The sequence below is a fragment of the Sciurus vulgaris genome (genome assembly GCF_902686455.1).
Source record: "Sciurus vulgaris genome assembly, chromosome: 13".
NCBI classification, from domain to species: Eukaryota; Metazoa; Chordata; class Mammalia; order Rodentia; family Sciuridae; genus Sciurus; species Sciurus vulgaris.
In genome coordinates, this window is record NC_136474.1 from 26,997,394 (window position 1) to 27,069,482 (window position 72,089).

Here is a 72,089-nt window from a genome sequence, read left to right on the forward strand (position 1 = left end):
GAATGGCTGCAGTATGGACGATGACCTCCAAAGCCTAGATTTTCTCTTACTCTCCCAGCACCATCTGCTCCCATGGGGACTGTCACAGAGCCAGGGCCCTCATGTGGAAACCCTCTGCTCAGGAGAGCAAGCAGTCCAGGCCCCACTTCCCCAGAGAGGAGGCCTTAGTCGCCACCCACCTCCTGCTGCCATGGCCAGGAAGCGAGCTCTCACAGAATGCTCATACACAGTGGAAAACAGGTCCTGCTTGGGGCCTCCCCTGCATGTCACTGGAAGCCAACATCTGGATCTTGAGCTGCTAGAAACATCCCAGCCTCTCAAAAGAAGGTGCAAGGCAACAGACGAGCAAGAGAAGAGGAAGACCTGAGCACAGTACTGTTGCTGGGTAGCTTGTGGGGTGGCTGTCCCTAAGGCGAGATCTCTCCCTTCTTTGATTCTGCACCCCAAGAAACAAAGGTTCCTCCTCTCACAGGACAGTTCCTGCGGATTCTCAGGAAAGTGAAGGGAATGGGAGGGTATAGGGAAGGTATAAACGGGGCAGGGAGAGGGCAGAGGGAGGGTACTGAGAAGTGTGTTACTGGAATGTTCTACACTGGGTGGGAAAGGTACCTCATTGGCCTGTATCAATACGAATAAAGGCAGTTTCATAAGAAAAATCTCCTCGGGCTGACACCATGGTGTCTGTGCGACTTCATGCAGTGAGAACTAAAAGGAAGAAGTAATTGGAGATGCCAGGTCCCAGGTTGCACAGGTGTCCATTCACTGGGTCTTGCCTCCAGATTCAGGGTAGCCCTTCCACTGATCCTGGAATACAACATGCAAACTCCCAGGACACCACTCACCATCCCATTGAAAAGACCTCTCCATTCAAGGGATCTTCTCTGCATCCTTTAATCATCTATGTCCCTTCAAAATCTCTCCTACCAATCATCTGAGGGCAAATCATGTCAGATGAGCAGGAATCACAAAGGGGCAAAGTGCATCTCCCTTGGTACTTGCAGCTCTGAGGTCTGCGGACTGACTGGTGGTGGCTCACATCTTACTGTTACTAGCCCTGAGAATGTTAGCGACCCTCAGCTCCTCCTGGTAGCAGCTCTCCTGTTGCCTTCCTGGGACCAGGAGCCAGCAACTTCCAACAGTTCCCTGGAACTCATCTGATGGTCAGACCTAGCAGCTCCTGTAGCTGTCCAAAGCTCTGGATCCCTCTCTGTGCTCACCATATGCAGAGTGACCTGCTCACTTTCCTAGATTTCAGTGCACTCAACTTGATCTTTTCTACCTGAGATGAAAGTCATGAGTATACAAACTATATTCATTGATAAGACCCACGCTGCACTAGAATGGGAACTGGAAAAGGGACTGGTTGCAGGATATAGGGAAGGAACATTATTTGAATGAAAAAGATGGGCTCTCACACCCACAGTGTCCTTACAGATACCTGCAGTATTTCTGCTTAGGCATGGCTATGGGACTTTGCATTCGAAACATGGGACCACTGAAGGCCCCCAAAAGTGTGGAGCCATCTGGAACCACTGCAGAGTACAGCCATCTGTGCACAACCTGCCATGAAACTAAAGATTCCAGGTCACCATGAGACGATTATAGCCACCATGGCCATCACAGTCAGGGGAACAAATTTTTATTAAGTACCTGTTGAGAACTTTGGGGCCCCCAGTCTTATTTGCACAGAGAGCTGCTTTTCAGACTTTATCATGCTGTGCCATTATTTGGGTTTCTGGAAATAGGCCTGGAACAGTTATTTTTTTTTTCTTTGAAAGCTTCTTGGTCCTCCTGTGTATGATGCTGGACAGTGAGGCTGGACCGAACTTCAGCATGGCGATGGTCTTCCTGCATAGGTGGCCTGATGACAGGAGAAGGCCTACCTTCACACCTCTCCCACTCCCATTAGAGTCCTCAACATGCACTCACTGGGGTCCAACACTCTGGAGGCCCTGACACCATCGAAAGGCAGACCACTCACTGGAAAGTGCTCTGACCCTCTCATATGAAGTGTTGGCGCCACCCTGCCTGCAGCCTGACCTATATTGAGCATGGCTGCTCCAAGTTCAATCATTTTCTCCTAAAATCAATGGGAAAATTTAAAAGAGGCTACATATCACATGGTTTGCCGATCATCAAAACAGGGAAGTTTGAAAAGGAGAATGGTTTAATTGTAACACAACCAACTACTAGTGCTATTTATAGTATAAAGAACTGGCATGACTTTGCCCATGCACGAAAGTGATTGGAGGTGTAGTAGTTTTGGTCTGTCATGTGTAATCAAACTTCATTTTTCTTCATAGGAAACATTTTCCATGGCCATCACAGACAGGGGCATGAGTTTTTATAAAGTACTTCTTGAAAACTTCTGGCCCTCCTCTCTGATTTGGATGGAGAGATGCTTTTGAGCCTTCAGCCCCCTGTGCCATTAATCAGGTTTCTAGAAGTAAGCTTCCAGACAGTGTTTTTTCAGATAGCTTCTTTCTCCTCCCCTGAATGATCCTGGACACTGAGGATGGACCAAACCCCAGCATCCCCAAGGTCTTCTTGAGTCGGTGGCCTGATGAGTAGTCAAGGCCTAGCTTCCAGGGGAAGGAGTCACAGCACACTAGGGAATCGTCAAGTGATACCACCAGCAAGACCCACTCCCCGCATTAATGAAATGCTATGCTTTCTGACAGTGACACCAGGAACAGGCTCGTTGTAGATGCCCTTTCTTAGCTACACCCTTCAAGTCAGTTGAAGAAGGTCCTCCTGGTCTCTGTGCACTGGGAAGGATTGATCAGCGTCCTATTTCTTGGGATCTTGGCCAGGTTGTGCCATGCTAACCAAGCACAGGAGGCATGCTCTGCTAACTTCTTACTATTTTTGATTCAGGTCACTACAAAAGCACTTCAGAAAGACATTCACATAACACACATCACCCATCAAATATTAGAATGCTAAGGTCTTTGTAGACTTTGCCACCACATTGGCAACAAATTCATTGATGTTTCATTCACTACTACAATAAAATGTAGAACCTTTTCATCAGCTCAATAAGAAATCCCTTACCTTTTAGCTATTAACCCCATTGCCCCATCTCTGTTCCCATCACTTTTGAAATACTGTACCTAATCAACTCTTTCCACCATTTCTTTGATACATGCAAGTGTGGTCCTGTGTCTCCAATGCTAGCATTGTGTCCTCCATGATCAAGGTTTAAGAAGAACTAACATTCTTTCTGCCTTATTTAGAATATTCTTCACTCCTGGGTGGTTAGGACAAATACAATCACTATTAGTACAATTTAGGTCCACTGCCTTGATGCATTTCAAGTTGCCAACGGTTCTATTACCATGGGTTTTGCCGAAATGCTCAAGTGCTGGTTTACTTGTTGGAATGTCAAGAATTCGCTTCAAAAAATCCAGCTCATGGATACCCTGAGGTGCCACAATCTGTGTCCCCACTGGTGTTTGTGGTTAGAAGTGCTGGGAGAAGTACCCACACTCTGGGCAGGATGTGCTCCTGGGTGACCTCAGGGTTCCTCAGGCTCTAGCTAGGGAGAAGTTTTATTCAGGTGCTTTGGTTTAGTTGTGCAGGGCTCAGAACGAAACAGAGGATTTTGCAAGGAACATCAGAAAAAGGAAGGCTCCCGGGCCATGAATTATGAAATTGTCACTTTCACGTAGGACTATGGAGTGTCTGGAACTTCCCTGGAAAAGGGCTTTTTTCTCTTAGTGTCAATGCTGAGCTGAAGAGTGTCACCAGCAGAGTCACTTCCCCACGAGACAACTAGGATGCTCACCGACTGTCAGGAAGGGATGCCATGTGGCTTCTTGTTCAAGAAAAGCTGAGGTGTCCCTGTTCACACACAGCATCCAGTCAGTGATTTGAGCACTGGGTACAAGACTCCTGTGGGCATAACTTTTGAAAGGAGGGATGAAGCCTAAAATTCACACAGGGAATGTTTCCCTTTCCTCCTCAGATACCTGGTGACTAAGGAACTGGGAGCCTCACTCCTATCGCTATTTCCCCTCTCCCAGTCTCCCCTTTACGTTGCCTGCACACCATCTCAGATGCTAAGACCAGGCATGAACTTCAGTCCTGGGGTTCCCAGGTCTCCCTTCAGAAGCCTGCCCTTTCTTCTCTCTGCTCCTGTCCCAACACGCCAGTCACTCTGGCTGCTGCCTTGTCATCACCTGTGACTGCACCAATTTCCCAGGGTAAGCAACTGGTGCAGTCTGCTTTCCCTGGAACATCAATGACAGCAGGAGCTGGCTTCCCTGCTCTGTGTGTGGCTGGGCTTTTCAACGTGGCTCATCATTGATCCCAACAGAGACTAGCAGAGCCCCATCACATTCACAACATTGCCCACATTCAGAGACCCCTCCAACTGGAGTGCCCTGTGGCCTTCAGAGGGGGCGTGGAGCACCCTGCATCATTACTCGCAGCAGTTTCTATCCTAAGGACCACTGTGCCTGCCTAAGACAGTGCGGCATCTGCAACTATGTCCCCTGAAACCTGGCACTTCACCTTCTATCACCACCACCCAAATGGCCCCCATCACCTTCCTGATGAATCTGCATCAGTGGCCAGGTGCAGTGCATGGGGAGGGCGCACTGACCACCTGCCAGGCTGCATTGCCACCAGATGACTCCAGTGGACCTCAGAGCATCTACAAAAACTTCTGGAGCTGGCAGCACTTCAAGACCCTGGTCCTCAGGCTCCTTTCTCACACTCCAATTGTAGAAGCACTTTCCTGCTTCCCCATGTGAGTGTTCTCCCCCGAGACCCAAAACTCCTTGAGCTCTGAAAGGAGAAAAAGTGTGGGATGGGAAAAAAGGCTGGGATGTCAGGGAACTGGAAGGAAGGTTTTGAGGTTTGGGGACAAGCAAAGAGACCTACATCCCCAGAAACATTCATTTCACACTTGGGGATGAAATATGCCATATCTCAGTTGCTTTCACTGCCCTGTAAGTCCACCAATCTCGGTTTTCAATGATCATTACGGTCACATAGGCGACCAAAGCTAAGACCAGGGTCCTGGGGTACCACAAGCTAGAATTTAGATTTGCTTCTCTGACTCCGTACCATTGTCCCTAACTTAGTATTTTCACATTCTAGCATAGACCTGATTGTTCATGGCAGACAACAGCACAATTAGTATTCAGTATAGGGGTGGAGAAAACAGTACAGATCTCTGTTGATACCAACTATATTGTTTGGAGAATGTGTTTAGGATATTTGGGTGATGCAGAACTCATAAGAGGGTACTCATTCCATTCGGATCCTCAGTGAAGAGGCCTGTCCTTGCCCCAGGCTATAGCCCTGCTCTCAGAGCACTCGGTCCTCTGTCTCAGTCAACTCAGGCTGTCATAGACCATGCTGCAGAAGGATGGCAGAAAATATCCATTTCTCATAGTTCTGAAGTTGAGAAGTCCCAGAAAAAGGGCGCCAGATTTGATGTTCACTGAGTGCTCTCCTGGCTGGAGAAAATGGCTCCCTTGCCTGTGACCTCCTATGACTGAGGGAGTTTTAGCATCCCTTCCTTTTCCTGGAAGGGCACTACTACTATCCTGGGAACTGTACCCTCATGACCTCATTAAAATCCTAAGAACCACTGAAGCCATGATCTCCAAATACCATCACCTTGGAGGTTAGGCATTCACACATCAATTTTGGAGGACAAAAACATTCACACCATAATACACAACATCAACAACTCAAGGAAAAATCAGATTGAAGCAGAATATATGGTGTGGTCTTTAGTGTATAGGAGCATGTTCTGGATGCAGGGAGCCCACAATGGGTGGCGGATATGACTAGGTAGAGGAGGTAAAAGCAAGGTGTTTATTGAGCCATGTCAGCTGGCAATGAAGTATGGGTTTTGCGTTGTGACTGATCCTGATGAATCCCAGCCCAGTGCTTTAGCCCCTATCTCAACCAGAGCCTACCATGAATGTGGAGGAGGTACCGTGGAGGCGTCTGCAGGAATATCAACAAACAACTTTGACCAGATGATCTTCTATGAGAGGGCAGAAAAGTACATTGGAGACTTGGGTCTGCACCTAAGGTCTAAAGAACATGGGTTGCACGGCTGGATCTAGTGGGACTTGTCACTAATATCCAGAAAGGAGGGGCATCTGTTATCACTGGGAATACCATGGAACACCCTGCTCTCCAACAATTTGTTCCATCTACCTGGATGGCTGGACATTCTCTAATAGTTCCAGAAGTGCCAGCCTCATGTTCTTATTTCCACCACTGCCTTGAGGTTCACAGTCAGCGTGCAGCGGAGTAATTAGCCAAGCTCAGCTGGTCTCCTTCTACAGTGAGGGCTGGGCACAGAGTACAAGTTTCAGTAAAGTGGGGCTGGCCACCCACCTGGGAAATGGATCCTTTTACAATCATATGGATCACACCTGCTTATGAAAAATGCCACAACTAGAAGAGATCTGGAATTTGAAGAACATGGTCAGAGAAACTCAGTGTCTCAAATGCCCTCAGCACACATCTCTGGCCTTTTTGTCTTTGCTCCCTGTAATCCTTCTCATTCACACACACAAAACGAAACAGAACTCCTTGGAAGCAACCAAATAACCTCAGCACAGCTTCTACTTTCTCATCGCCTCTCCTGGGCCTATCCTCTCAGTCCTTATTGCATGGTATACATTCCCAAACACACTATACCGAGAGAAGCACAGAATCTGTGATGTTCTCTTATATAAGTTCTATCTTTGACCAGATGCCGATGCTTGGCTTTCCTTTGTGGTCCAGGATAGGGACATGAGAAACGTAGGATAAGGAGGGGATACATATAGGAATGTGCCTGGTTCACTTACATAAAGGAATGAACCAATAATCAGCATACCCTTCTTGCATAGGTGGCTTAATAGGAATACAAGACCTAACTTCTAGAGAAGGAAGTCAAGCACCCATTGAAACTTCAACTAATGACAAAATCACAACACTCATCCTATTATCATGACTCACCAGCTGCACTGAAAGACAGACAGCCTACTGGTCCCTGCCAACAAGCACCAGCAATGCAGTCCAGTGGCGCACCAGATGAGCTGGAGCATGGGGTGCTACCAAGATGAGCAGGTCAAGCTCATCCATCACTGCCTGCACACAGTGGTGATGCCCACTGCAGAAGAACACTATATACAGCCCAAAGTTTCAGATACACCACTGAACATGCACAATTCAATGACTTGACATCTGGATTCCCAAAGTGGAGAAAACAGAAGTGAGGAAAATCTAAACTAAATTAGGGGTCACCAATACCTTCAAAGTTTTTCCAAACCATAATTAGCATAAATTGGGACCAGTAGTGTTAGTATGTTTTCAGAGCCTAATTACCATAAACTTGGACACATCACAGTGACCCAAGGGCACTATAGTCCCCTAGACTAACACACTCTGGCACACAAAGCGTCCTATCACGTCCCCTCTTGTAGTGCAAGAGTTCTCTACCTGCTCTTCAATAAATCCTACCATTACACTCATGCTCATTCTGCTCTGTGGAGTTCTTTCTTTGAATTCATGAGAAAGATCCCAGGAAGAAGAAATTGATAGTGAGCTTCTGGGGTCTGCTACAGCATAGGTGGATTCGGTTCACTTTTGAGAGGGGAAACACATGTGAGATGTACAGATCTGCAACTTACACAGACCTCACCTACTCACAGAAACAGAAAAACTCCAGTTTCCCCTGCTAGCAGAAGAAGAGAATCAAGGTTCACCTTTTAGTGCCCAACCTGGGGCTTCTTTAGAAAGGTGAGTAAAATGGACCAACAAAACTATCCCCCACTTTTTTCTCTGGAGTTCCATACCTCTTTTAGGAATCTATATCACTATCAAAAATAGGGGACACATGACACACAGTTAAAATCAGATAGTGCAGCATCCAGTCTAAAGTCACAGGTGACAGACTTCTAGAGGAGGCCTGCTCAATCCCGTTCATCACCAATGCAGGCATATTGGTCAAGATGAACTTCAGCTTCTCTCTGCAGAAAAGAACCAACTCAGAAGATCAGTTAAGGGTCTGCTTCTTTCTTGCACTTTTGGACAGACTTCACCCAATAATGGAAGAATCCCTCACCTGATGTATCTTGGGTCCTAAAACAAAGTCTTAGTCTGATTCAAGTTTGATCCAAGGTCTTTGGGAAAGAAGCAATCCACTAATCGCCAGAGCATGAGCCACAAGGTCTATTTCTCCTGTTCTCTTCTCTTCCTTTCCACCCCGCCACCATGCACTACAAACACCACGTAGATTCAGTTTTCTGATACCACTTGGAGCCCCAATGGTTTCAATAGAACCCACAGATGTGGTTTTTGGGAATTTTCAATTCAAGGAAAAATAAACAAGCAATATTCTGGTCATCCTTGTGCTAGCATGCACCTCCAGAAAGACCAGCCTTAAGGCACAACCTGCTCCCTCATTAGCAGCCAAATTCAAGGTGCCACAGACCACGGTGTCGGAGACCAAGGTGTCTCAAACCAAGACACACATCATCATGGTGCCCAAGACCAAGGCACCCGAGGAGATCCCACCTGGAGTCCAGGACTACATGGACATCATGGATCACCTAGTGGGGCCTCCCAAATTTGCCATGTGTGAGCCCTCCAGCTCGTTCCCAGGACAGCTTGCTGCAAACTTGAAAGAGGAACTGGAGCAACAGCCAATAGACAATTTATACCAAGACCTGACTCTTCTTAGCTACATTGATGAAGACTTTGTCAAGAAGGAGAGCTGAGCCTACACTCATGGTGTCTACAAGGTTTCAGGACCCATAAGATCGAGCTGCATACCTTAGGTTTCCAGCACTGCATGTGTCTGTGGTGTGTGCCTGCGCACGCACTGAGAATATGTGCAGCTGGTGATTGGGATTTAACAACCCCATGGTGTGGACCAGGATAGGGCCATCATTGCTTTCTGTTTCTCCTATAACTTTCCCTGACTTAGGGCCATTTCCTCCCAAGGTCACTCACGCTCTTTTCCTTTTCCCAGGGAGAGACCATGATTCAGCCCTGCTTACTGGAAGAATTACTTCCCTCCAAACCAGATATAAATATCTTGGTCCTAAGGAAAGAGTTGGAGCAGGAGGAAGAACTCCCCTCTGGCCAGGTAGACAGTGGAAGGATGGTCTCCCAGTAGACCAAGGTCTGGAGGTACACTGATTAGATGACAGGCAGGGACACCTGATGAATAAGTGCACGGACACCAGGAACACAAGGGCTTGGTCAGAAACAAAAGACACAGAGAACAGAGGAGTAGGTGGAACAATGCAGGTCAAGATACCATATTTTCTGGGTTTTGGGGACAGACACCAAGTGGATAAGGCAGAGGGGGATACCCGATACACTGGGAGAAAAGGGACACAAGGAGGTAGGAAAGGAAGTGGCTACAAGTGGACAGAGCTGCAAGGGACATCAGGTATATTAGGTATATACAAGACTCTATTCACATGGCTCACAGAATTCTGGTCTATCCCCATCCTGACTGTGATACACAATTTTGGAGTGTGACTGCCCTAGTACATACGATATAGAAGGCAGAAAGGGAAAGAGATAGGAGAGTCAGGGACAGAATCGGGATAGCAAGCTGAGAAGCCCAAGAGGGTGGACAGCAGAGCCTCAGTCTGTCTTTCTGAGACCGAGATGGGTGACATCTCCAGCTCCCACCATCCACTGTAATATAAATATCCCTGTCCTCTGTGGCCCTTGTCATATATAAAGAGGTAGCCAGTGCCCATATCCTCCTTAGCTTGAGAGGAAGCACCTCTGCAGGTGCCTCAAGGACATGCTATGTTCCAACAGGACTCAAGAGCTTTTGAGGCAGCTGCCAGCCAAAATGCATAGAAATGTGACCATCACACTAATTGAGTGGTCAGCATGGAAAACGGAAAAACAGAAGAGGCTTCCCAGGACTCGAAGAAGTGCAGGGCAACAGAGCCCGAGTTGTTAGGTCTAAAGGGCACTGCTATTCTCCCAAGTGTTCAAGGGCCTTCTTCACTGAGGGCCGTCTGGTCCAAACTTCCTCCACAAAACCTAAGATCCTCCTCTGTAAACCTGGGAAACTAAGGTGGAGTGGGACCTCGAAGAGCCTCTACTTCTGGGGGGCCACATGGCACAGCCAAAGGCTGCAGTGTGGATGATGACCTCCAAAGCCTGGATTTCCTCCTAGTTTCCCAGCACAATATGCTGCCCTGGAGACTGTCACAGAGCCAGGGCCCTCATGTGGAAACCCTCTGCTCAGGAGAGCAAGCAGTCCAGGCCCCACTTCCGAGAGAGGAGGCCTTAGTCGCCACCACCTCCAGCTGACATGGCCAAGAAGTGAGGTCTCACGTGATGCGAATACACAGTGGAAACAGGTCCTGCTTGGGGCCTAACTCCAGGATACTGGAGGACACCATCTGGATCCAGAGCTGGTTGAAGCTTCCCAGCCTCAAGAGAGAAAGTGCAAGGCAACAGGCAAGGAAGAGAAGAAGAGGAGGACCTGAGGACAGTACTGTTGCTGGGTAGCCTGTGGGGTGGCTGTCCCTAAGGCGAGATCTCTCCTTTCTTTGATTCTGCACCCCAAGAATCAAATGTTCCTCCTCTCACAGGACATTTCCTGTGGGTTCTCAGGAAAGAGAAGGGAATGGGAGGGTATAGGAAAGGTATAAACGGGGCAGGGAGAGGGCAGAGGGAGGGTACTGAGAGGTGAGTTAGTGGAATGTTCAAGTCTGGGTGGGAAATGTACCTCATTGGCCTGTATCAATACGAATAAAGGCAGTTTCATAGGAAAAATCTTCCCAGGCCGCCGCCTTCTGCCATGGTGTCTGTGTGACTTCATGCAGTGAGAACTAAAAGGAAGAAGTAATTGGAAATGCCAGGTTCCAGGTTGCACTCGTGTCCATTCACTGGGTCTTGCCTCCAGATTCAGGGTAGCCCTTCCACTGATCCTGGAATACAACAGGGAAACTCCCAGGACATCACTCACCACCCCATTGAAAAGACCTCTCCATTCAAGGGATGTCTCTGCATCCTTTAATCATCTGTGTCCCTTCAAAATCTCTCCTACCAATCATCTGAGGGCAAATCATGTCAGATGAGCAGGAATCACAAAGGGGCAAAGTGCATCTCCTTTGGTACTTGCAGCTCTGAGGTCTGCAGACTGACTGGTGGTGGCTCACATCTTACTGTTACTAGCCCTGAGATTGAATGCTAGCGACCCTCAACTCCTCCTGGTAGCAGCTCTCCTGTTGCCTTCCTGGGACCAGGAGCCAGCAACTTCCAACAGTTCCCTGGAACTCATCTGATGGTCACACCTAGCAGCTCCTGTAGCTATCCAAAGCTCTGGATCCCTCTCTGTGCTCACCATTCTCAGTGACCTGCTCAGTTTGCTAGATTTCAGTGCACTCAACTTCATCTGCTCTACCTGAGATGAAAGTCATGAACATACAAACTATATTCACTGATAAGACTCACGCTGCGCTAGAATGGGAACAGGGACACGGACTGGTTGCAAGATATAGGGAAGGAACATTATTTGAATGAAAAAGATGGGCTCTAGCATGCACAGTGTCCTTACAGATACCTGCAGTATTTCTGCTTAGGCATGGTTATGGGACTTTGCATTCGAAACATGGGACCACTGAAGGGCCACAAAGGTGTCACGCCATCTGGAACCACTGCAGAGTGCAGCCATCTGTGAATGACCTGCCATGGAAGTAATGATTCCAGGTGACCATGAGACGATTGTAGCCACCATGGCTATCACAGTCAGGGGCACCAATTTTTATTAAGTACCTGTTGAGAACTTTGGGATCCCCAATCTTATTTGCACAGAGTGCTGCTTTTGAGCCTTTAACCTCATCTGCCATTATTTGGGTTTCTGGAAATAGGCATGGAACAGTTTTTTCTTTTTTCTTTCTTTCTTTGAATTCTACTTGGTCGTTCTGTGAATGATGCTGGACAGTGAGGCTGGACCGATCTCTAGCACAGCCATGGTCTTCCTGTGTAGGTGGCCTGATGACGGAAGGCCTGTCTTCACACCTTTCCCACCCACACTAGAGTCCTCAACGTGCACTCACTGGGGTCCCAATACCCTGGAGGTCCTGACCACATCCCAAGGCAGATCCCTTACTGACAAGTGTTCTGATCCTCTCATACATAGTGTTGGTCCCACGCTGACTGAAGCCTCACCTATATTGACCATGGCAAACTCCTCCTATTGTAATGACTCACCAGCTGCATTGACAGCCAGCCTACTAATCCCTGCCAACAAGCACCAACAATGCAGTTGAGTGGTGGAACAGGTGAGTTGGAGCATGGGGTGGTACCAAGATGACCTGGGTCAAGCTGATCTATCACTGCCTTCACGCAGTTTTGATGCCCACTGCACAAGAACACTATATACAGCCCCGAAGTTCCACATACACCACTGAACATACACAATTCATTGACTTGACATCTGGATTAAGAAAGCGAAGAGAAAATGGAAGTGAGGAAAACCTAAACGGGATTCAGCATCACCAATAACTTCATTGATTTTTCCAAACCATAATTAGTATAAATTGGGACCAGTAGTGTTAGTATGTTTTCAGAGCCTACTTACCATAATCTTGGACACATCACAGTGACCCAAGGGTACTACATTCCCTTAGACTAACACACTCTGGCGCACAAACTATTCTATCATGTCCCCTCTTGTAGTGCAAGAGTTGTCTACCTTTTCTTCAATAAATCCTACCATTACACTCATGCTCATTCTGGTCTGTGGAGTTCTTTCTTTGAATTCATGAGAAAGATCCCAGGAAGAAGAAGTTGATAGTGAGCTTCTGGGGTCTGCTTCAATGTAGGAGGATTCGGTTCATCTTTGAGAGGAGAAACACATCTTAGATGCAGAGATCTGCACCTTACACAGACCTTACCTGCTCACAGAAGCAGAAAAACTCCAGTCTCCCCTGCTGGCAGAAGTAGAGAATCAAGATTCATCTTTTGGTGCCTAACCTGGGGCTTCTTTAGAAGGGTAAGTGAAATGGACAAACAAAATTACCCCCCCCCCCCCTTATTTCTTTTGGGGTTCTATACCCCTTTTAGGAAACTATCTCACTATCAATAATCAGGGGCAACAGACACCCACTTAAAACCAGATAGAACATTCTCCACTCTAAAGTCAATCCCTTTCATCACGAATTCAGGCATTTTGGTCAAGATAAGCTTCAGCTTCTCTCTGCAGAAAAGAACCAAGTCAAAGATTATTTGGGGGTCTGCTTCTTTCCTCCACTTTCTGACTGACATCACCAAATAATGAAAGAATCCCTCACCTGATATATCTTGGGTCCTAATACAAAGACTTAGTCTTATTCATGTCTGATCCAAGGTCTTGGGAAAGAAGCAATCCACTAATCCACAGAGAGTGAGCCCCGAGGTCTATTTCTCCTGTATCTCTTCCTTCACCCCCACACCATGCACTGCAAATACCATGTACATTCAGTTTTCTGATACCACTTGGAGCCCCAATGGTTTCAATAGAACACATGGATGAGGTTTTGGGGAATTTTCAGGCCTTCAGTGATCCTTTGGTCCCAAAACCCATGCAGTCCCTGTTTAGTGCCCACCCGAAAATGTCCCATTCTCTAGGTTTCCAAACCCTGTCATTTCAAAGAAAATTAAACAAATGCAACCTGAACAAAGACTCTCAAACAATATAAGATCCAATATTTCCAGAAAATACTATAGGACATCAGTGGTCCTAAGTATGAGTATGATGGTAAATATATCAGGAATGCCTAAAACCTTGGTCATGGCACTTGACCCTCAGGGACATGGCTCTATCTTAGCGTACCTGAGTTCCTACAGTACATGCAATTATATATATATAATGCCTACATAATCGAGGGCAAAACAGTACAGAAAAGCCATGGCATTTCACTTTCAGTGGGAAATGACACAGGAAACGGATTTTTGGATCATGCTTGATAAGGAAAACTAATCCAACCTGCCTAAACCCTATGAAGGCCTCAAAATGTGGTCACTGCTGTGGTGAGGATCATAGGTAGTTCTGAATACTTTGTGTTGGTAAGAACAACAATTATTCCAACTGGCAGGATTCAAGGGGAGGTTCGCCCATGACTTTGAGCTCCAGGGGATTGACGGATGCCTCAATCTGACTAAGACAATGGAGGGATGCCAAGGGATGCCTTCTTCCCCGTTTGCCTTTCAGATGGGTAACACTCCATCTGGCACAAGTACTCTATTAAGTAGCAATTTGAAACACTAGGATTCCTTTAATGCTCAGACCCAAGAGAAGGAGTGTCTGATATTTGACTGTACCCAAGCTTGGCCTGAGAATCAGTTGGAGGATGGGAAAAAATGGATCTGAAAGGGAAGTATAAGCGATAATACCATTCGACACTTAAAATTGTAAAAGGAAGGAAATAAATGGTTATAGGTACACTCTATACAAGCTTTTATTTTATTTTATTTTATATTATTTTTTGCCTGGAGACACAACCCAAAATGATGCAATCGATGTACATGAGATTCTCCACTCTAGGCTATACTAATAGGCCATAGGAAAGCAGTTTCTCTCAGAGCATGATCAAATACAGCACAGATTTTTCTAAGCCCATGTGCCCTCCATATTCAGGGTATGCAGCAAAGCTGACATCCCAAGGGAACACAACACCAGGTGGAAAGCATTCTGGCTCCCTTCCTATCCCTATAAGCCACAGGAGAGTGTCCAAAAAGACTCATCATGGCACAGGTCGCTTTTTCTCTACAAGACGGGAGACGGTGAGATTCTCAGATGACACCGATATTAAAAATATACAGAGATATTTCAGGGCCCTCACCAAATTTTGACCTAACCTAGAAAGACACAATGTTGTTCCTAACCAAATGCTCTCTACCACTGAACACTGGGATTGTTTTACAGGCAGTTGAGACCTCTGGGCATGAGTGGTATACAGTGCATGGCTCAGGAGAACTACTCCTTCCAAATGAAATCGACTCAGAAGAAACATACCCAACAGGGCAACAGGCAGTTCCCTAAGAGGACTCAAAAGGGGATGCACATAATCACAGTGGGAAAAGGAAGGGAAGGACTTTCAGAACTGTGTGCTGAAGGGCTTAAGGAGAACCCATACTAAATCTCCAAATTATTTCAAACTCTCTCTGGTAATACGGCGGAATGAAGAAACTTCCACAGACTTTTTAGAAAGACTCAGGGAAGCATTCATTGAACATGCCTCAAGGACCCCAGATTCCCCAGCATAAAAACTTTAAAAAATTCATGAATCAGTAAGTTTCTGATATTATGAAAAAAAATCAGTTACACAAAAAGACAACACTTGAGTTGGTGTCATAAAAATTGTCACCTTGGTCTTTTATAATGGAGACCAGGAGGAGGAGGAGGAGGAGGCGAGGAGGAGGAGGAGGAGGAGGAGGAAACAGAGGAGGGAAGTGAGGGAGGGAGGTTGGAAGGGAGTGGGAGAAAGGACAAAAGAAAGGCAGATGCCCTGTGGCACTGCTGTAGACAGCTAATTCCAGAGGGAAAGTTCCCTGAAGTGCTATGGCTCCCTCCATAGCCTGCTACAACTGTGGCCAGAAGTGACATTTCAAGGAACTGCTTGTGAAAGCAGCGGAAGCCACCAACACCCTATCCTGTCAGTGAAGGGGATCACAGGTTGCACTGCACTTAGAGGCAAAGGCCTCAGGGAACAAATCCCTCACTTCAGACAGTCTGACATTAGGAGGCCTGGGGACTAGAGAATCCATCTTAGGCTCCCAACTACTCAGACTTATTTCCAGACAGGAACCCCACACGACCTTGACTGTAGAGGGAAGGGTAATTCATCTCACTCTTGATGCTGGGGTCACTTTTTCCGAACTCCTCAAACCCAGGACTCCTTTCCTCTCACTATGCGACCATAAGGGGAGTGTCAGGAAAGCCTGTGACTGGATATTTCTCCCAACCGCTCAGCTGCTCTGGGGATGAGCTCCTCTTCTCACATGCCTTTTTGATGATGCCTGAAAGTCCCACTCCCCTTGTGGAAAGAGATATTTTGAACATCTAGGCACCACACTTCTCATGACACCAGAACATGTACTTTGTCTGCCCCTAGTAGAAACTGAGATTGACTCAGAAGCCTGGATGACACAGTACAAAACAGGTGGAGCATTCGGACCTGCTCCTTTCCTGATCCATCTCAAAGGTCCTCTGTCCCTTCCACACCAAAAACAGTATCCCCAGAAACCAGAGAATAAAGAATGGTTACAAGCTGTAGTAGGTAACTTAAAGTGTCTGGGCCTCTTAAGACATTTTATAGTCCATGTAATACACCCATTGCAAGACCAATGGGGAATGGAAACTACCACAGGACCTCAGACCAATAAATGAAGCAGTGGTTCCCATACATCCCAAGGTCCCCAATCCTTACACCTTGTTTAAACATTCCAATTGGTTCAGTTGTAGACTAAAAAGATGCATTTTTATGTATACCTCTGCATGCAGATCCTCAATACCTGGTTGGTTTGAGGATCCCTCTGACACGTCCACTCAATTCACCTTAAATATTCAGGCCCCTGCCTGAGGGACACCTGATGCTGGTTGGCTCCCTCCACAGTGAGCTGGGGCAAGCTGTTATGTCACCCTGCGGCAACCCAACCTACATGCAGTGGGGATGCCCACTGCCGAACTTTTCCAAATCCTAATTAGGGTAAGCTTGGACCAGCAGCATTGGTTTATCTTCCAATTAATAAGGGCAATAAATATGTTTTACTCAGGAAACAATGAAGTTGAACTAACAGCAATCACAGAAGCAAGACAGAATTTCTGACTAGCAACCCTGCATTTTAATAAATACTAATGGAACTTGGCAGCGTGGAAGAACATGTTGCCAAGTGGTCAATGTCACGGGTGAAGTAAGGAATAAGTGGTGACACATTAAGATGTCATAAAATGGTGCATGAATGCTGCTTCTCTTTACTGAATTCAAAATGTTTAAAGATGTAAAAAGTCCGTGAAGAATTTCGTTGATGTCCTTCTATGATAGTTAGCTGACAGCTGTTGGTCGTTGCTGGCTCAGGGTGCCAGGAACACTGTGGGAAGACCTGTTAATGCTACAGTCTGTGAGTCACTGGCACTCAAACCTCAGACCTGGTTGTACTTGGCCTAAATTTCATCTGGATGATTGCATCCAAATGGACACAAACAAGCCCAAGATGTATGAGTTGCTGTTCTCTCCTGATGCTAATTCTGAATTTTCTTCCTCTCCCAAATATACCAAGACATGTTGGGTTTTAATGCTTAGTGGGTGAGCAACATGACAGAAGGGCACTCAGAGAACAACTTCCGCTGTAAGCAGTCAAAACTTGTGTTCACACAGGTTTACTCATCTGAGAGTTCTTCAAGTTCTTCAAAATAATGTTCCCTCTTCACATCACCATGTGCACCCACATCTACCTGGAAGAGGCCACGCTTTCTTCCAGTGCTACACTTGGTACTTAGTTCTCAATCTGAGCCTCAGGGCCCTCTTCTCCCTATCTACAATTCTTCCTTATTCACTTTCCCTTTTCCCGTGTACTGAAGTTCCATTATCTCTTGCAATTGTCTTTTACACTTTTTGTAGTTCTTCGTCCTTCATTAAGTAACTTCACATAAACATATACATTTGCGTGTAGTTAAATATGTGTGTATTTGCATATAAACCTATGCTTCAATTCAAATTACTAGTGTACCATTTGTTTGATTATATCCTGAATGATATTCCTGACACAGAAGTGGTCCTATTGGGGTGGACTTATTTCTAGTTACCATGAGTATGCCATGGAATCAGGGAGAGTGAATAAGGAATAACTGAGGAATGAGGAAAAATCCGTGAGCTTTTTAAAATCAAAATAGCTCCCAGTCAGGATTAATATATCTTTGAGAATTAAAGAAACTCTGTGTTCCCAACTACCAATGTGCAGTAATCTGAACAAAAAACCTCATTACTCTAAGGCAGGTAAGGGCATATTGTACTGACATCTACTTTAAAAAATGCCATGGCGAGCTCATTGGATGTCTTGTGATTAAGCCACAGATCTGCAGCTATTATCAGATATAATATACTCAGAGAATTTAAGAGTGAACAAATATGATTCTGCAGGTCCTAACTGTGCAAGGTCCAAGCCTGCGGAACCTGGCAGTTCTACTTAAGATCCAGCAGAACCTTGTAGACAAGGGAGAAAAAATCCCATTATACTTAATTAGTCAAGAATACTGTGGCTTATGGTCTTGGGGATATGTCCCTGGGCAATACTGTGCAGCTTGGCAAGGTCTGGCAGGTAGGGAGAGCTTTTCCTTGCTATGGTGGTGTTTTGTGAACTCTCCATGTTCCACATCACGACAAAGCTGAAGGGGTCATAGTGTTTTAATGGAAAATTAAAGAATTGGAAGGGAAAGGACTAGATCCTCCATCCTGGAGTACACATCTCATGAGGGCAGTCTGTGGTTCTAATGCAGTGATTTCCCATGAGGGCGCATCTCATTTACACCATGTTTTGGACAGGGCTGTTCACTGTCTTCTGTGGTGGCGTCCTCTTTTACAATTGTTAACACATGTGCCTCTGTGGAAGGCTTTGCCCAGGTCTTCCATTCCCCTCAATCCCTTCTGATATATTCAATTCTATGACACTAGAGAATATTAAACAATAAGGTGTTGGAGAACATCATATTTCTATTCATTAGGTATTTTAATATCTTAGCCAACAGTATTTCTGTTCTCATTCCTTAACATTATCTGATATACTTTTATAATATTTATCATCTACCTGCCTAACCTAACCTACCTTAATCATTTGCTTCCATTTAAGAAATATATTGTCCTATCCCATGTACATATATGACTATACCACTGGTGGGATTCTACATCATGTATAACCAGAAGAATGAGAAATTATACTCCATGATACCTGATGTATCAAAGGGCATTCTGTTGTCACATATAACTAATTAAAACAAATTTTAAAAGGATAAGAAAAGAGAGGAGGCCATGGATTTCTCAGAGGGCAGAATCAAGAGCCATGCAGAAACAATGAGATGAGCCACAATGTGAGGAAACTGCTGTTAAATCAAGAAACAACTCCACTTCAAAAAGACTGTATTAAAATAGCTGACCTGCAACATTTTAAGAGTGTTCCTGGGCAGGTATTTTAATCTTAACTGCCTCACTACATTACTCAGCTTTCTGTGGTTTCAACAGACTATATAAGGAAAACAAATTATGAGGAAGAAAAGTTTGACTGAACGTTTCAGAGACCTCATTCCATGTCTCATTGGTTAGCTCCATTGCTTTGCAGACTCCAGCAAGGAACACCACCATGGCTGGGACAAGATTCTGGAGTACTGCTGCCCACCTTGTGGCAGTCAGGAAGTAGACAGCATGAGGCCAGGGTCCCAATATCCCCCTCAACAGCATGTCCACAACAGTGTAACCTCCATCCAGGAGGCCCCACTTCCTACAGGTTCCATCACCTCTCAATATTGCCACAGGCTGGTGAGGAAATATTTACATTAGTATCCTTTTATGAATGTTTAAGATCCTAGTCACAACACAGGTCATTCTATATTTCCTGCACTGGGCTGCACATTCCTAGCCCCATATGCTTGTGTTGTTAGGAAACTGCTATTTGTAATCCATGACTCTGATTTCACTGGAGTCAAACTGGGTCTCACATGAGGACTGGTGCAAATCACAGAGAGATACTGGAGTTTGACATCATTCTGGCAGTAGATCAACTGGTTGTTTCTCTTGGGGTGGGGTAAGCACATTTCATTTGAGGGTGGAAGAGTGAGCCAACTACAAGTGGTAGTATTCAGGTGATCCGTCAGTTCTCTGCCTCTCAGGCACCCATCATAACTGCCTTTCCTGAACTTCCCTGAAGATTGGGATTGACTGTGTGCTTGAGTTTCAGCCCCACTTTGTTTTCTGCTTCTCCACCGTGGAACACACTGCATTCTGTAAGATTATTAAATGTTACTGTAATAGATAATTTAATGTACTGATTTGGCTAGGCAGTAGTACGCAGCAGTTTTGGTCAAACATCAGTTAGATGTTACCGTGAAAGTTTTTCTTTGGGGGAAGGGTGGTAATTAATATTTCCAGTCAGTTAACTTTAATATTTTCCCAGTTGTCATTGGACCTTATTTATTTATCCATTCATTTATTTATTTATTTTTTTAATTTAATTTATCATACTTTATTCCTTGTATCAATAGGTTAAGAAAGTAAAATTTTCCCAGGTACTGATTTATAGATACAGTTTATAAGTGGAATCAAAAAGTTCAGTTTCACAAACAGTAACATTCAGTGATCTCTTTAAATGCAATTTTAATCCTTATTTTAAGCTAAGGTAAATAATTTAATGCAATAAGCAAACTACACACAAAACCTATATATTCTGAACTACAACAGTGTTTCCTGTAGTTACATATGGTTTTAGTCAACTACACATTTCCATGAGTACTTACAAATATGTTAATAACGCTACCCCAAATGCTTATCCTGCCATTAACTCATTGAACATTGTCATTCCTGCTACTGAAAATAGATGATCGTGAAAAATGAGTTTTAAAACTTAAAAAGTAATATAAGTCCCAAAAGGTTTTAAATCAAAAAGGCCTTTCAACATGGAAGCATCAACATGAAACTTTAAGTTTCTAAAAAAATAAAATAAAAAAATCACTTTAGAAAAGAATATTAAAACAAATTATCTTTTAAGACACATAAACATTCTTAGAAAAACTTGTAGTTTCAAATATCATCTCCTTAAAAGAAACACAAACCAGTTCACTATCTTTACTAACCTCTCAGACCACAGTTGTCTAAAAACTTTAGAATATGTAAGGCATATGTCTCAGCTGGCACAGTTGAAATGACATTCAGATTTCACATATTAAATAGCTGTAGTATAGGTTATAATGGCATAAATATACCTAATACATAAATACTGCTTCATCCTTTAGATAGTCAAAAGTCAGAAGGAACTGCATAATTTTCAAGATACTTTAACGTATGTGTAGTCATTAAAACCCAGTAAGTAATTCAAGTATAGTTGTGTAAAGGCAGGCAATTGAAGGCTCAAGTATCGATCTAAAATCAAAGACATGAAAATAAAGACTGAAAACTTTGTTTCTCCATCTTTCATTCACATGCCTAGGTATTAGAACATTACTGTAGAAAATACACAATTATTTTATATGATTTCCACAGAAGATAACAAAATTTCATAAAGTACAAAAAGTATCAAGATCCATAGTTTGCTTCATCAAATGCTTTTCTAGCTCGTTTCAACTCTTCGTTCATAGTAAGCAAGTCTTTAACCCTAGCAAACTTCCTTGGGTCCTTTCGAATCAAGAAGACGATATCTTCAACTTGTACTCGACCTTGTCTTCCAATTGACATTGCCTTGTGAGTCATTTCAGTGATGAACTCTATGACAAGGTCTTCAAGAATATCCACTGACTCAGTGTAAGGGTTCTGGTCATCCCCAAACCCATACATCATACATTGTAATTCTTTAGAAAAAAGTCTCTTTCTTTTACCCTGCCCACCTTCTGCACCTCCTCCAATTTCTTCATTTTCCTCCTCAAAGGTAGGGTCTTCTTCCTCATCTGCCATCCCACTACCATTCATTTATTTATTTATGTGTGGCACTGAGAATTGAACCCAGTGCCTCACATTTGCTAGGCAAGTGCTACAACCCCAGCCCCACTCAGTGGATTTAATTAAAACAGATTACCCTCCCTGTGGGAAGGCCTCATACAATCAGTTCAAAACCTTAAGAGAACAGACTGACATTGCTTGGGAAGAATTCTGTCAGAAGACTGCCTTCAAATGTGACGTGCAACATCAATTGCTCCCTGGGTCTTCAGCTTCCTGACAGGTCCTGCAGAATTCCAATTCACCAGCCTACCACACCCCAATCACAGGATTCAAATCTTTACAATATATCTGTCCATGTTCTATCTAAACCTCACACACACACACACACACACACACACACACACACACACGCACTATTATTGTGTCTCTCAAAACCTGATTTGTAACCTAGTTGCTCAGAGAAAAAACTATATGGAAATCTTCAAAACCTGACATAAAAGTGCAATATAAGACGAGATACATTTCTTCTGTTGGAATACAAAATATTTTACAAAAATTGACTCAAATTAATCTTTCAAAATACTAGAGGAAAAAAATAGATGCAACAATTCATGACATAGGCACAGGAAGAAGGATGGCTGTACTTCCCAGTTATTCTGCAGTTCACAAAGGAAGAAATGGGAGTACTGCTTACGAAAGTGATGAAGGACTGGGAAAAATCATTATAATCCAATATGGGACATCAGAGACTCAGACCCAGAAATTATGGTGTCATGAGCAGAGAATAGGAAAGACTACATCACAGCCAAGCCAGCCTTGGCAGCAAAGCCAGGGTAGCAGGGGCACCCAGTCACTGCAGAGGGGAAGGACAACACAACAGGAAAGACAAACACAGCACATACATTCTGCACACAACCACAGGTAGAAGGCAGTCTGAATTGAGCTGAGACTGAGGCCACCCAGCAAGCTGGTATTTGAAAAGTGCTCCACATTTCTCCATGTGGAAAAGTGCACCTAAACCTCAGGCAGAGATCCACCTTGAGAGGGTGATGTTGGATCTGGCTGTGGTGAGAAGCCAAGACAGCACAGCAAATATTTCCACACTATCCTGGCCTCTGCCTACCCTGTGGCCTACAATGCACCATGCAGTTTGTGACTGAAACAGTTTCAAACCCTGGTAAAAAAAAAATCTTGCTTCAAAATGAGGATGAGCAGGGAACTGAGACAGATTAAAGTTAGGCCAAATGTTGTGATTTCTGAATCACTTCTCAAAACCTAGGAAAATGTCAGAAGATATGTCCCACCCGCTTCCAGCACAAGCACTGAGGCCCTATGAAGGAGCATTATAACAGAGGTTTTCTGGCACCAATGGAGAGAGACTCTGCACACAGGCTTCCCTAATAAATTTGATTACCTTCTGACACAGGTGATAACAATCCATGTCCAGTATCTAGAATTCCAGAAAAATACTGTTCAATTCCAAAGCCACAGAAAGACAGCAAACACACACACACACACACACACACACACACACACACACACACACACACACACACCAGATCCCAAAAGTTTGCAAAGAGTAACTAGTCAGTAAGTCTTCAACCTCTGCAGCCCAAAATGAAATCAGTAGAGAACAGCTGACCAGAGAGCTCCATACTCTTTCATGGAAATTTTAACTGTTTTAATACCTAATGTATCAACCTGTTCATGCACATCACTCCCATTTTTCACTTTGATCAGTAATATGTGGACAACATTCTCAAAAGTTTTATAAAAGTTTATTAGAATATGGCTTTGTTCTGAAGTGGTTTCAGTCACCAGGAATTAGTATCTTCTCAAAGGGGTGCTAATGATGACATAGTTCAGGTTCACAATGTGAGGAACCATTGACGCTTTAATACTTCCTCAGTCCAGTTGCCTTAAAAAGGAAAAAAATATGCGATTTGCTAAAATCTTGTAGAGAATTTTCATGTCGATGTTCATTAAGGATATTGGTCTGAAATTTTCTTTCCTCCATGTCTCTCTGTCTGGTTTAGGTATCAGGGTGATATTGGCTTCATAGAATAAGTTTGGGAGGGTTCCCTCCTCTTCTATTTCATGGAATACTTTGAGGAGTACTGGAATGACTTTTTCTTTAAAGGTTTTGTAGAACTCGGCTGAGATCCCATCTGGTCCCAGACTTTTCATGGTTGGTTGCCTTTTGATGACCTCTTCTATTTCATTGTTTGAAATTGATTTACTTAAGTTGTGTATGTCTTCCTGGTGAAATCCACATGGGAAGAGATGCTACAAGAGGAATGGTCAGTTGGGTGTTTATGAACATTGGAGATCAAATACCACCCCACAGATCAGCCAAAACTTTCCCTCTACACCTAAAATAAGTCCAGGAAGGTGCTATCACAACCCTTCATAGAACCAGCTCAAAACCATGAATCATACACAAGGCAAGACTGGCAACTAGATTTTACCTACGCGCCCATGTCCACAATGTAAAGTACTCCTAATCCTCAAAGATAGATTTACAGGGTAGCTGTAAAACTTCACAAAGAGGGGAGACAAACACAGGAGGTAGCAACAATGTTCCTCAAGGAACTCATTTCCAGTTTCTCCTACTAAGATCCCTACAACATGACAATGGTCCAGCTTTTATAGCACACATTATCCAGTAAGTAACAAAAGGAGTGGGGATACATTATTTATCTATTTTTACTTCACAAACTCAATCTCTGAGCAACTGAGAAAGGTCAACCATTGCTTTATGAGAACTTGAGCTATGTCACCCAATTCCAAAATCTGATTATAGTTACTACCTGTTGCCCTATTTAGAGTTAGGAATACTCTGAAAGTTTATATGGCCCTATATCCACATGAGATTTATACAACCAATTTCTCCACCCTAAATACAAAGGAACACCACCTGTTACTATGTGATATTTTTCCAGAAAAATACCCTATTCATCCTAAATGTGCATGTGCGTTCCCACAATGATGCATACCTGAACAACAAGGGATGGACACATACTTATGCAACACACACACTGCCCACATATACTCAATGAATCCCGCATAGGAACAGACTCTGGAAAAACAAAGAGTATACAACCAGTCATCTCTTGCACTATAAGAGAGAGACCCATGCAAAATCCCAGTTCTTAAAATACATACATTTCACAACACCCAAACACACAATCGACTTCCAAGTACACAACGAACCTCTTGCATCTGCCAGGGTGCACATCCCAGGAGCCCCATGAGTTCAAGACACACTCAGCCACCAACAACCTAGACTTCTCAAATGCATGAGACTAAATGTAATATACACGAACCACGCATTCTACTGACATCACCAAAATCTTCAAGAATTACATGCCACAATAAACACAAACACAATTCCTGAGCATCTTGTATGCACACAGATTATAAATACACACAACCACAAATACATGAGCATACCCCCAATCACTTGTGTGCCTACACACAAAACACAAAAATGATGATCTCAATTGAATCTGGCACAGAGTTCAATACCAACACACATGAAAAACCATGCATATATTAATCTCTATATAGGAATCAATAGATACATAATTTCCACACATAAATTGAGAGACAGACACAGAAATATTTCCAAAACATGAATATACAATTCCCTGAAACTACAGTATTCTACACCTCCAGAAAGTAACTTGCCAACCTCATCAGCCAAACACTAGAAATGTCACACATTCTCCAAAGAAAAACATTTTGAATACTCCTAGAAGCTCATTCCCAGTGAAGAAACACAGAATTCAGGCACTCCTCTACAAATCCACAAACCAATTTGCATACCAGAGATGCAAAAATATCCCCAGCATATTATATAAAATATACATAAGCTCACAGGCACATCCCAAATTATCATAGGCCAGTACAAAACACTTTATCTGTACTCAAAAATTAAGAAATAACTGTATCATGTGTCCAAAACACATATAAACACTCCCCTCTGTAAATGCACAAAGCCACATCTCTATTACAGACATACATCCTTACTTCAGTTACATACAAATAACGTTATATTTAATACATATATGGTCCCAGAAAATAGACGTCAAATACCATGCCTTTGAATACACATACTAATTGACACCTAAATATTCTTCCTTCTCACAAATATTGCTAATACATGAAACACAAAGACACACACACACACACCCCTGAGATGAGTCAGTTATACAAATTCAATATAAAGGGAACCGTCCATAGGATCTTATTTCTATACAGTTACCCACTACATGCAAATGTCCTCCAACATACACAAATATGATACTACTCATATACAAGTTCACACATTTTCAAATATGAATAACTCATCTTCCAAAATGCAAAATCCTACCACTTCCACAATTCAATACATCCTGTACTCCACAAAATTAGTCCCTGACCAGCCTTCTTGTACTCAAGTACATATACACAAATAACAAAAATAAAAATTTTTCAAAAACCCCATAACCTAACACCATATCCTCAATATACAAATACCCTTCCTCATTCGCCTACTATAACAATCAAGTTGCAACCCAAAAGAAACATAGCCAGACATGTTCCTAAACATAGCCCATATGTAAACACACATATTATATACAAAATTCCCAGGATTCATTCAAGGGTCAAAACAAATAACAAGGACACGGGTAAAATAGTAAAAAACCAAATTCCAAACACCTATCCCCAACTCCCTGAGTTTATGCCCCTTTTTTTCTTACCCTCTCCAAACACACCGAAGCCTACAGTCTCACAAAACTCGACTGTCCCTTGTTCTTCAAATATCCATCTGGACACCACCACCCACACTTGAAAACATCTCAGATTCTCATCAGTCAGTCCAAAACACAGCGAACCCACATTCTGAAAGCATATCAACACCACCCCACGAAAGGAACTGCCAACCACGAATGCCCAGTGTGTAGTTTCTCATACAAATTACCACCACATGATTTTTTGGCCTTCTAAACCAAAGGAAAATTTCCTGCACCCAGAAACACCCACAAGGGCCTCCCACTAACCCGCCAACACACACGAGAGCATGCGATCCATTTCCCGTGTGCAATCCATGAACACCACACAATTTAATAACCAAATCTCAATCTGTTTATTGCAAAACCACTGTAGGGCAGACGCTTCTCATCCGGTCACCGTGTCCATTTTCCACACTCTTGTGCCACAGCCAACCTATGACTGCACGTCCATGGGGACACGACCGGTCGGTCATCCCCTTTGCAAAGTCCCCAGCATCACCAGACAGGAGTGTCCTTCTGCCTAAGGACGAGGAGGCCACCGACATCTCCAGCACAAACACGTCTCCCAGGATGAGGAGAGGCCTTCCCAACTCCACAAACCTGGACCCTGCAGCACGGACGCCACTGATCAATCCCAGCGGAGGCTCCGCTCAGGGCTGCGGCCACAGGCTGCCAAGGACCCCGACTCAGAGGCTCCGCGCTGGCACCGCCTTGGCGACCATCCACTCGCTTCCAGCACAGGAGGCGCGGGGCCTCGAAGAGTCTGGTCTGGGTGCAGATGGCGTCCACGTGAGAACCGGCCGCAGGGCGGCATTGCCGGCGACGACACACATTGCCCGGGACGGAAGAGGGCGCACATCTGATCGGGGAGGAGGGGCATGCGGGTCCAGTACCTCTGGGCTGGGAACCAATTCTGGACGCCGCCATGGGAGTTCCGCCGGCCGTTGGGAAACCGCCACCCACGCTCCTGCATCGCATCTCCCCGTGGCAACCGCAACTGACACTGGACCGTTGGAGTGAGGCTGGGGAGCGCCACACCGCTCTGGACAAGCGCGTGCGCATGTGCGAGGTCTGCGGCGGGAAGCCTGAAGCACAGAGGGCCTGCGATACCAGATGGAAGTGCATTGGGTCTCCACGGGGAGCCTAGGGCTGCTCCTTCTTCCAAGGAGTGCACCTCAAAGGACCGCGTGATGTTCACTATTACACACCTGCCTGCCTGCATTGGAGGCCGCCCTGGTTGCAGAATTGCAAGCTCTCTACCCTGAAGCTCAGGCTCCTCATTTGAAAAGTTTTCATCCCCTTTGCACTATGTCCTCTTGATTCGTCTCACTGGGCCAAACATCAGAATGTGCTTTCCTCCTACTCCATCTGTAGGTTCCATTACACAATACTTTGGGCAAAGATTTTAGGTCTCCAGAACACTCTTAAATCCCCCATTCCTTGATTTTGCCTTCCCCATTTACTGTACTCTACCCTCCCGACACACACTGATGCTCCAATGTTCTCTTTGAAAGTTTTTCCTATATGTTCAATAAAGACTTGGCAATGTCGACCAATTTCAGCAGACAGCAAATTCATCCTCTTCCTTTTCTCTGACATGCCATACTTTTAGCTGGAATTTTCTCAAATACGTGCCATGCATTCACTTGACCTTGTAATATTTCAAAAAAAAAAAAACACCCCTCCCCTCATCCTCTTTCTAAAAATTTGGGTTTAATTAGTATCACTTCTTTCCAAAGGATAATATGGAAGACATGTCACATGTGACACTGTCAAGGGCCTCCTGGTGTGTAGAACTAAAGGCTGCACGGTAGACAGAAAGGCCTTTAACAATCCCTCCACAGATCTTGATTAGGTTTACATCAATGTTCAGACTATTTTTTCCCCCTCAGCCATCAATCTTAGTTCAGGGCTTCACAACAGCAATGGGCAGATGGTAGGACATTTCACTGCTTCTTCCACGGCCAGTTGTCACAAATTGAATTTGACTGCTTGGATTGTATGTGCCTCTACGGTCTAGCAGTTTGAAGCAGTGCAAAACTGATTGCATGGGGTGAGGGCTGAAGCACACGGGCAAAGCACTGACCAAGAGCATGCAAGAGCCTCTAAGCCAATCTCCATCTAGCAAATGAAGCTTCCTTTGAAATCTGGTCCCCATTATTCATTATAGTAAATGATTATTTCTTGAAAAACGGTTTGTGAAAGGAGAAGAAGACAAGTTTCTCCACATTGCACATTTTATATCACTGGTTCAAAGAACCCCCACCAGACATAATATTAATGACATGAATGTGGGAAACAGATGACAAGTGAAGGAAGAATGAAGGAAACTTGTTTCACTGCTTGAGTATCATGGTTGGCCCCATTATTCCTCTGAAAAGACTTATAAGAAGGTGTTGGCTATTTCATGAACACCCAACTGTGTGCTTTGCAGATGTGATGGGATGAAAACACACTGTATCCATAAAATGCAAGCCACGCATTAGAGTTTGGAGTATTGGCTGTTTCCACCCATGATTGTGTGGGATGAGAGCTCCACTTTACCTGTCCTGCCCAGCAGGGAATGCCAAGATGCTTATTGAGGCACTGAAATACAGGGACACCTCTCAAACCAGTCTCCTATGGATTTTAGAAACAATCTCAAAATGACCCAGAGCCACACACCAAGTGTGTCACCACTGGATGTCTTGAAGGGAACTTCAAGTTCTTCCCTACTTCCAGAGCTCTTCATGGAATGTCTGCCCACCCAGGCCTGTGGCCCTCTGCCCCTCCCCCCTACAGAATGTCTAGACCCAGCATTCCACTGGGGTTTACATTCAAACTTTGCCCAGCATTTCTCAGTTGGACCCTGAGCATCTGCTATAGTCAGATCACTCTCTAGGTCCCGTAGAGACGATTCCCACGCTGGAGACTGCGAGACTCTGTGTCCAGTGTCCTGACCGTTAGAGGTGAGTCGGGAGGGTCAGTGGTTTATTTACTGAATACCAGTCACCCTGTGGAAAGCCCATGAAGACTGATAGTGCTCATGGGGAGGTGGACTCCTAAGACATCCATCAACACAAATCAGGGGAAGGACACTGGGTCAGCAGAAATGAGAGAGGCCAAGGGACTAATTCCTTGTAGAATGGACACAGGTCACTGTGTGAATTTTTAGGCATTCAGAGACAGTGTCACAGTGGTGGTCAGTTAGGGCTGCCTGGAGGGGAGAGGCTGAGCCTGTGTCCATTCTTCAGACACCTGGAAGCTGCCTGTGATACCATTCTGAGGGGGTTGACACGAGGCTCTCAGATCTTAAGTGGGCAGTGGAGACAAATGTTCTCTGCTAGTAAACTCCCTAGTGGGGTTCCTGCTGCCCACATCTGCACTGTGATACACTCTGGGTGAGGCTGCAGGGCATGCCAGCTGCCACAGCCCAGGGCTCTTCATCCACTTCCCGCACAGGAAATCTTCTCCTTCAGTTCGGAGAGCAGGTGTCCTTGATTCCTGAAGGGCAGGGAACCAGGGAAAGTCAATCGACAGAGATTCGGACCTATGAGGTCTTCTGAATTGTTCTCACGTCCATGGAAAGACGTCTTTCAGAGCGTCTTGCTGTGGAGCACTCTCTGCTATAGCCTCAGCCCTTTTGATTCTTATGTAGGCATGAATACTTCGCTCTTCCTTCTTTAGTACAAAATGAAAGGTGAACACACAGTGTTTGTCCTTTTCTTCAATCAGTTTTGAAAAGACAACTGGGTTCTTTTCAAGAGAATGAGGCCCAGCTTCTGTTCTCATTTGAAGATAGGCAGGTGTCCTGATTCTATAGGCAAGTGTTGAAGTGTTCTTGATCTTCAATTCCTTGACGGCATGACATTCTGGGGAACAAGAATGTGGTCCACACAACCCTGCCACACCTGCCATCTGGTGGAGGCCAGGTTCTAATACTTTCCTTCATTTCAAAAAAAACAAACTAACAAAAGACCTGACAAAGGCTCCAATTGACAGGCAAAATAACAGTACCACTGGCCTTAAATGTCTGAAAGTTGCATTACTCGCCATTCCATCACGTTCAGTAATCTCAGCACCCATTGCTGGTCATGCCAGGAGAGGATCTCAGGGAATTCAATTTCTGTCACACAGACCTCTTCCCTAGGAACAGAGCTCACTGTGTCCTGACAGGAACCACTGAATACTGGGGACAGGGCTGGCCAGAATCTGGCCGCCCATGGGGCACTGCTGCGGGAAGTTCTGGGAGAAGCACCCACATGCTGGGAAGAATTTGCTCCTGGGTGAACTTTAGAGCTCCTCAGCTGCTACCAGGGAGGGAGTTGATTCAGGTGACATTTTTTTATGCCAGCCTAGGAAAGAAGTGAAGGGGTATGCAAGGAGTGTCACCAAAAGGAAGGCCGGGGAGGTGATGGACCAATAATCTTTGGAAACTGTCACCTTCACAAATGTCCATGAACTAGAACTGCCCTGCAGAAGGTTTTTTTCCAGTTGGGGAGCATGTGGAGGGGCATGGTTTCACCAAGGGACTCAAATTGATCCATTTCTATGGAGTCCCCAAGAAGCGCAACACTTTGTCTGCAAAGGATGTGCGTGGGGCCTCTCAGAGGCAGGGAAATCTGAGGGGTCACAGTCTACAGACAGTGTTTATGGAATCCTGGTGAACTGGGAGCAGGATTTCTCTAGGTATAACTACGACTAAGGGAAAACAATGAAATCCATGCGGGGATGTTTGGAAACTGCTAAGTATCTTGCCCAGAAGACCTGAGCTGTTACGATTTTTCCTCACATTCCCACTCACTAAGGAGCTGGGGACCTGTACCCTGCTGACATTTCCCCTCCTCCTCTCTCCCTTTTTGTTCCCTCCACAGCATCTGAATCAGAGACCAGGCATGAACTTGAATCCAGGTGCCTTCATGAATCCATTCAGAGGCCTGCCCTTTCTTCCTGCTGCCCCTGTGCCAGCACACCAGCCATTCTGGGAGCCGCCCGTGGCACCGCGGGTGACTGCACCCATCTCCCAGGGTAACCCTCTGGTGCTGTCTGCTTGCCCTGAACAACCGTATATGGCTGGGCTCTTTGACTATGGACAGAGTGGGCCTGAACGGAGGCCCATTGAGCCTCCTCGTATTCAGAACATTGCCCACACTCAGGGACCCCTCAACTGGGGGGCTCCAGGGTCCTTCTCTCAGGGTATGGAGAATCCTGCTCAATTCCTCCCAGCACTGCCTGCCTCAGCCAGTGGTGGCATCGGGAACTACAGGGGCCCCTGTTACCTGGGCCGTCGGCCTCCAGCACCTCGACCATTTGCCCTGGTGGCCCCAATCATGTTCCCAATGAATGCCCAACAACGGCCAGGTAGAGTGCATGGGGAGGGCGCGCTGCCCACCTTCCTGCCTGCAGTGCCACCAGATGACTCCAACGAACCTCAGAGCAACTACGAAAACTTCCGGCGCTGGCAGCGCTTCAAGACCCTGGTCCGCAGGCACCTTCCTCAGACTCCCGATGTGGAAGCACTCTCCTGCTTCCTCGTGTGAGTGTTCTCCCCAGGGTCGAGGAAATCTTCGTGGGGTTCTGAGGGGACAATAGTGAGGATGGAAAAGAATACTGAGATGCAGGGTACCTGGAGGGAAGGTCCTGAGGGTGGGGAGACAGGCTGAGAGACCTACATTCCCAGCAACATTCATCTCACATCAGCACATGAAACATGCCAGGACTCAGCTGCCCATCACAGCCCTGTGAGTGCAGGTAATCTTTATTTCCGATGATCATCACCCTCACAAGGGGGACTCAAGACCAGAGCAGGTTCCTTGCATGACGTTACCCAAGATTCAGAGATGGCTAACTCCATATGATGGGCCCTCCCCCAGGAATTTCACCTTCCAGCGTAGACCTGATTGTTCCCAGCACAGAGGACATCATTAGCAGAAGTGGGGTTAGGAGTGCTGGCCCCAAATGGAACTCTACGGATACCCACACACATTGTCCCAAACTCCTGCTCAGGACCCTATGATCATGCAGCACTCATGGGGAAGCTCACGCTCTTTGGATCCAGGATGGGGATGTTCATCTAGCCCATTTTGTAAGCAGGCTCCCTGGCCATTCTGGGCACTGTCTCAGTCAGCTGGGGCTGCCATCCAGGGTAACATAGAGCAGGGGGATGAAAGCACAGGCATGTATTTCTCAGAGTCTGCAGCCAGGAGGCCCAGATAAAGGGAGCCTGGCACCAAGTGCCATGAGGGCTCTCTCTCCTGCTCCCTTGAAAAGGCTGCTGACTCACCAGTGTCCTCACATGACACTGAGGTCACTTCAGAGTGTCTTCCTTCTCCTAGAAGACCACTAATGCCCTCATGAAGCCCCACCCTCAGGATCTCATCTAACTCCCCAAAACTCTAAAGCCAATCTCCACATGCCCATCACATTGGGGGTTAGGATTTCAACAAGTGAACTTTGGAAGGTAAAAAGCGTTCACCACATAATACCCCATGCTACTGAGGAATCCAAGTAAAACCATACAGGCCACTGAGGACCTTGATGTTAATGTCTGGTATGAAGTATAGTGTCCCAGGGCCCCAGTCACAGTACTTTTGAGTTGAGCAGGATGGGGCAGAGGTAACAAAGGTAGGAGGTTGTGAGAATGGAGGGTGACCTGGTGGATTCCGACTGATCCTGATGAATTCCAGCCCAGTGCTTCGGTCCCTGTGTCGACAGGAGCCCACCACTACTGTGGAGGAGGGCCTGCAGAAGGGTTTGCAGGAATGGCAGCGCACGAGCAACTTTGACAGAATGATCTTCTATGAGACCGCGGAAAAGTGAGCCAGGCTTTGGGGCCCAGAACCTAGAGGTGGGGGATCGTGGATTACACAGCAGGGTCTTGTAGGTCCTGTTACCTACCAGTTCGCTCAGAGGCAACTAGCTCTCCAAGCAACAACTCCTAGCGGGAGCTCCAGGAATTCTCTCTGCAACTGTACAGAAACTCCAGTCTCAAGGTTCCCAATTGCATCTCTGCCTTGGGGCTTCAGGGTCAGGATCGGGAGGGGTAACTTGCCCACCCACATCAACTCCTTCTGCTTTGTTGGCTCTGCAGAGGGGAAAACTTCCACTAGCATCACACAAGCCAATCCTGGGAACTGGCACCTTGTTACCGACTGGGGAGATGAGAAATCAAGTGGACACTACTTCAACCTGATGTTCCAGAAGAGGGTGGCAGTGGGGAGCAGAAGCTCAGGGGAATCCAGTACCTCAGAAGCCCTGAGGACACATCTCAAGTCTTTATTCACTTTCCTCTAAGTAATCCCAGCCATTCTAACAAGTGGAAAGAAAAAGAAACAGCCCTCATTGGAAGCAACCCAAGCTTCTGCCTAGCTTCCACTTTCACGTGACCGCTCCTGTGCCTTTGTCTCCCTGGTGATCCTTCCAGGGCTCAGTATCCCTGGATTGGTCCAGGAACCCTGGTGTTCCCTGTTAGAACACCTGTTAGGTGTTCCCTGACCAGCTCTAGCATTTCTCTGATCTCTGCTGTTCCTGGTAGGGATAGGACAGAGCGGGAACAAGGATCACCTATGGGCTCTGCCTGGGTCCCTCAGATCTAATCCCCTTCAGGGGTAGTTGAGGTAGTGTTTCCCAGCACTGTGGTTTTCCCTTTCAAGCAGCTATCTCCTGGAACTGACCCAGCCCACTCAGCACACAGCCCCATGTCCCTCACACCAGTTCCTGCCTGGTATGGGGTAGCACCTGATTGGTATGCCTGACGGGCTTCTCAGTTCAGCCCGTGCCTCCCTTACCCAAACCCTACCAGGTTCGTGGAATTTGAGGCTGCAGAAGAGTTGGAGGATCCAAGGATGCAGCTGTCCGGGGTCTTCCAGTCCCGACCTCCTCCTGTACCTCAGAGGCTGGATCATCCAAGGCCCCCGGACCCTAACGCTGTGCAACAGTCAGGTAGGGTCGCCTCATGCCCACAGAAACCCATGGTAGTATCCAAAGAGAACCAAGGACAAGGCAGGTTGTTGTCCTAAATAGGACGTTTCCTTCACTATGGGGGATTTGTTCTTGCATGCAGAACACCCCCACAGCACCTGATGTCCGTCACCCTTTGCTTTGAACTGCATGTTGATGGGCCGAGTACATAGTTTCTCTCCTTGCACGTCCAAAGAACCAACACACCGTCTTCCCAGAACTTGGATACTGGGTTGGCAGAGTGCGTGGAGTATCACTGGTTCCCAATGTCCTCCCACGTTACTGTGCTAGGTACTGTTCCTCGTGCTCCGTCACCTCCCTAGGGTCCTCAGGTGAGGCTGTCCTGGTGCATGGCAGGTCAGGTTAGGTCCCTGAATTCTGTCTTCTACCAAATGTTTGGGATGAACATGGATCCCCATCCAAGCAATATTCTGGTCCTCCCTGTCCTAGCGTGCACCTCCAGAAAGACCAGCCTTAAGGCACGGACTGCTCCCTCACTAGCAGGCAAATTCAAGGTGCCACAGATCAAGGTGTCAAAGACCAAGGTGTCTCAAACCAAAGTACGCGTCATAAAGGTGCCTGAGACCACGGAACCGGAGGAGATCCCACCTGAAGCCGTACAGGAGTATGAAGACAACATGGATCACCTAGTGGAGCCTCCCAACTTTGCCACGTGCCAGCCCTCCAGCTCGTTCATGGGAGAGCATGCTGCAAACGTGGGAGAGGAAGAACTGGAGCAACAGCCAATAGATGATGGTTTATACCCAGACCCGAGTCTTCTTACCTATGTTGATGAAGACTTCATCAAGAAGGTGAGCTGACTCTACACTCATGGTGTCTACAAGGTTTCAGGACCCATAAAATCGAGCTGCATACCTTAGGTTTCCAGCATTGTGTGTGCCTGTGCGTGCGTGCCTGCAAATTCACTGAGGATATGTGCAGCTGGTGGATGGGATTTAACAACCCCATAGTGTGGACCAGGATAGGGTCATCATAGCTATGTGTTTCTCCTAGAACTTTTCCTGACTTAGGGCCATTTCCTCCCAAGGTCACTCATGCTCTTTTTCTTCTCCCAGGTGGAGACCATGATTCAGCCCTGCTTCCTGGAAGAATTACTTCCCTCCAAACCAGATATAAATATCTTGTCCCTAAGGAAAGAGCTGGAGCAGGAGGAAGAACTCACCTCTGGCCAGGTAGACAGTGGAAGGACGGTGTCCCAGTAGACCAGGGTCTGGGGGTACACTGATTAGATGACAGGCAGGGACACCTGATAAACAAGTGCATGGACACCAGGAACATAAGGGCTTGGTCAGAAACAAAAGACACACAGAACAGAGCAGCAGGTACAACAATGGAGGTCAAGATAACACATTTTGTGAGCCTTGGGGACAGACACCAAGTGGATAAGGCAGAGGGGGATACCTGATACACTGGGAGACAAAGGGACACAAGGAGGTAGGAAAGGGAGTGGCCACAAGTGGACAGTGGTAAAAGGGACAGCAGGTAGATGAGGTATATGTATAGGACTCTGTTCACATGCCTCACAGAATTCTTGTCTATCCCTATCCTGATTTTGATACAAGATTGTGGTGTGTGACTGCCCTAGGACATAGGATGTAAGAGGGACAAAGGGAAAGAGAGAGGAGAGTCAGGGACAGAATCAGGATAGTAAGCTGAGAAGACACCCAAGAGGGTGGACAGCAGAGCCTCAGGCTGTCTCTCTGAGACCAAGATGGGTGACATCTCCAGCTCCCACCATCCACTGAAATATAAATGTCCCTGTCCTCTGTGGCCCTGTCATACATAGAGTTATCCAGTGCCCATATCCTCCTCAGCTTGTGAGGAATCACCTCTGTAGGTGCCTCAAGGACATGGTATGTTCCAACAGGACTCAAGAGTTTCCGAGGCAGCTGCCAGCCTAAATGCTGAGAATCGTGACCATCATGCTGAACGAGGTGTCAGCGTGGAGAACGGGAACCCAGAGGAGGCTGCCCAGGACTCGAGGAAGTGCAGGAACACACAGCCCGAGTTGTTAGGTCCAAAGGACTCGGCTATTCTCCCAAGCGTTCAAGGGTCTTCTTCACTGAGGGCTGTCTGGTCCAAACTTCCTCCCCAAAACCTAAGATCCTCCTCTGTAAACCTGGGAAACAAAGGTGGAGTGGGGCCCGGAAGAGCCTCTACTTCTGGGGGGCCACATGGGACAGCGAATGGCTGCAGTATGGACGATGACCTCCAAAGCCTAGATTTTCTCTTACTCTCCCAGCACCATCTGCTCCCATGGGGACTGTCACAGAGCCAGGGCCCTCATGTGGAAACCCTCTGCTCAGGAGAGCAAGCAGTCCAAGCCCCACTTCCCCAGAGAGGAGGCCTTAGTCGCCACCCACCTCCTGCTGCCATGGCCAGGAAGCGAGCTCTCACAGAATGCTCATACACAGTGGAAAACAGGTCCTGCTTGGGGCCTCCCCTGCATGTCACTGGAGGCCAACATCTGGATCTTGAGCTGCTAGAAACATCCCAGCCTCTCAAAAGAAGGTGCAAGGCAACAGACGAGCAAGAGAAGAGGAAGACCTGAGCACAGTACTGTTGCTGGGTAGCTTGTGGGGTGGCTGTCCCTAAGGCGAGATCTCTCCCTTCTTTGATTCTGCACCCCAAGAAACAAAGGTTCCTCCTCTCACAGGACAGTTCCTGCGGATTCTCAGGAAAGTGAAGGGAATGGGAGGGTATAGGGAAGGTATAAACGGGGCAGGGAGAGGGCAGAGGGAGGGTACTGAGAAGTGTGTTACTGGAATGTTCTACACTGGGTGGGAAAGGTACCTCATTGGCCTGTATCAATACGAATAAAGGCAGTTTCATAAGAAAAATCTCCTCGGGCTGACACCATGGTGTCTGTGCGACTTCATGCAGTGAGAACTAAAAGGAAGAAGTAATTGGAGATGCCAGGTCCCAGGTTGCACAGGTGTCCATTCACTGGGTCTTGCCTCCAGATTCAGGGTAGCCCTTCCACTGATCCTGGAATACAACATGCAAACTCCCAGGACACCACTCACCATCCCATTGAAAAGACCTCTCCATTCAAGGGATCTTCTCTGCATCCTTTAATCATCTATGTCCCTTCAAAATCTCTCCTACCAATCATCTGAGGGCAAATCATGTCAGATGAGCAGGAATCACAAAGGGGCAAAGTGCATCTCCCTTGGTACTTGCAGCTCTGAGGTCTGCGGACTGACTGGTGGTGGCTCACATCTTACTGTTACTAGCCCTGAGAATGTTAGCGACCCTCAGCTCCTCCTGGTAGCAGCTCTCCTGTTGCCTTCCTGGGACCAGGAGCCAGCAACTTCCAACAGTTCCCTGGAACTCATCTGATGGTCAGACCTAGCAGCTCCTGTAGCTGTCCAAAGCTCTGGATCCCTCTCTGTGCTCACCATATGCAGAGTGACCTGCTCACTTTCCTAGATTTCAGTGCACTCAACTTGATCTTTTCTACCTGAGATGAAAGTCATGAGTATACAAACTATATTCATTGATAAGACCCACACTGCACTAGAATGGGAACTGGAAAAGGGACTGGTTGCAGGATATAGGGAAGGAACATTATTTGAATGAAAAAGATGGGCTCTCACACCCACAGTGTCCTTACAGATACCTGCAGTATTTCTGCTTAGGCATGGCTATGGGACTTTGCATTCGAAACATGGGACCACTGAAGGCCCCCAAAAGTGTGGAGCCATCTGGAACCACTGCAGAGTACAGCCATCTGTGCACAACCTGCCATGAAACTAAAGATTCCAGGTCACCATGAGACGATTATAGCCACCATGGCCATCACAGTCAGGGGAACAAATTTTTATTAAGTACCTGTTGAGAACTTTGGGGCCCCCAGTCTTATTTGCACAGAGAGCTGCTTTTCAGACTTTATCATGCTGTGCCATTATTTGGGTTTCTGGAAATAGGCCTGGAACAGTTATTTTTTTTTTCTTTGAAAGCTTCTTGGTCCTCCTGTGTATGATGCTGGACAGTGAGGCTGGACCGAACTTCAGCATGGCGATGGTCTTCCTGCATAGGTGGCCTGATGACAGGAGAAGGCCTACCTTCACACCTCTCCCACTCCCATTAGAGTCCTCAACATGCACTCACTGGGGTCCAACACTCTGGAGGCCCTGACACCATCGAAAGGCAGACCACTCACTGGAAAGTGCTCTGACCCTCTCATATGAAGTGTTGGCGCCACCCTGCCTGCAGCCTGACCTATATTGAGCATGGCTGCTCCAAGTTCAATCATTTTCTCCTAAAATCAATGGGAAAATTTAAAAGAGGCTACATATCACATGGTTTGCCGATCATCAAAACAGGGAAGTTTGAAAAGGAGAATGGTTTAATTGTAACACAACCAACTACTAGTGCTATTTATAGTATAAAGAACTGGCATGACTTTGCCCATGCACGAAAGTGATTGGAGGTGTAGTAGTTTTGGTCTGTCATGTGTAATCAAACTTCATTTTTCTTCATAGGAAACATTTTCCATGGCCATCACAGACAGGGGCATGAGTTTTTATAAAGTACTTCTTGAAAACTTCTGGCCCTCCTCTCTGATTTGGATGGAGAGATGCTTTTGAGCCTTCAGCCCCCTGTGCCATTAATCAGGTTTCTAGAAGTAAGCTTCCAGACAGTGTTTTTTCAGATAGCTTCTTTCTCCTCCCCTGAATGATCCTGGACACTGAGGATGGACCAAACCCCAGCATCCCCAAGGTCTTCTTGAGTCGGTGGCCTGATGAGTAGTCAAGGCCTAGCTTCCAGGGGAAGGAGTCACAGCACACTAGGGAATCGTCAAGTGATACCACCAGCAAGACCCACTCCCCGCATTAATGAAATGCTATGCTTTCTGACAGTGACACCAGGAACAGGCTCGTTGTAGATGCCCTTTCTTAGCTACACCCTTCAAGTCAGTTGAAGAAGGTCCTCCTGGTCTCTGTGCACTGGGAAGGATTGATCAGCGTCCTATTTCTTGGGATCTTGGCCAGGTTGTGCCATGCTAACCAAGCACAGGAGGCATGCTCTGCTAACTTCTTACTATTTTTGATTCAGGTCACTACAAAAGCACTTCAGAAAGACATTCACATAACACACATCACCCATCAAATATTAGAATGCTAAGGTCTTTGTAGACTTTGCCACCACATTGGCAACAAATTCATTGATGTTTCATTCACTACTACAATAAAATGTAGAACCCTTTCATCAGCTCAACAAGAAATCCCTTACCTTTTAGCTATTAACCCCATTGCCCCATCTCTGTTCCCATCACTTTTGAAATACTGTACCTAATCAACTCTTTCCACCATTTCTTTGATACGTGCAAGTGTGGTCCTGTGTCTCCAATGCTACCATTGTGTCCTCCATGATCAAGGTTTAAGAATAACTAACATTCTTTCTGCCTTATTTAGAATATTCTTCACTCCTGGGTGGTTAGGACAGGGCGCCAGATTTGATGTCCACTGAGTGCTCTCCTAGCTGGAGAAAATGGCTCCCTTGCCTGTGACCTCCTATGGCTGAGGGAGTTTTAGCATCCCTTCCTTTTCCTGGAAGGGCACTACTACTATCCTGGGAACTGTACCCTCATGACCTCATTAAAATCCTAAGAACCACTGAAGCCACAATCTCCAAATACCATCACCTTGGAGGTTAGGCATTCACACATCAATTTTGGAGGACAAAAACATTCACACCATAATACACAACATCAACAACTCAATGGAAAATCAGATTGAAGTAGAATATATGGTGTGGTCTCTAGTGTATAGGAGCATGTTCTGGATGCAGGGAGCCCACAATGGGTGGCGGATATGACTAGGCAGAGGAGGTAAAAGCAAGGTGTGTATTGAGCCATGTCAGCTGGCAATGGAGCACGGGTTGTGCATTGTGACTGATCCTGATGAATCCCAGCCCAGTGCTTTAGCCCCTATCTCAACCAGAGCCTACCATGAATGTGGAGGAGGTACCGTGGAGGGGTCTGCAGGAATATCAACAAACAACTTTGACCAGATGATCTTCTATGAGAGGGCAGAAAAGTACATTGGAGACTTGGGTCTGCTCCTGAGCTCTAAAGAACATGGGTTGCACGGCTGGATCTAGTGGGACTTGTCACTCATATCCAGAAAGGAGGGGCATCTGTTATCACAGGGAAAACCACGAACACCCTGCTCTCCAACAATTTTCTCCGTCTACCTGGAGGGCTTGACATTCTCTAATAATTCCAGAAGCTCTGACCTCAATGTTCTTAGTTCCACCACTGCCTTGAGTTTCAGAGTTAGGGTGTGGCGGAGTAATCAGCCAAGCTCAGCTGGTCTCCTTCTACAGTGAGGGCTGGGCACAGGGTACAAGTTTCAGTAAAGTGGGGCTGGCCACCCACCTGGGAAATGGATCCTTTTACAATCATATGGATCACATCTGCTTACGAAAAATGCCACAACTAGAAGAGATCTGGAATTTGAAGAACATGGTCAGAGAAACTCAGTGTCTCAAATGCCCTCAGCACACATCTCTGGCCTTTTTGTCTTTGCTCCCTGTAATCCTTCTCATTCAAACAAACACACAAAACAAAACAGAACTCTTTGGAAGCAACCAAATAATCTCAGCACAGCTTCTACTTTCTCATCGCCTCTCCTGGGCCTATCCTCTCAGTCCTTATTGCATGGTATACATTCCCAAACACACTATACCGAGAGAAGCACAGAATCTGTGATGTTCTCTTATATAAGTTCTATCTTTGACCAGATGCCGATGCTTGGCTTTCCTTTGTGGTTCAGGATAGGGACATGAGAAATGTAGGATAAGGAGGGGATACATACAGGAATGTGCCTGGTTCACTTACATAAAGGAATGAACCAATAATCAGCATAGCCTTCCTGCATACATGGCTTAATAGGAGTACAAGACCTAACTTCTAGAGAAGGAAGTCAAGCACCCATTGGAACTTCAACTAATGACACAAGCATGACACTCATCCTACTATCATGACTCACCAGCTGCACTGACAGCCAGCCAGCCTACTGGTCCCTGCCAACAAGCACCAGCAATGCAATCGAGTGGTGTACCAGATGAGCTGGAGCATGGGGTGGTACCAAGATGAGCTGGGTCAAGTTGATCCATCACTGCCTGCACACAGTGGTGATGCCCACTGCAGAAGAACACTACATACAGCCCGAAGTTCCAGATACACCACTGAACATGCACAATTCAATGACTTGACATCTGGATTCCCAAAGTGGAGAAAACAGAAGTAAGGAAAACCTAAACGGGATTAGGGGTCATCAATATCTTCAATGTTTTTCCAAACAATAATTAGCATAAATTGGGACCAGTAGTGTTAGTATGTTTTCAGAGCCTAATTACCATAAACTTGGATACATCACAGTGACCCAAGGGCACCACAGTCCCCCAGACTAATACACTCTGGCACACAAACTAACCTATTACATCCCCTCTTGCAGTGCAAGAGTTCTCTACCTGTTCTTCAATAAATCCTACCATTACACTCACGCTCATTCTGGTCTATGGAGTCCTTTCTTTGAATTCATGAGAAAGATCCCAGGAAGAAGAAACTGATAGTGAGCTTCTGGGGTCTGCTACAACATAGGTGGAATCGGTTCACTTTTGAGAGGGGAAACACATCTTAGATGTAGTGATCTGCACCATACACAGACCTCACCTGCTCGTAGAAGCAGAAAAACTCCAGTTTCCCCTGCAAGCAGAAGAGGAGAATCAGGATTCACCTTTTAGTGCCCAACCTGGGGCTTCTTTAGAAGGATGAGTAAAACGGACCAACAAAACTATCCCCCACTTTTTTCTCCGGAGTTCCATACCTCTTTTAGAAATCTATATCACTATCAAAAATAGGGGACACATGTCACACAGTTAAAGTCAGATAGTTCAGCATCCAGTAGAAAGTCACAGGTCACAGACTTCTGGAGGAGGCCTGCTCAATCCCTTTCATCACCAATGCAGGCATATTGGTCAAGATGAACTTCACCTTCTCTCTGCAGAATAGAACCAACTCAAAGATCAGTTAGGGGTCTGCTTCTTTCTTCCACTTTCAGACGTACTTCACCCAATAATGGTAGAATCCCTCACCTGATGTATCTTGGGTCCTAAAACAAAGTCTTAGTCTGATTCAAGTTTGATCCAAGGTCTTTGGGAAAGAAGCAATCCACTAATCACCGGAGCGTGAGCCATTAGATCTATTTCTCCTGTTCTCTTCTCTTCCTTCCCACCATGCCACCATGACCTACAAACACCATGTAGATTCAGTTTTCTGATACCACTTGGAGCCCCAATGGTTTCAATAGAACCCACAGATGAGGTTTTTGGGAATTTTCAATTCAAAGAAAAATAAACAAGCAATATTCTGGTCCTCCCTCTCATAGCGAGCACCTCCAGAAAGACCAGATTTAAGGCACGGACTGCTCCATCATTAGCAGCCAAATACAAGGTGCCACAGACCAAGGTGTCTGAAACCAAGGCACATGAAACCAAGGCACACGTCATCAAGGTGCCTGAGACCACGTCACCCAAGGAGATCCCACCTGAAGAATTCCAGGACTACGTGGACATCATGCATCACATAGTGGGGCCTCCCAACTTTGAAATTTATTAAACCTCCAGCTCGTTCACAGGAGAGCATGCAGAAAACTTGGGAGCAACAGCCAATAGACGATGATTTATACCCAGACCCATCTATTCGTAGCTACATTGATGAAGACTTGATCAAGAATGTGACCTGAGCCTACACTCATGGTGTCTACAAGGTTTCAGGACCCGTAAGATTGAGCTTCACACCTTAGGTTTGCAGCACTGTGTGTTCGTGTGGTGCATGCCGGCGCATGCACTGAGGATATGTGTAGCTGGTGGTTGGGATTTAACAACCCCATGGTGTGGACCAGGATAGGGCCATCATTGCTTTCTGTTTCTCCTACAACTTTTCCTGACTTAGGGCCATTTCCTCCCAAGGTCACTCACGCTCTTTTCCTTCTCCCAGGTGGAGACCATGATTCAGCCCTGCTTCCTGGAAGAATTACTTCCCTCCAAACCAGATATAAATATCTTGGCCCTAATGAAAGTGCTGGAGCAGGAGGAAGAACTCACGTCTAGCTAGGAACACAGGGAAAGGAGAGTGTCCCAGTAGACCAGGGTCTGGAGGTACACTGGTTAGATGACAGGCAGGGACACCTGATAAACAAGTGCACAAACACCAGGAACACAAGGGCTTGGTCAGAAACAAAAGACACAGAGAACGGAGCAGCAGGTAAAACAACGGAGGTCAAGATACCAGATAATCTGGGGCTTGGGTACAGACACCAAGGGGATAAGGCAGAGGGGGGATACCCGATACACTGGGAGACAAAGGGACACAAGGAGGTAGGAAAGGGAGTGGTCACAAGGGGACAGGACTGCAAGGGACAGCAGGTAGATGAAGTATGTACAGGACTCTGTTCACATGGCTCACAGAATTCTTGTCTATCCCCATCCTGACGGTGATACAAGACTGCAGAGTGTGACTGCCCTAGGACATAGGACTTAGGAGGGGCAAAGGGAAAGAGATAGGAGACTCAGGGACAGAATCAGGACAGCAAGCTGAGAAGAAGCCCAAGAGGGTGGACAGCAGAGCCTCAGTCTGTCTCTTTGAGACCAAGATGGGTGACATCTCCAGCTCCCAACATCCACTGAAATATAAATATCCCTGTCCTCTGTGGCCCTTGTCATACAAAAAGAGTTAGCCAGTGCCCATATCCTCCTCAGCTTGTGAGGAATCACCTCTGTAGGTGCCTCAAGGACATGGTATGTTCCAACAGGACTCAAGAGCTTCCGAGGGAGCTGCCAGCCTAAATGCTGAGAAACATGACCATCATGCTGAATGAGGGGTCAGCGTGGAGAACGGGAACCCAGAGGTGGCTTCCCAGGACTTGAAGAAGTGCAGGACCACACAGCGCGAGTTGTTAGGTCCAGAGGACTCTGCTAGTCTCCCAAGCATTCAAGGGTCTTCTTCACTGAGGGCCATCTGGTCTAAACTTCCTCCCCCAATTCTAAGATCCTCCTCTGTAAGCATTGGAAACAAAGGTGGAGTGGGGCCCAGAAGAGCCGCTACTTCTGGGGGGACACATGGGACAGCCAATGGCTGCAGTGTGGACAATGACCTCCAAAGCCTGGATTTCCTCCTAGTGTCCCAGCACCATCTACTGCCCTGGGGACTGTCACAGAGCCAGGGCCCTCACGTGGAAACCCTCTGCTCAAGAGAGAAAGCAGTCCAGGCCCCACTTCCCCCAGAGAGGAGGCATTAGTCACCACCACCTCCAGCTGCCATGTCCATGAAGAGACCTCTCAAGGGATACTCATACACAGTGGAAAACAGTTCCTTTTTGGGGCCTCCGCTCCACATCATTGGAGAACAAAATCTGGATCTGGAGCTGCTTGGATCTTCGAAGCCTCTCAAGAGAAGGTGCAAGCCAACAGGCAACCAAGAGAAGAAGAGGAGAACCTGAGGACAGTACTGTTGTGGGGTAGCCTCTGGGGTGGCTGTCCCTCAGGCGAGATCTCTCCCTTCTTTGATTCTGCACCCCAAGAACCAAAGGCTCCTCCCCTCACAGGACAGTTCCTGTGGGTTCACAGGAAAGAGAAGGGAATGGGAGGGTATAGGGAAGGTGTAAACGGGGCAGGGAGAGGGCAGAGAGAGGGTACTGAGAGGTGAGTTAGTGGAATGTTCAAGTCTGGGTGGGAAATGCACCTCATTGGCCTGTGTCAGTGGGAATAAAGGCAGTTTCATAGGAAAAATCTTCCCAGGCTGCCACCTTCTGCCATGGTGTCTGTGCGACTTCCTGCAATGAGAACTAAAATGAAGAGATAATTGGAAATGCCAGGTCCCAGGTTGCACGGGTGTCCATTCACTGGGTCTTGCCTCCAGATTCAGGGTAGCCCTTCCACTGATCCTGGAATACAACAGGGAAACTCCCAGGACACCACTCACCACCCCATTGAAAAGACCTCTCCATTCAAGGGATGTCTCTGCATCCTTTAATCATCTGGGTCCCTTCAAAATCTCTCCTACCACTCATCTGAGGGCAAATCATGTCAGATGAGCAGGACCTAGCAGCTCCTGTAGCTATCCAAAGCTCTGGATCCCTCTCTGTGCTCACCATACGCAGAGTGACGTGCTCACTTTGCTAGATTTCAGTGCACTCAACTTGATCTGCTCTACCTGAAATGAAAGTCATGAATATACAAACTATATTCATTGATAAGACTCACACTGCACTAGAATGGGAAGTGGGACAGGGACTGGTTGCAAGATAGAGGGAAAAAACATTATTTGAATTAAAAAGTTGGACTCTAGAACACACAGTGTCCTTCCAGATACCCCTTGGGCATGTTAGGGGACCTCACATTCAAAATGTGGGACCACTGAAGGGCCCCAAAGAGTTGGAGCCATCTGGAGCCACTGCAGAGTGCAATGATCTGAGCACAACCTGCCATGGAAGTAAAGTCGCCAGGTGACCTTGTGACGATTGAAGCCACCATGACCATCACAGTTAGGAGCACCATTTTTTATTAAGTATGAGAACTTTGGGGCCCCCAGTCTTATTTCCACAGAGTGCTGCTTTTGAGCCTTTAACCTCCTCTGCCATTGTTTGGGTTTCTGGAATTAGGCCTGGAACAGTTTTTTTTTTTTTTTTTTTCTTTTCTTTGAAAGCTTCTTGGTCCTCCTGTGAATGATGCTGGACAGTGAGGCTGGACCGATCTCTAGCACAGCCATGGTCTTCCTGTGTAGGTGGCCTGATGACAGGAGAAGGCCTGCCTTCACACCTCTCCCACCCCCACTAGAGTCCTCAAAGTGCACTCACTGGGGTCCCAATACCCTGGAGGCCCTGACCACATCCCAAGGCAGATCCCTTACTGACAAGTGTTCTGACCCTCTCATACATAGTGTTAGCCCCAAGCTGACTGAATCCTGACCTATACTGACCATGGCAAACTCCTCCCATTGTAATGACTCACCAGATGCCATCACAGACGGCCAGCCTACTGATCCCTGCCAACAAGCACCTGCAATGCAGTCGAGTGGTGCACCAGGTGAGTTGGAGCATGGGGTGGTACCAAGATGACCTGGGTCAAGCTCATCCTTCACTGCCTGCACACAGTGTGATGACCACTGCACAAGAACACTATATACAGCCCTGAAGTTCCAAATACACAATTCAGTGACTTGACAGCTGGATTACCAAAGCGTAGAGAAAATGGAAGTGAGGAAAACCTAAACGGGATTCAGCATCACCAATAACTTCATAGTGTTAGTATGATTCCAGAGCCTAATTACCATAAACTTGGACACATCACAGTGACCCAAGGGCACTATAGTCCCCTAGACTAACACACTCTGGCACACAAAGTATTCTATCACATCCCCTCTTGTAGTGCAAGAGTTCTCTACCTGTTCTTCAATAAATCCTACCATTACACTCATGCTCATTCTGGTCTGTGGAGTTCTTTCTTTGAATTCATGAGAAAGATCCCAGGAAGAAGAAGTTGATAGTGAGCTTCTGGGGTCTGCTTCAATGGAGGAGGATTCGGTTCATCTTTGAGAGGAGAAACACATCTGAGACGCAGAGATCTGCACCTTACACAGACCTCACCTGCTCACAGAAGCAGAAAAACGCCAGTCTCCCCTGCTAGCAGAAGTAGAGAATCAAGATTCAGCTTTTGGTGCCCTACCTGGGGCTTCTTTAGAAGGGTGAATGAAATGGACAAACAAAATTATCTCCCCCCCACCTTATTTCTTTTGGATTTCTATACCCCTTTTAGGAAACTATATTGCTATCAAAAATCAGGGGCAACAGACACCCACTTAAAACCAGATAGAACATTCTCCAGTCTAAAGTCAATCCCTTTCATCACCAATGCAGGCATATTGGTCAAGATAAGCTTCAGCTTCTCTCTGCAGAAAAGAACCAAGTCAAAGATCAAGTGAGGGTGTGATTCTTTCTTCCACTTTCTGACTGGCATCACCAAATAATGAAAGAATCCCTCACCTGATGTATCTTGGGTCCTAATACAAAGATTTGTCTTATTCAGGTCTCATCCAAGGTCTTGGGAAAGAGGCAATCCACTAATCCACAGAGAGTGAGCCCCGAGGTCTATTTCTCCTTTTTCTGTTCCTTCACGCCCACACCATGCACTGCAAATACCATGTACATTCAGTTTTCTGATACCACTTGGAGCCCCAATGGTTTCAACAGAACACTTGGATGAGGTTTTTGGGAATTTTCAGGCCTTCAGTGACCAGTAGGTTCCAAAACCCATGCAGTCTCTGTTTAGTGGCCACCCAAAAAGAAGGGTCCACTTTCTAGGTTTCTAAACCTTATCAATTCAAAGAAAATTAAACAAATGCAACCTGAACAAAGACTCTCAAACAATATAAGATCCAATATTTCCTGAAAATACAATCGGATGTCAGTGGTCCTAAGTATGAGTATGATGATAAATATATCAGGAATGCCTAAAAACTTGTTCATAGCACTTGACCCTCAGGGACATGGCTCTATCTTAGCATACCTGAGTTCCCACAGGACACGCAATCCTGTAGTTATAACTACATATATATACACATATATAGTATGTGTATGTATATATATCCTACATAATCGAGGGCAAAACAGAACAGAAAACCCATGGCATTTCACTTTAAGAGGGAAATGACACAGGAAACGGATTTTTGGATCATGCTTGATAAGGAAAACTAATCCAACCAGCCTAAACCCTATGAAGGCCTCAAAACGTGGTCACTGCTGTGGTGAGGATCATAGGTAGTTCTGAGTACTTTGTGTTGGTAAGAAAAACAATTCCAACTGGCAGGATTCAAGGGGAGGTTCACCCATGACTTTGAGCTCCAGGGGATTGACGGATGCCTCAATCTGACTAAGACAATGGAGGGATGCCAAGGGATGCCTTCTTCCCCGTTTGCCTTTCAGATGGGTAACACTCCATCTGGCACAAGTACTCTATTAAGTAGCAATTTGAAACACTAGGATTCCTTTAATGCTCAGACCCAAGAGAAGGAGTGTCTGATATTTGACTGTACCCAAGCTTGGCCTGAGAATCAGTTGGAGGATGGGAAAAAATGGATCTGTAAGAGAAGTATAAGCGATAATACCATTCGACACTTAAGATTGTAAAAGGAAGGAAATAAATGGTCATAGGTACCCTCTATGCAAGATTTTTTTTATTTTATTTTATTTTATTTTATTATTTTATTTTATTTATTTTTTATTTTATTTTATTTTATTTATTTTATATTTTATTTTTTTATTTTATTTTATTTTATTTCTTGCCTGGAGACACAACCCAAAATGATGCAATCAATGTAGATGAGATTCTCCACTCTAGGCTACAGTAACAGGCCATAGGAAAGCACTTTCTCTCAGAGCATGATCAAATACAGCACAGACTTTTTCTAAGCCCATGTGACCTCCATATTCAGGGTTTGCAGCAAAGCTGACGTCCCAAGGGAACACAACACCAGGTGGAAAGCATTCCGGCCCCCTTCCTACCCCTATAAGCCACAGGAGAGTATCCAAAAAGACCCATTATGGTACAGGTCACTTTTTCTCTATAACACTTGAGACGGTGAGATTCTCAGATGACACCGATATTAAACATAATCAGAGATATTTCAGGGCCCTCACCAAATTTTGACCTAACCTAGAAAGACACAATGTTGTTCCTAACCAAATGCTCTCTACCACTGAACACTGGGATTGTTTTACAGGCAGTTGAGACCTCTGGGCATGAGTGGTACACAGTGCAAGGCTCAGGAGAACTACTCCTTCCAAATGAAGTCGACTCTGAAGAAACAAACCCAACAGGGCAACAGGCAGTTCCCTAGGAGGACCCAAAATCGGATGCACATAATCACAGTGGGAAATGGAAGGGAAAGTACTTTCAGAACTGTGTGCTGAAGCGCTTAAGGAGAACCCATACTAAATCTCTAAATTATTTCAAACTCTCTCTGGTAATACAGCGGAATGAGGAAACTTCCACAGACTTTTTAGAAAGACTCAGGGAAGCATTCATTGAACATGCCTCAAGGGCCCCAGATTCCCCAGCATAAAAACTTAAAAAAATTCATAAATCAGTAAGTTCCTGATATTATGAAAGAAAATCAGTTACACAAAAAGACAACACTTGAGTTAGTGTCATGAAAATTGTCACCTTGGTCTTTTATAATGGAGACCAGGAGGAAGAGGAGGAGGAGGAAACAGAGGAGGGAAGTGAGGGAGGGAGGGAGGGAGAGAGTGGGAGAAAGGACATAAGAAAGGCAGCTGCCCTTGTGGCAGTGCTGTAGACGGCTAATTCCAGAGGACAAGTTCTCTGAAGTGGTGTGGCTCCCTCCATAGCCTGCAACAACTGTGGCCAGAAGCGACATTTCAAGAAAAACTGCTTGTGAAACCAGGGGAAGCCACCAACACCTATCCTGTCAGTGAAGGGGATCACAGGTTGGCCTGCACTCAGAGGCAAAGGCCCCAGGGGACAAATCCCTCACTTCAGACAGTCTGACATTAGGAGGCCTGGGGACTAGAGAATCCATCTTAGGCTCCCAACTACTCAGACTTATTTCCAGACAGGAACCCCACATGACCTTGACTGTAGAGGGAAGGGGAATTCATCTCACTCTTGATGCTGGGGTCACTTTTTCCGAACTCCTCAAACCCAGGACTCTCTTCTTCTCACTATGCGACCATAAGGGGAGTGTCAGGAAAGCCTGTGACTGGATATTTCTCCCAACCGCTCAGCTGCTCTGGGGATGAGCTCCTCTTCTCACATGCCTTTTTGATGATGCCTGAAAGTCCCACTCCCCTTATGGAAAGAGATATTTTGAACATCTAGGCACCATACTTCTCATGACACCAGAACAGGTACTTTGTCTGTCCCTAGGACAAACTGAGATTAACTCAGAAGCCTGGATGACACAGTAGAAAACAAGTGGAGCATTTGGACCTGCTCCTGTCCAGATCCATCTCAAAGGTCCTCTGTCCCTTCCACCAAAAACAGTATCCCCAGAAACCAGAGACTAAAGCATGGTTACCAACTATCGTAGGTAACTTAAAGGGACTGGGCCTCTTAAGACATTTTATAGTCCATGTAATACACCCATTGCAAGACCAATGGGGAATGGAAACTACCACAGGACCTCAGAGCAATAAATGAAGCAGTGTTTCCCATACACGCAGTGGTCCCCAATCCTTACACCTTGTTTAAACATTCCAATTGGTTCAGTTGTAGACTTAAAAAAATGCATTTTTCTGTATATGTCTGCATGCAAATACCTGCTTGTTTTGAGGATCCCTCTGACAAGTCCACCCAATTAACCTTAAATGTTCAGCGCCCTGCCTCAGGAAGACCTGAGACTAGCAGCCCAGCACCACGGTGAGTGTGGGGAAGCTGGTATGTCACCCTACAGCAACCCACTCTACATGCATTGGGGATGCCCCCTGCTTAACTTTTCCAAACCCTAATTAGAATAAGCTTGGACCAGCAGCATTGGTTTTTCTTCCAATTAATAGAGACAATAAATATGTTTTACTCAGGAAACAATGAAGTTGAACTAACAGCAATCACAGATGCAGGACAGAATTTCTGACTAACAACCCAGCATTTTAATAAATACTAAAGGAACTTGGCAGCGTGGAAGAACATGTTGCCAAGTGGTCAATGTCACGGGTGAAGTAAGGTATAAGAAGTGACACATTAAGATGTCATAAAACAGTACATGAATGCTTCTTCTCTTTACAGAATTCAAAAGGTTTAAAGATGTAAAAAGTTGTGAAGCATTTCATTGATGTCCTTCCATGATAGTTAGCTAACAGTTGTGGGTAGGTGCTGGCTCAGGGTGCCAGGAACACTGTGGGGAGACCTGATAATGCTACAGTATGCAAGTCACTGGCACTCAAACCTCAGACCTGGTTGTACTTGGCCTAAATTTCATCTGAATTATTGCATCTAAATGGAACCAAACAAGCCCAGGATGTATGAGTTGCTGTTCTCTCCTGATGCTAATTCTGAATTTCATTCCTGCCTCATATATACCAAGTCATGTTGGGTTTTAATGCTTAGTGGTGAGCAACATGAAGAAAGGGCACTCAGAGAACAACTTCCTCTGTAAGCAGTCAAAACGTGTTCACACAGGTTTACTCATCTGAGAGTTCTTCAGGTTCTTCAAAATAATGTTCCCTCTTCACATCACCATGTGCACCCACATCTACCTGGAACAGGCCACACTTTCTCCCAGCGCTGCACTTGGTAATTAGTTCTCAATCAGAGCCTCAGGGCCTTCTTCTACCTATCTACAATTCTTCACTTTCCCTTGTCCCTCCTACTGAAGCTCTATTACCTCTTGCAATTCTCTTTTATACTTTCTGTAGTTATTCTTCCTTCATTAAGTAACTTCACATAAATATTTACATATCTGTGCAGTTAAATATATGTGTGTATTTGCATATATACATATGTTTTAAATCAAATTACTAGTGTAACGTTTGTTTGATTATATCATGAATGATATTCCTGACACAGGAGTCATCCTATTGGGGTGGACTTATTTCTAGTTACCATGAGTATGCCATGGAATCGGGGAGAGTAAATAAGGAATAACTGAGAAATAGGAAAAAATTTGTGAGTTGTTTTAAATCAAAATAGCCCCCAGTCTGGATTAATATATCTTTGAGAATTAAAGAAACTCTGTGTTCCCAACTATCAATGTGCAGTAATCTAAACAAAAAACCTCATTACACTAAGGCACGTAAGAGCATATTGTTCTGACGTCTACTTTAAAAAAGGCCATGAAGAGTTCATTGGATGACTTGTGATTAAGCCACAGATCTGCAGCTATTTTCAGATATAATATACTCAGAGAATTTAACAGGGAACAAAAATGATTCTGCAGCTCTTATATGTGCAAGTTCCAAGCTTGGGGAATCTGGCAGTTGTACTTCAGTTCCAGCCGAACCTTGCACATGGGGGGGGGGGGATCATATTATAATCTATCAGTTAAAGAATACTCTGGCTTATGGTCTTGGGGATATGTCCCTGGGCAATACTGTGCAGCTTGGCAAGGTCTGGCAGGTAGGGAGAGCTTCCCCTTGCTATGGTGGTGTTTTGTGAACTCTCCATGTGCCACATCACGACAAAGCTGAAGGGGTCATAGTGTTTTAATGGAAAATTAAAGAACTGGAAGGGAAAGGACTAGATCCTCCATCCTGGAGTACACATCTCATGAGGGCAGTCTGTGGTTCTAATGCAGTGATTTCCCATGAGGGCGTATCTCATTTACACCATGATTTGGACAGGGCTGTTCACTGTCTTCTGTGGTGGCCTCCTCTTTTACAATTGTTAACACATGTGCCTCTGTGGAGGGCTTTGCACGGATCTTCCATTCCCCTCAATCCCTTCCAATATATTCAATTCTATGACACTAGAGGCTATTAAACAACAAGGTGTTGGAGAACATCATATTTCTATTCATTAGGTATTTTAATATCTTAGACAACAATATTTCTGTTCTCATTCCTTAAAATCACCTGATATACTTTTACAATATTTATCATCTACCTGCCTAACCTAACCTACCTTAATCATTTGCTTCCTTTTAAGAAATATATTGTCCTACCCCATGTACATATATGACTATACCACTGGTGGGAGTCTACATCATGTATAACCAGAAGAATGAGAAATTATACTCCATGATATATGATGTGTAAAAGGGCATTCTGTTGTCACATATAACTAATTAAAACAAATTTTAAAAGGATAAGAAAAGAGAGGAGGCCATGGATTTCTCAGAGGGCAGAATCAAGAGCCATGCAGAAACAATGAGATGAGCCACAATGTGAGGGAACTGTTGTCAAATCAAGAAACAACTCCACTTCAAAAAGACTGTATTAAAATAGCTGACCTGCAACATTTTAAGAGTGTTCCTGGGCAGGTATTCTAATCTTAACTGCCTCACTACATTACTCAGCTTTCTGTGGTTTCGACAGACTATATAAGGAAAACAAATTATGAGGAAGAAAAGTTTGACTGAACGTTTCAGAGCCCTCATTCCATGTCTCATTGGTTAGCTCCATTGCTTTGCAGACTCCAGCAAGGAACAACACCATGGCAGGGATCAGATTCTGGAGTACTGCTGCCCACCTCGTGGCAGTCAGGAAGTAGATAGCATGAGGCCAGAGTCTCAATATCCCCCTCAACAGCATGTCCACCACAGTGTAACCCCATCCAGGAGGCCCCACTTCCTACAGGTTCCATCACCTCTCACTATTGCCCCAGGCTGGTGAGGAAATATTTACATTAGCATCCTTTTGTGAGTATTTAAGATCCTAGTCACAACACACACGTCATTCTAAACTTCCTGCATTGGGCTGCACATTCCTAGCCCCATATGCTTGTGTTGTTAGGAAACTGCTATTTGTAATCCACGACTCTGATTTCACTGGAGTCAAACTGGGTCTCACATGAGGACTGGTGCAAATCACAGAGAGATACTGGAGTTTGACATCATTCTGGCAGTAGATCAACTGTCTGGTTGTTTCTCTTGGGGTGGGGTAAGCCCATTTCATTTGAGGGTGGAAGAGTGAGCCAACTACAAGTGGTAGTACTTCAGGTGATCTGTCAGTTCTCTGCCTCTCAGGCACCCATCATAACTGCCTTTCCTGAACTTCGCTGAAGATTGGGATTGACTCTGTGCTTGAGTTTCAGCCCCACTTTGTTTTCAGCTTGTCCACCGCAGAACATACTACATTGTGTAAGGTTATTAAATGTTAATGTAATGGTTAATTTAATGTACTGATTTGGCTAGGCACCAGTACCCAGCAGTTTTGGTCAAACATCAGTTAGATGTTACTGTGAAAGTTTTTCTTTGGAGGAAGGGTGGTAATTAATATTTCCACTCAGTTGACTTTAATATTTTCCCAGTTGTCATGGGACCTTATTTATTTACCATTCATTTATTTATTTATATGTGGGACTGAGAATTGAACCCAGTGCCTCACATTTGCTAGGCAAGTGCTACAACCCCAGCCCCACTCAGTGGATTTAATTAAAACAGATTACCCTCCCTGTGGGAAGGCCTCATACAATCAGTTCAAAAGCTTAAGACAACAGACTGACATTGCTTGGAAAGAATTCTGTCAGAAGACTGCCCTCAAATGTGATGTGCAACATCAATTCCTCCCTGGGTCTTCAGCTTCCTGACAGGTCCTGCAGAATTCCAATTCACCAGCCTACCACACCCCAATCACAGGATTCAAATCTTTACAATATATCTGTCCATGTTCTATCTAAACCTCACACACACACACACACACACACACACACACGCACTATTATTGTGTCTCTCAAAACCTGATTTGTAACCTAGTTCCTCAGAGAAAGAACTACATGAAAATCTTCAAAACCTGACATAAAAGTGAAATATAAGACAAGATCCATTTCTTCTGTTGGAATACAAAATATTTTACAAAAATTGACTCAAATGAATCTTTGAAAATGCTGGAGGAAAAAACAGATGCAACAATTCATGACATAGGCACAGGAAGAAGCATGGCTGTACTTCCCAGTTACTCTGCAGTTCACAAAGGAAGAAATGGGAGTCCTGCTTACGAAAGTGATGAAGGTCTGAGGAAAATCATTATAATCCAATATGGGACATCAGAGACTCAGACCCAGAAATCATGGTGTTATGAGCAGAGAATAGGAAAGACTACATCACAACCAAGCCAGTCCTGGCAGCAAAGCCAGGGTAGCAGGGGCACCCAGTCACTGCAGAGGGGAAGGACAGCACAACAGGAAAGACAAACACAGCACATACATTCTGCACACAAACACAGGTAGAAGGCAGTCTGAATTGAGCTGAGACTGAGGCCACCCAGCAAGCTGGTATTTGAAAAGTGCTCCACGTTTCTCCATGTGGAAAGGTGCACCTAAACCTCAGGCAGAGATCCAGCTTGAGGGGGTGATGTTGGATCTGACTGTGGTGAGAACCCAAGAGAGCCTGACGGTGGGGGCGCCTGGCTCTCCTTGCAGTGCTTGACAGAGTTCCACTGAAGGATGATTGCAGAGACTCATCCTAAAAGAATTGCATGCCAGATGTATGCCTCCCTAGCTTGGATGTTATTCTGTGGAGTTTTCCCAATAATATATTACTCACTTCAGTCTGGGGATCTTGCTAGAGGTGATGGGAATAATTCTACAAATTTCCAGAAAAACATCATGGAGACCAAACACATGTTGAAACCCTGTGATGTTAACCTCACTACAGCAGAATGTTTTTATTATGTTAAAAACCAAACACTGCATTTACCGGCACAGCCAGAACCTGTTGGGGCACAGAAACTTATAGATAACAATGTTTCCTCAAGTTCTAAGCACACCGCACCTCCCACAGTAGCTACTAGATATGGACCAGCTTATTTTATCAATAGCAAGCCCTGGTGATTAGGTAAGGATAATCTGTAAGGTTACTGTTTTCTCATAATCTTTCGGTAAAAACAATTTCTGCCTATGCTTTGGAAACTTCTTTATTAGTCACAAGCCTGTCATCAAAGCCTGAAGAAAAATGTATATAAACCCAGACTTCCCCAGAATAAAGTGGGATTGATTGCACCAGAAATAGAGTCTGTGTCTTTCATTCTCCATCCATCGACGACGCTGTCTCCCCGTGCCCCGTTACCAGTGTGGAACCCATGGACTCCTGCTAGGGCTGGACCCCGGCACCTAACAAATATTTCCTGGCCTCTGCCTACCCTGTGGCCTATGATGCACCATGCCGGTTGTGTCTGAAACAATTTCAAACTCTGGTAAAAAATATCTTGCCTCAAAATGAGGGTGAGAGGGGAACTGAGACAGATTAAAGTTAGGCCAAATGTTGTGATTTCTTAATCACTTCTCAAAACCTAGGAAAATGTCAAAAGATATGTCCCACCCGCTTCCAGCACAAGCACTGAGGTCCTATGAAGGAGCATTACAACAGAGGTTTTCTGGCACCAATGGAGGGCGACTCTGCACACAGGCTTCCCTAATAAATTTGATTACCTTCTGACACAGGTGATAACAATCCATGTCCAGTATCTAGAATTCCACAAAAATAGTGTCCGATTCCAAAACCAAAGCAAGACAGCAAACACACACACACACACACACACACACACACACACACACACACACACACACACCAGTTCGCAAAAGGTTGCAAGGAGCAACTATGCAGTAAGTCCTCAATCCTCTGCATCCCAAAATTAAATCAGTAAGAGAACAGCTGAGCAGAGAGCTCCATACTCTTTCATGGAAATTTTAACTGTTTTAATACCTAATGTATCAACCTATTCATGCACATCACTCCCATTGTTCACTCTGATCAGTAGATATGTGGACAACATTCTCAAAAAGTTTTGTAAAAGTTTATTGGAATATGGCTTTGTTCTGAAGTGGTTTCAGTCACTAGGAATTAGTATCTTCTCAAAGGGGTGGTAATGATGACATAATTCAGGTTGATATTTCCCCAGTACAGTTGCCTTCAAAAGGAAAAAAATTAAAACATCTGAATATCAGAGGGAACATTTGGTCTTTGGTGTCTATGGGTTGGTTATTTACTTAGCATGATAATCTCCAGATCTGACTATCAACAAATGCCATAACTGCATTCTTTATGGCTACGTAATAATCCATTCTGTATCTCTACATTTTTTTTTATCCATTCATCTGTTGAAGGGCACCGAGGTTGGTTCCATAGCTTAGTTATTGTGAATTGAGCTGCTACGATCATTGATGTAGCTGAGTCCCTATAATATTCTGATTATAAGTTCTTTGGGTATATGCCAAGGAGTGGGAAACAGGTATACTCCATGTATACATGTGTCAAAATACATTCTACTGTCATGAATAACTAAAAAATATTTAAACAAGAGAAAACAGCTCAATAAAAAGTCCCTTGTAGCTGCACACAGTGACCCACTCCTATAATCCCACTGGCTTGGGAGGCTGAGCAGGACGCTCGAGTTCAAAGCCAATCTCAGCAACTTAGTGAGACCCCATTCTCTGTATAAAATCTTTAAAAGGGCTGGCGCCATGTCTCAGTGGTTAAGCAACCCTAGGTTCAATCCCTGGTACCAAAAGAAAAAAAAAGTACCCCTATAATAGAAGAAATGTTCATCCCAGCAGATGCTCAAAATTGCAAGTGAGAGAGGGAGATAAAAACGTGATATTCAGACAGGGTGGGGACCCTCATTGCTACAGTTCCATGGACAAAGTATCTGATGGGCCGCACCCCATGTGGTCAAGCCTGAGAACAGCACATGATCAACATTCTAATTGGATGGTGGCAGGGCCCATGATCACCAATTCTCTCACTCAGAACAGATGCAGAAACTCCCCACCCTAAAACTCATCAGCAATAGCTGTAAGGGTCACATCCAGCAATACCAATAAATCCCTAGACAGCAGTAACTCACCTGATACCCATTTGGCACACCAACTCTGAGGAAGCTATATTTTCTCTCTGTTTAAAGAAAGAAATTCTGTCACTCCATTGTTCTGGGTCTCATGCTGCCAATCTGAAGGCATCTCACCGGGTCACAGATTTGAGGACTCATCTTGGATCCTTGGAAGAGGGAGTAAAACAGACCAATGGAACTGTCACTTATGTTTTCTGGAGTTTTATACTCCTTTTAGGAAAGAGAAATTAAAAACTCATCTCTGTCCAAAAGAGAGATACTGGGTACCAGTCAGCCAGTTAAAAGCCCTTAGTCTGGCCCCGATTCTAAACACACTGGTAACAGGCTTACTGCAGAAGGCTTGATCAATTTCCTTCATCTCTGATGGTGAAGTATTTGGGAAGTTCTGCTTCATCTTCTCTGCAGAACACAAACCAGGTTGAACTGCTAACTTCAACTGCTTCTTTCATTTTGTGACTGCCATGGTCCCATGGTGGAGGGTACATCTTCTCAGATCCTGAGATCGAGTCTTGTTTTGATCTCAGGTCTTTAAGAAAGAGGTGACCCACTAATCCCCAAGAGTGTGAACCAAGAGGCCTGTGCCTCTTACTTTACTTCTATGCTGTAAATTCCTCTATCCACCCTTTCTCAGGCACCAGTAGACCCAGGTTCCTGGATAGGTGCCTGTAATATGCTCCAACTGAAGGTTAAGGCTATGCATATTTTTTGAGTCCTTGGGCTCCTTTTCGGACCCCAAACCAAACATATTCCTAGTAACCACCTCTAGGGCAGGGAAGAGTTGGGCAGATTCTAGCCTCAATTCTCTAAGATTTCATAGGATACACCCGAGGACCCAAGGTATAATACAATCATAGTATGCCTTTTCTGGCAGAAGAGACATGATTGTTTTTTCTCCTTAACTGGAGACATCACCCAGACCATTATCCAACCTCCCTCCATCTCCAGACTATGGAGGGGGCAGGAAGCATGGGGAGTTTGGGCTATGGTTTGTTTTGATGGAAGTGCTTTGACTTGTGGCAAGAGTGGTGATCAGGAATTATGTAAGGATTGTTTCAGGATGTGGATTGCAGAAAGGAGGTCAGCAAATAAAAAGTTTCTGGAAGAAAAACCATTTAGTACGGCAAGAGAGTATAAAACTAAAAATTTAAACGAACTATATAGAGTGTGTAAGAAAGCTGCAGATGGTTTTTGCAAGTAAATTCCAAAACAGTTCTTATGTGTCATCAACTTGTGTCTGTTGGTTTCTTAATGTTGAGGAGACTGGGTCTTAGGAGGTTGATGGTCACACCTGTTTGGGGATCTTTAGAATGTTGCTTTACACTGCTTATTGTGTTGGTTTCCTGCGGTGTGCTTTATGCCCCAGATGTGAATGGCTGTAGATATCTATACATCTGGGACCTGGATGTGTTTGTCTGGCAGATTTGAGTGATGATGTGGGGCTTTATGGAATGGGGGCTTGTATGGGCTTGGTACAGGCAGAATGGCTGCATTGCCTGTGTTAAGCCAGCACTGGTGATTGGACAGAGCTCTTGAGATTGCATGTTCGGTTCTCGGGTGTGTGCATGACTCTGGTCACGTTTCTTTGGGGTGTCAGCTACATTGTGATAGCCTAAGCTAACAGGTGATTGGTCAGTTATGCTCTGGTCATATGGGAGACACTGGAGCAGGTGTGGGTTCTTATTCTTTGGGACATGGTTTGCTTGATGGTGGAAGTCTGGTGGACATAGGAGGTTGTGTTGATGAGAGCGGATTGGTGTTTTGGGAGGATCTTCTTAATTTGATACATGGAGGGCTGGGTTCTGGTTTGTGTCAGTGCACAAAGGTTTGACCTTAGAGTAGCTTTTAAATAAATTCTCCACTGAGTGAGGCGCAATTATCCCTCCAAAAGTGTGTCGAAATATTGGCAGGATCCACACACATAGCTCAGGGTTTACTACAAAGGGACACAGGACTACGCTGAGAAGCGTGACTAACCCAATAGGTCACAACCCTTTCCCATGGTTGCTCATGAGTAAGGGAAGGAACACCAGCTTACACCCTATCAGGAAGCAAAGGAAATAACAGTGGATGACTTGTTCTTCTCTTTTTTCTCTTACAGATGGGAAATACTCCCTCTGCTACATTCTGCACTTGAAATCACTTTGATCCACAAACTCGAAAACAGAAATGCCTGATATTTTTCTGTACCCCAACCTGGTCCAAATATAAGCTGGAGGCCACCAGGAAAAAAATGCCCTCCAAAGGAAAGAATAAACTACAACACCAACTTACAGCTAGACTTGATTCATGAAATGGAGGGAAAATGGACGGAAGTCACTATGTGTAACCTTTCTGCCTCTTGTGCACCGAATGGCAAATCTGCTTGCTCCTTAGCTGCCTCCCTGATATCTGTCTGTCATGTGGGCTGCATGAGCAACTGCCCAAAACAGTTTGAGACCAGAGAAAAATCATCACTATTAAATCTAAGCCACTATGGGAAATAAAAGGATGTTTTTTCTTATACTTAGGATTCTTATCTTTAGTGAGCACCTACCTACGAGCTCCAGAAATGGGTTCACAAAAGGAAAAGCCATCTGGAAAGGCTCACTGCACCAAGGCCACAGACCTTTTGAAGAAGCTTCAAAGGTACAAATTCTGCTTTGGGGACAATGTAGCAGGTGCTATTCCAAATTGTGAGAGACTCAAAGAGAACCACCCATTTATTCTTAGGCATCAATTTATCCCTCTCTGGAAGGCCTCCTTCTGTTCTAACAGTAATGCCTCCAGTCTCTTTAAACAGTACCAACATCACTATTGCCCAAGGATTACAATTTTCCTCTCAAAATTATTTTTTTATATAAAGAGAAATTAGGAAACTTATCCCATTCACACTAGCCTCAAAAAAAAAAAATAAAATTCTTGGGAACCAATCTAATAAAAGAGGTGGCAGACCTCTACAATCAAAACTACAGAACACTAAAGAAGGAAATTGAAGGAGACCTTAGAAGATGGAAAGATCTCCCATGCCCTTGGATTGGCATAGTTAAGATTGTCAAATGACCAAACTACCATACAGATTTAATGCGATTCCTATTAAAATGTCAATGACACTCTTTATAGAATTAGAAAAGGCAATTTTGAAATTCATTTGGGAAAAAGAAGAGATTCATAATAGCAAAAGAAATCCATGGCAAAAAGAAAAAAAAATGTGAAGCAGGAGGCATCACAACACCAGACCTTCAATTTATCCCTCCCTGTAAGGCCTTTTTCTTTTCTAAAAGCAATGCCTCCAATCTCTCAGGAAGATGGAGTTCAGTATCCTTTAATAGTACTGATCACAGTATTGCCCAAGGCTTACTACTTTCCTCTCGAAAATTCGTTTTTAAAATGCATATTTTTGGAGGAGGGTTTCAAGATGGCGGACTAGAGGGTGGCTGTATTTCATGTTACTCCAGGACTCAGGAATCAAGAAGAGGAGATATTGCGAGACTTGGGACCAACTCAAAGCTGCCAGGTAAGTCTCTCCCGCTGGGGAGGCATCCTGGATGCCTCCCAGAGCACAGGGAATTTTGTGAAGCAGAGTTGCCCAATGAGACACCCCTCCCCCAACTGGAGCAGTGAACTCAGACAACTGGGAGCATTGTAGAGGAGGGTTGCTCAGCACAACGCTTGGACTCGGAGCAACCCACCGGAGCTTCGGTGGCTGCCCTGAGGAGGAGGCACATGGTGAGTTGTTTGGACTCAGAGCGACTGCACTGGAACACCGGGGGACTGCAAGGAGGAGGAGGCGTGCAGCGGGTCGCTTGGACTCGTAGCAACTGCACCAGTGCTATGGGCGGCTGCTGGGAGGAGGAGGTGTGCAGTGCATTGCTTGGACTAGGAGCGAGTGCACCACAACTCTGGGCGGATGCCCGGAGGAGGAGGTGCGCAGCGGTGGCTTGGACTCGGAGTGACTGCATCGGAGCTCGGGCAGCTGCCTGGAGGAGGATGCCTGTAGCGGGTCACTTGGACTCAGCGCTACTGCACCGGGCTCCAGGTGCCTGATCAGAAGAGGGGCCGCACAGCCAGGCGATTAGGTACAGAGCACGCTCCCAAGACCTAGGCAGCTTCTTGGTGGAACAGCTGCACAGAGACAAGCTAAGGGAGGGAGCGAAGGTTCCAGGACTGCAGGCAGATTCTCTGAGGCAGACAAAGGAGACCCTTCTGCACAGTGCGAGGCTCCGAGGCCCAGGAGGTAGGTCCGGGTCCCTGGGAATGTTGCAGAGGAAGGCAGCCCAGTCAAGGAGGTAGTTGTGGATCAAAGGGAACCTCTAGGAGGGGAAGTGACCAGCGAGACCTCCCCACTGGGTGAGTCTTCCCTGCCGGGTGAGGTTTTCCCTCAAGGACGGTAAAACCAGAGACACAGGCCCAAACGGGCCTTGCCTCAGCCCGCATCTTACTTTCCCTTTGGATGACCATTGGTCAACAACTGGAGGCACCTCTGCCCACTAGCAGGGAATATACCCCATCTGAAGGCCACCACCCCTAGAGAGGCAGCTTCCCTGTGGAGCACTGCATTTTCAACTTCCTCCAAGACTTCAGGCTACTGAAGGTTAAGAGGGGATATACTAGAAATCTTTAGGGACATTGTAAGTCAACAAAGAAAATCTGGAATATCTCAGAGATCCACTGATACCTGAAAAATATGAGAAAACAAGGGAATAAAATGCCCGAAACAAATCTAGATGTTACATCAATAAAATCCAATGACAGCATAGCAGAAGAAATGACAGAAAGGGAGTTCAGAATGTACATAATTAAAATGATCAGGGAAGCAAACGATGAGATGAAAGAGCAAATGCAAGCATTGAAGGATGAGATGAAAGAGCAAATGCAGGCATTGAATTATTGCACCAATCGACAGGTAAAAGAGCAAATACAGGAAGCTAAAGAGCATTTCAACAAAGAGTTACAGATATTGAATAAAAAAACAGAAATCCTTGAAATGAAGGAAACAATAAACCAAATTAAAAACTCCATAGAAAGCATAACCAAGAGGATAGAACACCTGGAAGACAGAACTTCAGACATGGAAGAAAAAATATTTAACCTTGAAAACAAAGTAGACCAAACAGAGAAGATGGTAAGAAATCATGAACAGAATCTACAAGAATTATGGGATATCATGAAGAGTCCAAATTATGAATTATTGGGATTGAGGAAGGCTTAGAGAAACAAACCAAAGGAATGAACAATCTATTCAATGAAATAATATCCGAAAATTTCCCAAATCTGAAGAATGAAATAGAAAATCAAGTACAACAGGCTTATAGGACTCCAAATACACAAAATTACGAAAGACCCACACCAAGGCACATTAAAATGAAAATACCTAATATACAAAATAAAGACAAAATTTTAAAGGCTGTGAGAGAAAAGAACCAAATTACATTCAGGGAGAAACCAATACGGGTATCAGCAGATTTTTCAATCCACAACCTAAAAGCTAGAAGGGCCTGGAACAATATTTACCAAGTCCTAAAAGAAAGCAGATGCCACCCATGAATCTTATACCCAGCAAAACTTACTTTCAGATTTTTAAAAAAATTTTTTTTATTGTAAACAAATGGGATACATGTTGTTTCTCTGTTTGTACAAGGAGTAATAAACACATACCATTTGTGAAATCATAAATTTAGAGAGTAATGGTGTTTAATTCATTCTGTTATTTTTTTCTTCCCCCCACCCCTCGCACTCCTCTATTCCCTCTATACAGTACTTCCTTCCTCCATTCTTACCGCCCTCCTTAATCCTGACACTAACCCTAACCGTAACCCTAATGCTAAACCCTTCCACCCCACATTGTATGTCATCATCCGCTTATCAGCGAGATCATTTGTCCTTTGGCTTTTTGAGATTGGCTTATGTCACTTAGCATGATATTCTCCAATTTCATCCATTTGCCTGCAAATGTCATAATTTTATCATTCCTTATGGTGGAGTAATATTCCATTTTATACATATGCCACAGTTTCTTTATCCATTCGTCAATTGAAGGAACTCTAGTTTGGTTCCACAATGTGGATATGGTGAATTGAGCAGCTATGAACATTGATGTGGCTGTATCTCTGAAGTATACTGATTTTAAGTCCTTTGGGTATAGGCCAAGGAGTGGGATAGCTGGGTCAAATGGTGGTTCCATTCCAAGCTTTCTGAGGAATCTCCATACTGCATTCCAGAGTGGCTGCCTGCCGCCAGAGGGAGCAGGGCTGCTTGGGGAAGTCTCTGGCTGCCCTACCTGGTCCCAGAAGCTGCCTGTGGGCTGGGGCGCGCCGCTGGGTCCAGGGCTTGGAGCTGGCTCTGTGTGGAAAGGCTCTCACTGGACGCCCTTCTCCAAGAAGCTGGCTGTGGAATGAGCCTGCCGCCGGAGGGAGCAGTGCTGCTTGGGGAAGATTCGAATTGCCCTGCCCTTCTGTGAGAAGCTGCCCCTGTCCGGGCCTGGTGCCTGGGCCGTGCTTCACCTGGTGGGAGAGACTAACCCTGCGGCTCTATGTTAGTCCGAGTCTCTCAATGCCTCCCCTTCTTGAATCCTGTGTTCTGGAGTGACGGGAGATGCAGTCTCCCTCTAGTCCGCCATCTTGGATCCTCCTACCTTCAGATTTGATGATGAAATAAAATCCTTCCATGATAAACAAAAGCTAAAAGAATTTACAAAAAGAAAGCTGGCATTAGAGAACATTCTCAGCAAAATATTCCATGAGGAAGAGATGAAAAACAAAGATCTAAATCAGCAAAGGGAGGAACTATCCTAAAGGAATTGTCAAAGGAGGAACAAAGTCGTGTCAAAAATAAAAATAAAAAAATGAGCTAAATGACCAGGAATACAAATCATATCTCAATAATAACCCTGAATATTTTTTTTTATTGTAAACAAATGGGATACATGTTGTTTCTCTGCTTGTACATGGCATAAAGGCATACCATTTGTGTAATCATAAATTTACATAGAGTAATGTTGTTTGATTCATTCTATTATTTTTTTCTCTTCCCCCACCCCTCCCACCCCTCTTTACCTTCTATTCAGTACTTCCTTCCTCCATACTTGCCCCCCTCCCTAACCCTAACTCTAACCCTAACACTAACCCTTCCCTCCCCCCCATTATGTGTCATCCTCCACTTATTAGCGATATCATTCGTCCTTTGGCTTTTTGAGATTGGCTTATCTCACTTAGCATGATATTCTCCAATTTCATCCATTTGCCTGCAAATGCCATAATTTTATCATTCTTTATGGCTGAGAATTATTCCATTGTATATATATATATATACCACAGTTTCTTTATCCACTCATCAATTGAAGGGCATCTAGGCTGGTTCCACAGTCTGGCTATTGTGAATTGAGCAGCTATGAACATTGATGTGGCTGTATCTCTGTAGTATGCTGATTTTAAGTCCTTTGGGTATAGGACAAGGAGTGGGATAGCTGGGTCAAATGGAGGGTCCATTCCACGTTTTCTAAGGAATCTCCACACTGCTTTCCAGAGTGGCTGCACTAATTTGCAGCCCCACCAGCAATGTATGAGTGTACCTTTCTCCCCACATCCTCGCCAACACCTGTTGTTGCTCGAATTCTTGATAATCGCCATTCTAATTGGGGTGAGATGGAATCTTAGGGTGGTTTTGATTTTCCTTTCTCTTATTACAAGAGATGTTGAACATTTTTCCATATGTTTGTTGATTGCTTGTAGATCTTCTTCTGTGAAGTGTCTATTCATTTCCTTAGCCCATTCGTCGACTGGATTATTTGAATTCTTGCAGTAGAGTTTTTTGAGTTCTTTATAGATTCTGGAGATTAGTGCTCTATCTGAAGTATGATTGGCAAAGATATTCTCCCACTCTGTAGGCTCTTTCTTCGCATTGCTGATAGTTTCCTTTGCTGAGAGAAAGCTTTTTAGTTTGAATCTATCCCAGTGGTTGATTCTAGCTTTTATTTCTTGTGCTATGGGAGTCCTGTTAAGGAAGTCTGCACCTAGACCAACAAGGTGAAGATTTGGACCTACTTTTTCTTCTATAATCTGCAGGGTCTCTGGTCTGATTCCGAGGTCCTTAATCCATTTTGAGTTTAGTTTCGTGCATGGTGAGAGATATGGGTTTAGTTTCATTCTGTTGCATATGGATTTCCAATTCTCCCAGCACCATTTGTTGAAGAGGCTATCTTTTCTCCATTGCATATTTTTGGCCCCTTTGTCTAGTATGAGAAAATTGTATTTATTTGGGTTTGTGTCCGTGTCTTCTATTCTGTACCATTGATCTACCTTTCTATTTTGATACCAATACCATGCCGTTTTTGTTACTATTGCTTTGTAGTAGAGTTGAAGATCTGGTATTGCAATACCCCCTGTTTCACTCTTCCTGCTAAGGATTGCTTTAGCTATTCTGGGTTTCTTATTGTTCCAGATGAATTTCATAATTGCTTGCTCTATTTCTGTAAGGTACGTCATTGGGATTTTAACTGGAATTGCATTGAATTTGTATAGCACTTTAGGTAGTATGGCCATTTTGACAATATTAATTCTTCCTATCCAAGAACATGGAAGATCTTTCCATCTTCTAAGGTGTTCTTTAATTTCTTTCTTTAGTGTTTTATAGTTCTAATTGTAGAGGTCTTTCACCTCTTTCGTGAGATTGATTCCCAAGTATTTTATTTTTTTCGAGGCTATTTTGAATGGGGTAGTTTTCCTAATTTCTCTTTCTGAAGATTCATCACTTATGTATAAAAATGCATTGGATTTATGGGCATTGATCTTGTAACCTGCTACTTTACTGAATTCACTTATGAGTTCTAAGAGTTTTCTGGTGGAATTTCCAGGTTCCTCTAAATATATAATCATGTCATCAGCGAACAGGGATAGTTTGAGTTCTTCTTTTCCAATTCGAATCCCTTTAATTTCTTTGGTTTGTCTAATTGCTCTGGCTAGAGTCTCAAAAACGATGTTGAATAGAAGTGGTGAAAGAGGGCATCCCTGCCTTGTTCCAGTTTTTAGGGGGAATGCTTTCAGTTTTTCACCATTTAGAATGACATTAGCCATGGGCTTAGCATAAATGGCCTTTACAATGTTAAGGAATGTTCCCACTATCCCTATTTTTTCTAGTGTTTTGAGCATGAAGGGGTGCTGTATTTTATCAAATGCTTTTTCTGCATCCATTGAAATAATCATGTGATTCTTGACTTTCAGTCTATTAATCTGGTGAATTACGTTTATTGATTTCCTGATGTTGAACCAACCTTGCATCCCTGGGATAAAACCCACTTGATCATGGTGCACTATCTTTTTAATATGTTTTTGTATGCAATTTGCTAAAATTTTGTTGAGAATTTTTGCATCGATATTCATTAAGGATATTGGTCTGAAATTTTCCTTCCTTGATGAGTCTCTGTCTGGTTTAGGTATCAGTGTGATATTGGCTTCATAGAATGAGTTTGGGAGGGTTCACTCCTCTTCTATTTTTTGGAATACTTTGAGAAGTATTGGAATGAGCTCTTCTTTAAAGGTTTTGTAGAACTCGGCTGAGAACCCCATCTGGTCCCGGACATTTCTTTGCTGGTAGGTTTTTGATGACTTCTTCAATTTCAGTACTTGAAATTGGTCTATTTAAATTATTTATGTCCTCCTCATTCAGTTTAGGGAATTCATATGTCTCTAGAAACCTGTTGATGTTCGAAATTTTCTATTTTGTTGGAGTATAGATTTTCAAAATAGCTTCTAATTATGTTTTGTATTTCAATCCTGTCTGTTGTGATATTTCCTTGTTCATTCCGAATTTTAGTGATGTGGGTTTTCTCTCTTCTTCTCTTTGTTAGTGTGGCTAAAGGTTTATCAATTTTGTTTACTTTTTCGAACAACCAATTATTTATTTTGTCAATTTTTTGTATTGTTTCTTTTGTTTCAATTTCATTGATTTCAGCTCTGAGTTTAACTATTTCCTATCTTCTACTACTTTTGGTGCTGTTCTGTTCTTCTTTTTCTAGGACTTTGAGCTGTAGTATTAAGTCGTTTCTTTGTTGAGTTTTACTTCTTTTATTAAATGCGCTCCATGAAATAAATTTCCCTCTGAGTACTGCTTACATAGTGTCCCAGAGATTTTGATATGATGTTTCTTTGTTCTCATTTACCTCTAAGAATTTTTTAATTACCTTCCTAATATCTTCTGTTATCCATTCATCATATAATAGCATATTGTTTAATCTCCAGATGTTGGAATAGTTTCTGTGTTTTACTCTTTCATTTATTTCTAATTTCAATCCATTATGATATGATAGAATACATGGTAGTGTCTCTATCTTCTTGTATTTGCTAACATTAGCTTTGTGGCATAATATATGGTCTATTTTAGAGAAGGATCCATGTGCTACTGAGAAGAAAGTGCATTCGCTCTTGGTTGGATGGTATATTCTATAAATGTCCGTTAAGTCTAAATTATTGATTGTGTTATTGAGATCTATGGTTTCTTTGTTCAATTTTTGTCTGGAAGACCTGTCCAGTGGTGAGAGCGGCGTGTTAAAATCACCTAGTATTATTGTGTTGTGGTCTATTTGGTTTCTGAAATTGAGAAGGATTTGTTTGACATACGTGGATGAGCCACTATTTGGGGCATAGATGTTTATGATTGTTATATCTTGCTGATTTATGCTCCCCTTAAGCAGTATGAAATGTCCTTCTTTATCCCTTCTGAGACTAACTTTGGCTTGAAGTCCACATTGTCTGAAATGAGGATGGATAATCCAGCTTTTTTGCTGAGTCCATGTGCATAATATGTTTTCTCCCATCCTTTCACCTTTAGTCTATGGGTATCTTTTTCTATGAGGTGAGTCTCTTGCAGGCATATATTGCTGGATCTTTCTTTTTAATCCAGTCTGCCAGTCTATGTCTTTTGATTGATGAATTCAGGCCATTAACATTCAGGGTTATTATAGAGAAATGATTTGGTTTCCCGGTCATTTGGTTCATTTTTAAAATTTTGTTTATTTATTTGTTTGACACAACTTGGTTCCTCCTTTATTTGACAATTCCTTTAGGATCATTCCTCCCTTTGCTGATTTGCTTCTTTGTTTTTCATCTCTTCCTCATGGAATATTTTGCTGAGAATGTTCTGTAATGCTGGCTTTCTTTTTGTAAATTCTTTTAGCTTTTGTTTATCATGGAAGGATTTTATTTCATCGTCAAATTTGAAGGTAAGTTTTGCTGGGTATAAGATTCTTGGTTGGCATCCATTTTCTTTCAGGGCTTGAAAAATGTTGTTCTAGGCCCTTCTAGCTTTTAGGGTCTGGATTGAAAAATCTGCTGATATCCGTATTGGTTTCCCCCTGAATGTAATTTGGGTCTTTTCTCTCACAGCCTTTCAAATTCTGTCTTTATTTTGTATGTTAGGTATTTTCATTATAATGTGCCTTGGTGTCGGTCTGTTGTAATTTTGTGTATTTGGAGTCCTATAAGCCTCTTGAACTTGATTTTCCATTTCATTCTTCATATTTGGGAAATTTTCTGATATTATTTCATTGAATAAATTGTTCATTCCTTTGGCTTGTTTCTCTAGGCCTTCCTCAATCCCAATAATTCTTAAATTTGGCCTTTTCATGATATCCCATAGTTCTTGTAGATTCTGTTCATGATTTCTTACCATCTTCTCTCTTTGTTCAACTTTGTTTTCAAGGTTAAATATTTTGTCTTCAATGTCTGAGGTTCTGTCTTCCAGGTGTTCTATCCTACTGGATATGCTTTCTATGGAGCTCTTAATTTGGTTTATTGTTTCCTTCATGTCAAGGATTTCTGTTTGGTTTTTTTTTTCAATATCTCTAACTCTTTATTGAAATGATGTTTTGCTTCCTGTATTTGCTCTTTTAACTGTCGATTGGTGCGATCATTCAATGCTTGCATTTGCTCTTTCATCTCATCATTCAGTGCGTGCATTTGCTCTTTCATCTCATCGTTTGCTTCTCTGATCATTTTAATTATGTACATTCTGAACTCCTTTTCTGTCATTTCTTCTGCCATGCTGTCATTGGGTTTTATTGATGTAACATCTAGATTTGTTTGCAGCATTTTCTTTCCTTGTTTCCTCATATTGTTCAGGTATCAGTGGACCACTGAGATATTGCAGATATTTTTTATTGACTTACAATGTCCCTGAAGATTTCTATATATATCCCCTCTTAGCCTTCAGTAGGCTGAAGTCTTGGAGGAAGTTGATAGTGCGGTGCTCCACAAGGAAGCTCCCTCTCTAGGAGTGGTGTTCTTCAGGTGGGGTATAATCCCTGCTAGTGGGCAGAGGTGCCTCCACTTGTTGACCAATGGTCATCCAAAGGTCACCTAGGCTGCGGGCTGAGGCAAGGCCTGTTTGGGCCTGAGTTTCTGGTTTTACCGTCCTTGTGGGGAAACCTCACCCGGCAGGGAAAACTCACCCGGTGGGGAGGTCTCGCTGGTCAGTTCCCTCCTAGAGGTTTCCCTCAATTTACAGCTACCGCCTGGGCTGGGCTGCCTTCCTCTGCAAAGTTCCCAGGGGCCCGGCCCTACCTCCTGGGCCTGGGAGCCCCACCTTCGCAGATGAATCTCCTTAGGCTGCCCCTCTTCAGAGAATCTGCGCGCAGGCCTGGAACCTTCCCTCTGCCCTAAGCCTGTCTCTTGCGGCTCTTCCGCCCAGAAGCCTCCTAGATCCTGTAACCCTGCTCTGCACCTAATCGCCTGGCTATGTGGCCCCTCCTCTGAGCAGCCACCTGGGGCCCCAAACAATCGCTCTTAGTCCCAGAGACCCGCCACACGCCTTTTCCTCCAGACAGCCGCCCAGTATTCCAGTGCGGTCACTAGGAGTCCAAGAAACTCACTTCGTGCCTCCTCCTCCCACCAACCACCCGTAGCCCTGGGCAATCAATCACTCCAAGTCGAAGTGACCCTCCCCGTTCCTCCTCCTTCTCCAGATAACCCCCCGGGTGTTCAGGAGCGGTCGCTCTGAGTGGCTCTGAATCCACGTGACCCGCTGCATGGGTCCTCTGGGCATCCGCCCGGAGCTCCTGTGCGGCCACTCAAGACCAATCGACCCACCACGCTCCTCCTCCAGGCAGCCCCCCTGTGTTCAGGAGCTGTCCCTTTAAGTCCAAACAACTCACCACTCGCCTTCTCCTTTGAGCAGCTGCCTGGAGCGCTAATGCAGTCACTGCGAGTCCAAACGACCCGCCGCGCTCCTCCTCCTCCTCCTCCTACTCCTCCGGGCAGGTCCCGGTGTTCAGAAGTGGTCTGAGTCCAAACAGCTCGCCACGCAGTCCCTCCTCTGGCAACCGCCTGTAGCTCTGGTGTAATCACCCCGAATCCAAGCGGCCCCGCTCCTCTTCCTCCTCCTCATCCTCAGGGCAGGCCCCAGGGTTCAGAAGCGTCGTTCTCAGTCCTAACAGCTCGCCGCGCGACTTCTACTCTGGCAACCTCCTGTAGCTCTGGTGTAGTCACCCCGAATCCAAGTGGCCACGCTCCTCCTCCTCCTCCTCCTCAGGGCAGGCCCCGGTGTCCTGAGTCCACACAGCTCTCCTCGCCACTCCTCCCCTGGGCAGCCGCCGGAGCCCCAGTGGTTGCTCTGAGTCCCAGCGCTGTGCCGAGCGGCCTCCTTTACGGCGCTCTCAGTTGTCCGAGTTCACTGCTCCAGCGGGGGGATGGGCGTCTCGCCGGCAGCTCTACTTCACAAAGTTCCCTGCGTTCCGGGACCACCGTCCCATCCGGGATGCCTTCCCAACGGGTGAGAGTCACCCGGCTGCTTTGAGTTGGTCCCAAGTGTCTCAATATCTCCTCTTTTGAATCCTGAGTCCTGGAGCAACATGAAATGCAGCCTCCCTCTAGCATAACCCTGAATATTAATGGACTGAACTCATAAATCAAAACACATACACTGGCAGATTGGATTAAAAAGACCCAACAATAGGTTGCCTGCAAGAGACTCGCCTCTTAGAAAGAGATACCCAGAGAGGAGAATTGCGCGGCGAGCTGTTTAGACTTAGAGCCACCGCTTCTGAACACCGGGGCCTGCCGTGAGAACGAGGACGAAGAGGAGGAGGAACAGGGACGCTTGGATTCGGAGTGACTGCACCAGAGCTACAGGCGGTTGCCAGAGGAGAAGGCGAGTGTTGAGTTTTTTGGACTTAATGCGACCACTCCTGAACACAGGGGGGCTGCCTGGAGGAGAAGCGCGGTGGGTCGCTTGGTCTC

The 72,089-nt window shown here is 45.0% G+C and overlaps 1 protein-coding gene across 1 annotated transcript; it reads right to left on the minus strand.

The window, feature by feature from the left end:
- Positions 1–20,208: 20,208 nt before the first annotated feature.
- LOC306642487 (transcription initiation factor TFIID subunit 13-like) lies at positions 20,209–21,635 on the minus strand (the record flags this gene model as incomplete). The annotated part of the gene is made up of 1 exon (XM_079108231.1): positions 20,209–21,635. One exon carries the CDS (start codon positions 21,633–21,635, stop codon positions 21,261–21,263), a length of 375 nt encoding a protein of 124 aa, XP_078964357.1. The 3' UTR covers positions 20,209–21,260.
- Positions 21,636–72,089: the final 50,454 nt, after the last annotated feature.